We start from the raw sequence: 71,409 nt of genomic DNA, 5'->3' as shown, positions 1-71,409 counted from the left end.
CCTGGAGCCTGGCACCAGCATCTCACTCTTCATCCGGTTCAACTCCTGAGGTAAAACACAGCAGAGTGTTTAATATACATACTTCTATATGTGTTTCATACAAAAACATATACAGTAATAGAATTCTGTGTTATTAAAAGTTTGTGAGTAGTGGTAGAGATAATGACTTGTTACCTGTGCTGAAATCATGTTGTGTGTGACGTTGTCACGGACAGACTGGTCCCACAGGGAGCTCTGACTGCAGTGCTCTGGTACCCCACGCAACATCAGCTCTCTCCTTTTCTCCTCATTCACCTCTGAGACAAACAAGACAAAGCACAAAAATGCACACTCCTACTGTACATGCCTAGCTTCACATTCTACTTAAAGCATAATGACAGTTTGAGAATTTTGCCTTATATACTGTAGATTGGTAATGGTACTTTCAGCAGCTGTCAAAGTTTCCCAAGGGCTTGGAACAAGTTGATACACCTATCAACTTGTTCCAAGCCCTTGGGAAACTTAGTAGACACACCCGTTGTGAGATATATATAAATACTTAGATATTGCTTGTTCAGTAACATCTTTTAATTTCAGTGACTGTCCCTCTGACACAGCATTTACAGCATCATAAATGTTGCCGTTTTGCCATTGCCGAGTTTTGATTTCTCTGTAATGCCAGTACCGACTTCAAAGTCAACTTCAGTTTATATACATTTATATACATACATACGTATGTACACAAATTCTACCCTGACTAAACTGTCCACACCTCATTCGTTGTCCTAGAGAGCAAATCAGTAAAATATTGTCTGTCACTGAGGGTGTTGGCCGAGTACAGGGTCCTGCCAGGATTCGAACCTGGTTCATCTGCATGGCCTGGCAGAGGCTCCCCTGGAGCACAGAACCAGATGCGTACTCATTGCAACAGCCTCAGAAATACAAACAACACCCTGATTTACTATGGACAACATTGACCAAATACCAGGAAACTTGACATGGAGCAGTGTACATAATGAACTGTACTGAACAGGGAAAGTTACACACAGGCTAATAATTTGCATCAGTGAGAGCCATTCTATGTCCGTTAGGCCTGATTTTACCTTGCGCCTGCTTTATATCGGGCACTGCTTTGACCCTCTTCTTGGGTAGTGTCAACCTGGGATCATCCACTGTTAGACCTAGAACTGTGCCTGGAGGGACCTCTCCTGTGGAGTAGATGCCTGTAGAGATCACTTATGGTTAGACATACTGTACACACATATGCATATACACAAACAGACAAAACACTGAGAAAATGCATGAGCAGCCAACCTTTCAGTGTCATAAAGACATCAGCTTGTTGTCGATGTAGGGTCATCTTTTGCTCATCCTTGCAATGCTCAGGCCACCAAATGGAAGATGTATGGGATTTGCTGATAGACTATAAAAAAACCCCAATACAAATACATTTTTAAAAATCCATTCAGTTTAAAAATTATATATCAGCTGGTCTCTGCTTTCCATGCTGGAAATTTGCTTACATCACAATCTGTGGCAGCTTCAAGTGTTTCAGTCAGAACAGAATGAGACTGTGGTCCGATCAGCCGATAGCGTACCATCTCCATGGTCAGGTCGCTGCAACAGAAACAACAGCACAATACAAAAGCAAATTAAGCTATTTTCAGGTAAATACTTGGTAACGGAAAGTACTAAATTTGGATTAGGTTTAAAAAAAGAAAAAAAATGTAGACTGAATACTTTATACTAATTCCAGTTGAGCCGGATTTCCAGGTTACTGGAGTGGTGGGAGATCTGGTTCCGTCACCCAGTATCTTCTTAGCTGGTGGGCCATTTTCATAATCATCCTTACAACTGTGCTTCCTTTTGGTTCCTGGGGCCTGCTGCTTCTTTGGATGGGTCATTTCAGACTTGGTTTCCGGGTCTGGGTTGGCAGTAAGCTCTGCTGTGGCGACGACTGGAGCAGCTGGTGGAAACACGGGCTCGCAACAGTGACACACATTTTGTAACTCAGGAAGGAGGTCCTGGAAGACGACAAGTTTTCAGAGTTAGCCAACGTGATGATGTTTAATTACATTTTGTTGACAGACATGCATTTCCGTTTCAATATAAAGAAACATTCACTGCTCTGTTCTTCAAATCCATGACTAATTAAGTATGGATATTTGACAGAATACCACCATGTTTTAATGTAATGAACAAAAAAGATTAGTAAAATGCTTTACATCTCCATTAAAAACCTGTACCTGTTTAAGAGTGGGATGAACCCAGATCCACAGCTGTCTATGAGTTGAGCCCTGTGTACGGGGTCTCCACATGAAGGTGACAGGTCCCAGGGCCTGTGAGGGGTACTGTCCTGCTTTATAGACCATTGTGCTGCCCTGTTTTCGACCCAGCAGACATGCCGCCGCAGCAAACGTTGGTCCTAGAACCACACAAAACACACCACTATGTTTACTGCTGTTCCAAATATCACCGTTATGAATCAAATCAGGGCTTGTCAGGTGACACGATTGTCCAACATCAGGCTCATTATTCTGAAAGCTGTGTAAGTAATGTCCATACAATTTGTGAATGCATGCCCCATCAATTTACGAAATACCCATTGTACTTGTTTTCTTTCAGAGTACTCATTGTACCCGCTGCTTACTACTACCATTATGTCATTATGATCAACTAAATAGGGATACAGGATTGAAGTCGATAGGTCAGACAGTGTCCGAGTTATGCCTGGGACAGATACAGTATACAAGAATCACACCAGAATCGCTTCTCCCAAATACATTTTACTAGGTAAAGAAATCCAAAAATGAATATTTATTTATTCTTTAAAATAATTTATCCAATTAACTTTTTGATCAAGCACCCAGCCTAGTAGGTTTGGGATGTGTGTCTTAGCCAGACAGATACAAGGTACATTACATAGACCCGGGGCTGTAATGCAGCCTGGCAGCGTGTCACAGATTTGAGTCCTGATCCCCCCACCCTCCTGTCAACCTACTGTGATCCATCAATAAATGCCACACACACACACACACACACAGTGTGGTATAGCATATGCAGTATTTTCATCAGTGTGTTCTCACCGACGTCTTTGCTGGTCAACTGTGAGAGGGAAGCAAGCAGCAGATCTTCAGCTCCCAGCAGCTCTATACAGCAGTAATATGAAAGGTCCTGTTTGGGACAATCAGAAAAGAAAAGTAATATCGACTGTGACATGACAGCCAGTTTACCCAACTTAATTATTATTATAGGGGGGGGGGGGGGGGGATACTGTATATCATCTTACTGGTCAAATCCTCTGTGTTAATTTATCCATTTGTAACAAGAGTGCACAAAAGGAATTTGGAAACCCTCACAGTTAAGTCTCGTGTTTTTTCCTATGGTTCTGATAGAGCCTTCGTGTAACGTCTGGTGCAAAATCATGTTCAATTACTAATTAACACTGTGTATGCCGTTCTACCTGCATCAGACAGTGGCTGCTCATGGCCCGGTAACAGGCTCGGTAGCACTTGTAGGTAGGTCTGTCCCCAAGACAGTAGCCCCACTGTTTCAGCATGTGGAAGCGCTTGGCGTGCCAGATGTGAGTCTCCAGCCACACGTTCTTTCTCTGGCGCCGGTTGAACTCAAGCAGTAGGTTACCATGACGCCGACGGGCCTTGCGGCTCTTGTTCTTGGCCAGCACCTTCTTCTGTCCGACGTGCTTTTCCCGCTGAAGGAAGCGGTGGCCAATAGAAAGGTTATAGGTTATGATAAGAAATGTGAAGGGCATTGTGTGTCATCCGCTTTGAATGTTATCAACCGATAATCACCAATATGTGCCTTATCAGACCATGCAATGGAGCAATATGGACATTCCCTACATAATGCCTACCACGAGTAGGCGACTAGGAAACACAGAAGTGAAATTACTGCATACTGGGCTCCATTGCATGGTCTTGATGACGGAGATTAAATCATCTGATAAGATCCGAAACCGCTGTGTGTGTCTGTATATACAGTATGTGAAAGGAAACCAGACAGAGAGAAGAGTGATAGAGAAGAGAGTATGTGTGCTCAGCAGTGATCTATCAACAAAAACTGTGAATTGGCAACTTGAGAAAAGGAGGAAAATGTAAAATGTCTGATTCATTGACAAAATATCTATATTAAATAAAAAACACACTTCTCGACTAATCAAAAAAGAATCACTATAAATAATGTTTTGTTGCAGGCAGCTCTAGTGTGCATTCCTTCATGTATGAGTCGTGATGCGTACCAGCCTGTTGGCCATTTCCCTCAGCCTACAAGGCAGTCTTTTGGTGTTGTGGCTCATGGCTCTCCTCCTCATGTGTTTAGGCAGGGCCATAAACACATTGCAGCTGCCTGTGGGCTTAGTGACAGCTTTCAACATGGTCGTCACCTCCGCAGCCCTGGCCCTGGCAAATGTTTTGGCTGGAGAAGAGGTGGAGTTTTATTAAATTTCACTTGTTCCATTTCCTTGACATTGCCTTGTTGACTATAGAGGTGCAACATGAATGCTGTGTGACATGAAGAGAAAACCATTTTAAAGCCTCAATACCTGTACATGTCATTGCATATTCACAGCTTCTAATGGATTTTTTCTATACAGTCATAAATCATTACTTAGCTGAATAATTCAGTTCAGTCAATGCTGATTAAACAGCAGTGTATTGTTAATTTCATTAGTACGATCTTCAGTATAACATTTGTTTGCCCTTACCAGTGATAGTCTTGGGCATCTCCTCAGCATAGCCCCCTCCATCTCTCTGGTGTCCACGGACCCATCCACCCTGATGTTGAGAGCCGCGCTGCCTTGCTGTAGAGGGACCATACCTATCTTGACCTTGGAAAAGATCATCACTTTTGTCAGTTCATTCACATCAATGACATCATGTCTAGATTCCATCTAGACATGTAGATCTGTAAAATCTACATGGCATGTATCACAAGGTGATTATCATCATCCTAGTATATTTAATTTGTCAACAGTGAATTGTAAGGAAGATATAATTGACCTGCTTAAGGCCACCATTTTGCACAATTCAATCATTTCACACACGATGGAGTCAGTCATGACTGACACGTTTGCCAATGAATGGAAAGAATGCGCCGACTGTGAAATGTGCTGATCACTCAGATACCTTACCAAGGCAGAAAGTGAAAACAAACAGTGGCATACAGACACAGGAGCACAAAAGAAACATCCATTTATCAATTTCTAACTCTGGGAGTGCACAAAAGTTAATTTGTACACTCCCGAGTTGAGGTACTGTACTGGTAATACTGGTATATCGTTTGGACAAATAAGCTATAGAGTAGAGTGCTCTTTAATTAGAACTGACACACACACACACACACACACACACACACACACACACACACACACACACACACACACACAATCTGCAAAAGTTTGATCCAAGGCATAAATGCATACCTATACCATGGCGTGGAGTGGCTCCATTCTGTGGTGTGTCTTTATTCTGCGAGCTGCACGGCTCATTTTGAGGAGAGGATGGATACAGCACACTGGCAGGCTGGTTCCTCATCTTCTTGTCCCGCATCCTGCGTTTAGCCGACATTGTCTCTAAAGAAACATTTATAGATTTAGCGTCAGGCAGGTTTATTATGTGCTGCAGAGGAGAGAGAGAGCGAGCGAGAGAGAGAGAGCTGACACAGCTTATCTAACGTGGGATCATGTGTCACTATGGTGAGCTACAGACAGTAAAACGTGTTTTTAGCACAATATTAGAAATCACACGGTACCACGCTTATTACAAAATCCATTTGTATTATATTTACCGTGGGAATCTGCAAAGTAAATTAACTAAATCTGTCCGTGCGTGGCATGCGCACATCTCTTCCCAACATGTGAGTTTTCGGTTTTGCTGCCACTTCCTTCTTCCTTGCAACGAGCTGACTTAATATCCGCTTCGGGTTACGTACGTTAGGTCATGATGTAATGTATGTTGTATTGGCGCAAGGAAGGAACACTTCGACAAAACAACAATAAGCAAGCATGTTTAGCAGCATGAGAGGCTAAATTTTTAATTTAGTAGTTTCTTTTGGTACATTTAAGCTAAATACATGTCTTACATACATTTAAAATAAAATCTCAATAAAAATCAATGTAAATTATGTTCTGTACATCTACATCATCAATTATGGTAAAAAGGTTTTTTGCCACAGCCAATGTGTATTGTGTAGACTCTGTCATCTTTACCTCTGTCTTTCCTACGATAGTAAAGCAGTTATTTCATCTATAGATCAAAAATACAATTTATAATCATGGCTGCGATCATCAGGAGGATAATCCACACAGCGAAAGCACCTGCAGCTATTGGCCCTTACAGGTGAGATGTCGACTTTTATGAACTTGGTCCAACCGTCCAAGTGTCATGGCATGTGTCCATTGACAGCAGTCAGTGACATCTCAATAATACTATACATCTTTAGTCCCTGTTATTTCCATCCGATCAAACAATCTAATCTCTAGGATTAGAGATTAGAGTTAATGTGGATAAATACATTCACAAAAAAAAAATCTCCACATGTGTCATTATGTATTCTTTCTGAATATTTTAGGGGCGTGTGCATTTTGTCCAATAGTGTGTGTGGCAGTGTGGGCGGGGGGGGGGGGGGCAATGAGAACTGCAACTGCATTTGAGGACAAAGTACAGTTTGTAGGAGAAATAACTACTGAGTTCTCCCACTACTGAGTGCTGTCCATGTGTGGCAGCAGAGGGCAGTTTTGGGATCTCAGCTTTGCTGGGGTATTATTTAGCTAGCCTACTGACTGACCAATGGTTCATGGTTGACAATGGCAAATGACAATAGATCAACAATTTTAATTGTAAAATATTCACTTTCATCTTTAGGCTATTCTCAGCAATGTAATGTTATAGTGATTGAAAAATGCTCATACAAAACTAAATAAAAGAGGGAAATGACTGTCCACTAGAGAAAATATGATTGGATCCATTATCAATGATACTTCTCTTATTGTGTCTTATCCAGCCAAGCGGTGGTGGTTGATCGGACCATGTATGTCTCAGGACAGCTGGGTATGGACCCTGCCAGTGGACAGCTGGTTGAAGGAGGTGTTCAGGCCCAGGCCAGACAGGTGATTGGTCAGAAACTCCCCTCAGTAACTGATTTAAATCTCAAGATGTTAAACCAGAAACTAAAACCTGGAAGACTGAATTAGACTATGTGGTTTTTGATTGGCGCGCTTCTTCTATTACACTGTACTTATACAGTACATGATGGCAGGACTTGGTTCAACGACGAGTTCTCTGTAATATTTGGAGACGAACTGGTCAATGTCTTTCTTGAAGGTCTAGTCTTGCAGATATACAGGAAGTCTCATTGGAATCTACAGTATATTGATGTTTTGTGACTTAGAGGTCGCTGGACTCGGTCTCTGGGTATCACTAACCACCAGTGGTACGGCAGGTGATCCTGGGTACAGCAGTGGCTACATACAGAAAGCTATTATATGGTTATCATATCAAACCAAACAAAGAAGTCATAATGGAGAATTAAATCTCAGCCCTGCTGTGCACACAAGAATAGACTTATAAAAACCTTTACAATTTGTTCAAACAGGCTCTTGTGAATATGGGTGAAATCCTTAAAGCCGCTGGGTGCAGTTATGAGAATGGTGAGTCTGAAAATTATCTGAAAATCAGTGCCTGCATTAGTTCATTTTAAATGGCACATGTAGGCTGACCTTTAGGCATCCCACATGGTATTTTCTCTTTCATTCCATAGTTGTCAAAACCACAGTGCTTCTAGCTGACATGAATGACTTCACCAACGTGAATGATGTTTATACACAGTGTAAGTATAACATACTGGCATTTTTGTTTTTGTTAATCATGGCAATATTACATGGCAATATCTCATCATTACATTTCATAGTCCTTGTAACATGTTGAATTGATGTAAATTAATCGGTCGTCCCTTCAATCCTGCACTACACACTTCTTCCCCTGGGTGTCAGTGTAGACCAAAGAACTTATATGAACTACACAGTATAGGGCCACGTAGACTTGTAGTGTGGGCCTGTGGGGGTAGTAATTAATTTCTGTCTTAAACTGGTCATCAACAATACATGATTTATTTATTGTTTGTGATTACTCATTTATACTTCCTTACCTTGTTTTCTGTAGAACAAATATAGATTCTGACTGTAGATAACATTTTCTTCTGAGATACATACATTGGATGTTGTTGAAGCAGATGATGATCAGATCACATACTTGTATTGGCAACATTCAGCTTGTTTGACAAATCTGTAGCAGTGTTGTCAAGCACAGTGCTAAGCATGCCGTTATTTCTACCCGGCACTGACACACAGTGATATGCCACCCATGTCACTGACTGCACAGGATGAAACATGAGCTTCTGCTGCCAAGGGATCAGGTCTTTTACCTACAGTAGGTGGCAGCTAACAGGCCACAGTACAATTATCAGTGTTAATGTAACCCTGAGAATGGACAAAGAAAATGTAACTAAATGGACCTGTGCGATACTGCAGAAGAGAGTCAAGATAGATCTGCTGGGTTCTATGAAGAGAAAGTTCTTCCTGTAGAATATTGAGCAGCATTAAACAATGTAAAGCTCTGTTGCTGCTGGTCTGACTAACAAATTACAATTGAGTAAATCTACAATTGCATTTATTTTGATAAACAGATAAAGGTTTTTGTTGAAGCCTCATGGATAACAGGACATTTTATGTGCGCTTTTGGCAGGGCAAGTTTGATTGATTGATTGACTGAAATATTTATTAACAGTTTGCAGAATTACAGTACATTTCAAGCACAAACTCAATACAAAGACTGTTAACTGTACGTGGACGACCCAATTAAGCATTACACTTGTTTACAAGAGGGTCCACCTTGTTCAATTCATCAAAACATTTAGAGACGTACAAATAGACACTTCTATATAGTCAAAGAACAGAACAGGAATTCATCATAAGGGAGGTAAAAAGGGAAAAGAAACATATACAGTGAGGGGAAGTCATGTGGTGGTAGGCCTATCATGAACGTGAAATAGCAGAAAACAGTCGAGAAAAAGAAGACTACGAGATCAGACAGATCATGTAGATACATATAAATGTTTTATAGCCTTGATAAATATAATGCACACACTTGACCCCATGTGAAACATCATGGTTGCAACCAGTACTATAGCACAGATGAATGGAGATTCCGTCATGCCACTAAATCATCTATCATTGGTCGTAACATAATATATACCATACAGTACGGCCTCGTCTTGTGAGATTAGAACCACAGATCATGAGTTCAATCACTAGCAAGTAGCAGTTCTATTCATGTTAAAACCAGGTTTGAACTGAACCAACTTCCTTTCTACCTTACAAACTCTGTGTGCGTGAGTCTCAGTTTGTCTGCCTGTAACTGTATATGTATCTACTGTATTGTTCATTTTATCCTCTGTTATGTAATACATTACACAGTTTTCACCACCAACTTCCCCGCCAGGGCTGCCTACCAGGTAGCTGGTTTACCCAGAGTGAGTACCTGATAATAACCTTTGGCTTTTACCACTCACACATAGATGGTGCTTGATCCAAAAATCATTTATTTTCTTTCTCTCTCTCTCTCTAGGGTGGACTTGTAGAGATTGAGGCTATAGCCGTGTTGGGTCCTCTCACTGATGCCTCCTAATGTAAACATTCACATGATAGAAAAATTGAACATATGATCTGTAAATCATGTTGTTTAGAATAGTTTCCTCTGAACTTTCCATATTTTCTAAAAGCCTATACAATATTAAGACATCAATGTTTTTCTGTCACAAGGCTCATGATATCAGTCTTGTAATCAAGTCATCCTTGGATATTATACAAGAGGTCTTTCTTGTTTCACCACTGTTCTGTAAGTAAGTACAGGATTGTTCAGGCCCACTTTCACCTCATTAAAATGCATGAAGGTTTGGAAACAGCTTCTAAACTATTACCCCACACTTTATTTTGTACCAGCTCTTATTTCAGGTTCAATGGCATGGTAGGACATGGCTGAGAAGACCCTTCTCTTGTTTGTTGTATTGTGTTACTGCATAGTAGTGACATTCTGTCCTATGTGGCATAATTAATGGACAATAATTAATGCACAATACATTTGGTTAATTCACTTGGTGGTTGTTTTGTTTTTACATACATGACAGACCTGTAAGCTTATGTCATGGCAGGTGCATTTAGTTTTTTGTTCTTTAATACGAAATTGGCTACAGTACATATGTACTGCGTTAACCAGAAAACTAGTACTAAACGTTTCAGAACGGTACACACCACAATGTGCTGCTGTGGTGGCAACCCTCCATTACGCCCCAGGACTGTACATTAAACAGGTAAGCATTACAGACAAAGCTCAGAGATTGCATTATAGAATGTCAACTTGTCAAGGCCTTGCGTTGATATCAGCAGAGAGATATCAAAGATCAAACAAAAACTTGAGCCCAACAACTTTCATTACATTTTCTAGAATCAAGAGAATGTTTTCTGGTAATCACTGGACTTCTAACATAGTATGCAGAACCAAATGTTAGTTAATGTTAATTAAGTGCATATTAGATGGGATATTAGAAGTCCTCTGATGACACTACTGTGTAGAACCAATGGTAAGATAAGTTTACCAAATTATCTCTTCATGTTCAGAGCATGATGCACTTGACCCATTTTTTTATGACATCAAATGATCATCTAATTAACGCAAGATGATATAGAGAAATAAATACAAACGTGAATATAACATACAGTAGCTCTTTAAAAATATATACTACACACTCATATACATATCTACGACAAGGAATTAAAGTTTGGTATGTAAACATGGCATGTAGAACCAATAGTTCCATCATATTAACGTTCAGGATGGGTATGATGTTTGCAATGCTCTTGAGCTAATTCTATCATCAGTGCTTATGGCATCAAATAATATGATCCCCAGACTCACTAAAGCCTTTAAGTCCACAATTTTATATTGCCTCAATAACAAGAAAAAGATGTATACGTTTGTCAAAGATGATTGTATGGAATATCAAGAAAGCATGTTAGGATAATCGTATTAGTCAAGTAGTCCTGGATTCTCTTCATCCTCAAAGATTAATAACTGTACATTTGGATTTCCATCCAAACATAATTTGTAATATTTTATCAAAAATATAAAGCCATCTACTGTAAGCCTGCCTGCTTGCTCAGGGGATAAATTGAATCTTAACCATAAGGTAAAATGTTGTGTCAGATCCTGTGTCTAGATGAGAAGCTTTGACATGATTTAAATGTATCAATAGAAGGGCTACAGAATACAGCCACCCCAATTGTATAAGTTATATTGTATTAACATAATACGCTTTAATGCCACAGAATGTATACGTAACTTAATATTTTACTTGTATTGGTGTCACATATTGTGGAATCTTTTAACTCTTAGTGATGATGCTGAGAGACTGACCATGACACCAAGTAAATGCATTAAACGACCCATCCTGGTCATTACCAAATGACGTCATTGATTGCATTCATAATTATAATGAAAATTTGTCTTAAAATATATTCCTCATATAAGCTTACACTCATTGAAATAGTCATTAATTCACTGTAGGCCTATGCCAGTTTTATCTCATGGAGCTGTACAAGAAATGACTTAGCTGAAATTGGGACTGATGACAACACCGTTTCTGAATAGAAACCTTCCTGGAGGTAAGCAGTGCATCAGGTTACTTTAGCTGACCTGTAGTTAATGTTACGATGTGTATTTGGCTCCAGGCAGGTGTTTTCTCAGTGAAATATCCTATTATAAAACAGTAGAAGTGGATCACATTTTCAAGACAGTGTTGCTTTATTCTATTGATTCCCAGTAAGTAGCCCATACATTTGTATCATCCATTAATTGATGGATATTGTTTACAAAGCCCAAATTCTTTGTCATTATCTGACCTGTGACAAAGAAATTTGTGAACAATAACTTCAGTTATTATACTTTATTAGTCAGGGAATATTATCAGAATAATGTCAAATCTGGGAATACATTTTGTAACAAGAATTTTGTATGCCGAATTGAAGTGTTCTTTCTTGGCCCCAGACTTTTTTTTCCTCTGTGTTTCCGAGGCTACATTTGTGATGACAGCTATGGCCTTTTTTAGCCCAAGGAGTGTTTTTCGTACAAAACGAATGCTTGGAATGGATTCAGAATCATGAAAGCCCCCTAGTTTGACATGTCACATGCATAATGAAAATGCATAAAGCATAATGAAATTGAGAACATTTAGCCTTATATTGGTTGTTGATGGTACCTACCCCCTAGTTAGCCGAATTCGTCGTTGGCCGAATTCGTCGAAGCATGGCTGCCATTAGTGCCTCATATAGGGGTTGAGTGGTCAAATATTATGTGTATTGGAGTGACCGAGGAGGCCAGTTAGATGACATACCAATTGGGAGGTAGGGTCAGATTTACATAATCTAAGAGATGATGGTGGCAGCTATATTGTGATGTCTAATACTCAATTTGGTGTGAAACTGTAAATAGGTACTTATGATTTGTATATACTTTCTGTCCTTATGTCCCTATGGCATATGTATTTTATGATTTGAATATACTTTTTGTTTTTGTTTTTTATGTCCGGTTATTGTCAACCCATTTGGGATTATGGTTGATCTTATATATTTTGATCTAAACACTCTGAGAACTTTCAAGTGTTTAATAGAGGGGAAAAAACTGTTAAAGAAGGGGGTTCCCGCCCAGAAGTGTCGTATGTTGTGTCCATGTGTCATAAGTTCATGTATTGTCCATGTCTTTTTCTGTTTAATAAAAATACTGAAACACAAAAATTCCCCTAGGGTGGTTGAATAGAAACCAATGTGGGATATGTTAGTAGACACCTTTACAAACAAACTGGTTAAGAAAATGAATTCCCAGATGTTATTAATATCCCCTGATTATATCCCATTATTCACCAGTAATAGATTGTGTTAAGTTAAATAGCTGAAGCTAAAACCTTTATAATTGTTTTGTTGAAATCATTACTCACAAATGGGATTTGTAAGTAATGAAAAGGCAACTCAAACAAGTTACAACATAACTTAATGGAGAGGTACAGGTGTCATCCTTGGCAGCCCTCACTCAACTTAACCATTCCCCTTTATATAGTACAGACTCCACCTAAGGCTAAGTAATAAACCGACCCCAATGTACTAACAATCCACCCAAGATGCTCCCCATAATGTAATCAGCTATGCAGGCACCACAACCCAAGGCAAGGCGAGAGGGCAGCTCCCCTAATATACAGCATGTGTGCAGATAAACACAAGCATAAATACAATAAATGTGTATTGTTGAACATCATAAATACAATGAATGTGTATTGATGAACATTGGAGGCTGCTCTGTCACATGTAGGCCTACAATACTATGTTATTCATCCTCATATGGGAAGTCATTTGAAACTTAATTCAGTGACTATGCAGTTATCCAAGAGTTAATCGAGGGACCTCTGATTTCATGGGTCACCCTAGTTTAGTTTACTTTAAACGTTGTTACATTTGCATCTCGTGAGGCAGCATGATTGTCCAGGGAACTCATCCCCTTAGATCTTATTTCAGTTAATGGTATGATGCTCTAGGTTTAGGATATAGCCTAACAAGTATTACTGCCACACTCTGTTATGCTCCCGATGGAAAATTGCATGTGTGTGTACAGTATGGGCATACTGTACTGTGTATCTGACCTCTGCAAAGATGGGCTGTGAACAAATGGCATGACACCTACCTAGAGAAATCCTTATATCAAACTTTAATTTGTATTGAATGCAGCTACTGCTGTGCAGTAAGTAGTAGACTGCGGATTGCACTAAACAGGACAGTGAGAATAGTTTGTGCTTTCAAAACGGGGTCAGGGAGCTACAATCCACAATGGGATGACCTACAATAGATCTAGTGAGAGAATGCTGTTGCATTACCAGTGTGAGTTCAAACCATTAATGATTTAATAGTTAAAAGCTGCAATAGCTGTATTGCAAAGAATAACAGAACATTCATGTTGTGCTAAATGGTAATACCATGTAACATCAAAGGTTTCTCAATATTAGGTTTGTTGTAGAATTGTTTTTATTGAAAAGCCTATCGTCTGAGGGGCTTTCCTTATACCTGCACTGTATGCAGTATAAATTAATTTTAAAAAGCTTTTAGCATAATGATGTGTTGTTCCAGTGGATTACAGTTACAGTGATACAGGAAAAGGTTAGGTTCTTCCAATGGAATGCCTGGAGTGCTACTGTAAAATGCAATGATGGTAGGTTTTTTAGAATATGGCAACCATTTCTTACTTGAATACCTGTTAGACCGCTGTTGCTGAGAGATTTGCCAATAATATGTATATTTTCTTTTTCAATTGAGTACGGTAGCTTCATTCTATGTTTTAGGTGATCGTGATCGTTTAGCAGCTTTCCTTGTTGTACTGTGGGTCTGTTGGTTACTGAACTTTGTGTAACAAGAACACCTAATCGCGTTACTCTATTAATTGAATTATTTTTTTTTATTGTGGGCTCAGAATGTTGTAAATATTAATATGGTAAAGTACGTGTGATAGCTTATGCAACAAAAACTAGTGGGGACACATGAGACGTAGCTTGCGGAGTTAGTTCATTCAGACATACTCAAGGAGGTCCATGCCATGCTCAAAGGGCGCATACTATAATCAAGGGGTTAACATGCTGCATTACTATGTGGGCGTATAAGTGTGTTCAAGTCCCACACTTCATTCGCCAATGTGGCAGTCAGCTGACCAATTGGGGCGGGCTACTTAAGCTCACTAGACTGCATGCTCTTCCTGCCTTCCTCTGCACATGGTTCCTGGTTGTATGTGATGTTTTCTCCCACCACCACCCCAGCACCACCAGTGGGCTCTGCTATTTATGCTCCCCATGGGGGGGGGGGGGGGGTTTATTGTATATCTATCTCCCTGCTCTTAATGTTTTATGTTGGTGCTTAATCGTGCCGAGCAGGGAGAAATCCAGCAGAGCCGAACGCCAAGTCAAATATCATATGCACACTTGTTACTCATTCTGTAATAAATATTGGTAAATGTATTCGTGAGTTGTCTGACTGAAATTATAATGTGTGCAGTGTGCACCCTAATCTTTGTAAAGTGTATGGTACTGGTATTTGTATACATAATGAATGCATGGAACCACTTGAATCAAATTTATGTAATCCCAGCTCAAATTGAACAAGATAAAATAAGAGAAGAGCACACTTGTGTAAAAACAAGACAAAACAAAATTACCAGAGCATATATTAGTAGGTAAAACTTTATTCTGTACACTAAGAAGGTTAGCGACATCATAGACCTCATAGACAAAGCTCAGAATGAATATATTACACAACGGCCACTTTCAAGGCCTTGCATAGATATAAAGAGATTACAGACCTCAAACAAACATTTGATCCCAACAACTTGCGTCACATTATATAGAACAGTTATTTTATAGGAATTTTACAGTCTTGTAACAGAGTATGCGAAACCAATTGAAAAATATGATCTGTTAATGTTCACTGCATGATGCATGTAATGCACTTGAACTAATTCTAACCGGCATATAAAATTAAGTGGCAAAATCCCAGGCTCTGTAATACATTTGAGTCAACACTATGAAACTCCTGTTGTAATACAGAATAAGATATTATGAAGATCTGCCAGCGATATCCCAGTGGAATAGTTATGTCAATAAATAACCCTGGATCAATTTATCCGAGTTGCAACACTACAGGTTTCTTTCCTTATTCAGAGATGATTTAACTTACTCAAAGTTAGTCTTGCATAGCCAGATGTTTTGATATCTCCGCCTAAGAAACTATCAGTAGGCAGAGATCTCTGAAAGTCTGGCTATGCGAGACTACTTGCAAAGTTAATTTATTCACGGTCCTTTAATGTGGTGAAATATTTCAAACAAACAAGATAATATGGAAAATAGAAGAAAAAGAAAAAACATCCATGCACTATAGATGTTATTAACAATTTAATTAACATTTAATGTACACTGCATATCTATTACTGAACCCTTAGTATTGTCATTCTATTGGTTAAATGAACCTCATTGAAGTCAACATTAGCAGGGTTTTAATTCAATGCCATGTGTAAAACAAAGCAAGCAAATAAAAACACGGGATTATGACAGAATGTACACTGCATGCTCAAGTCTAAAATAGATCATTTCTTTCAACATAGAAAAACTATAAGAAAATAATCCAACAAGCAAAAGCAGGTATTTGTTGGCAATGGCCAACGTCTTCTTCAGCTACACAGCTGGGAATTACTTGAAGTTACAACTCTTCATCTGATTTCATTCACAGCTGAGATTATTTGGCTTGTATTCCTCAAGAAGTAGTACCAACATTTAAATAGTAATGAATTCACTCTGTGCAAACCTGGTCACCTGACCTATGTATTTCATAGCGTATACAGGTACATATGTGGCTCCTGACGACATATGAGCTCTCCTGAATGAACACGTATTAAGGCACAACGTTGAATAACACCAACAGTGACATTAATGGTAAATAGGTGTATATATTGACAGTAACTTGATTCTATCATTTCCCAGAAATGTTTACACTTCATTTCATCTTTGGGTTAATTCAATTGATGGAACACCCCCCACAGACACAAAATAAAATGTGTTCAAAGATTCCGCCAAATGCCTGGCCTGACCACTTAAAGAAACGATTAGTGTAAAAGAACAGTCCTAGAACATTTGTAACACATTTGCAACATTCATTAAACAAATCTGTTTGGTTCCTCATTAAACAACTTCAGTTGATCAGAATATGAAAATGTGTGAATTTATCCTAACAAGAAAACAAGTGAGCAATTGTGTGTGTGTGTGTGTGTGTGTGTGTGTGTGTGTGTGTGTGTGTGTGTGTGTGTGTGTGTGTGGGGGGGGGGGGGGGGGGGGGGTTTGGGGGCATTTATGTGATAATGTACTTTTGAGGCTTAATTGACAACGAGGCCAATATGCTCCACCAGTAGACTGAGTGAGTATGATGAATGATCCAGACCAGGTTAACAGTTCATGGCTTTGTTCTCACCAGGGGATCCTCCCTCTTCATTGGGCTTCCTAGTCCTCCTTTTTGGCATCTGCAATCACACACACACACACACACAGGAAATCAGTGCATACAGTATCAGTCACATGTAAAACAATAATGTGTGGCAGGCATACTAGTTACCAGTGTGTGCATTGCATCCACTGGTCAACAACGTGTGACAATTCCATTTATCCATATATGCTTAAGTAAAATAAATAAAAATAGATGATATAAATAAAGATGAATATACTGTATGTGTAATATCACAACGGCAATGTCAAGAGATGACAATCCTTCTTAAATGTCAGGACATCTTGTCCTGCAGGGCCGGTTTACTAATGAATAGCCATATAGCTATGTAGCGTGCCTCAAAAGACACACACCCATGCGCGCACACACCTTTAAAAACCGGGCTATATAGCATCTAGGGCGTGCCCTGTAAACCACATATTGCTGCCAGAGAGTGAGAGGGAGAGAAGGCAGTCTCAGTTATGTAATGTCTCTCCCGGATGAGACCAGCGTTTTACACGTGCAGCCTGGAGGGCCGGGGCCTCTCTGCCCCCAAAAGTACAGTATGTTCTTCCAGTGAGAAGACCAGAGTTACACAGTTCACACAAAATATATAAATAAATTAAAAATCAAAGTTTAATGAGTTTACTACTGGTGAGATGTCTCTGTAGTATTTCTCTACATACAGTATAGTCAATGGAATAGATTAGACAACACTGCACAGACCAGTGCTTCGACTTGATTTGATACAGCAGACTAAATTCTTGTTAAAATGAACCGTTAAATCTTTGGCTAGTTAAGTTTGTCTAATGTAGGGTTGCTTTGAAATTTGTAATCTAAAGGCAAAACACTCCACATGCACTTGAAAATACAACTACTGCACTATGTTTGACACATTTCCTACGGTAAATACTACCCCGTATTAGTCTGTTTGACACATTTCCTACGGTAAATACTACCCGGTTTGACACATTTACCAATGGAAACATTGGAATTGCTTCCAGAACAGTGCATACATGGCATTATTATGTTTTGACTGAGATAGTAGAGCTATCAACAAACAAATCAACAAAACTATTGGTGATATACTGTATTGTGGCTCACTCAGTATAGACTTCATCAGATTTTACTGCTCACTTTTTTCACTGATCTCACCGAAATGCCCTTTGGCCAACATGTACCGTCTGCATTGCAACTGGAGACCAGCCAAGCATGTTGGGAGGGTTGCATTACATTGTCTTAAGTCATTTGACAGACCATAACCCATAAACCCATAACAGACGCACTCAAGCAGAGCCTCAGTGAGAGTATGTATGTGTGTGTGGCTGCTTTCATTGTTCCTCACAGAGCATTATCTGTTTGGCATCCTGGACCAACAATGTCAACCCTGTTAATTCCATCAGCTTGAACCAAACACAACACCAGTTTGAGAGGGAAGTATGTTCAAGTTTGTTCATTACAGGAACAGTTTAAATGGGTCACTAGAAGATCTTCACCACTATGCAAGATACTACACGCACATCCGCTTCAGTGCCCAGGTGCAGAACAAATAACAGTTTTAACTACATAAAAGAAAAATAAAGTCTGTTGATCCAGCGTAGCATTTCTAACCTGTGTGTGCAGACTTAATTTTTCTTGGATCTTTACCACTACCCTGTGATACTGGTAGTGACTGTCACCGTACCCATGAGGGAAACTGGATCTTACCTCAACCAACTCAAAGGCAGGACGATGATTTGTGTGTTTATGAACTTGTGAATAATTATTCAATGTTTACCAATGTTGTAAACTAGGTCTATTTAAACATTTCAGGCTCACTGTGCATTCTCTTTACCTTTTAGTCTGTCGCTGCTTGTTTCTGCATGCCCAGCATCGCCTTATCACATCTAGTGCAAGTTTGGTATAAGTTTTTGATGTTTCAGCTATTTCAGCCTGTGGCAGAAGTAGCTAACTACACTCCCTCTCTCTCTCTTTTATTGTTCTCATTTGTGATTCATTACACACCTTGAAAAGTAGTGTAAGGTCTACTTAATGTCAAAGTTGGTGTTGGCCAGATGAATCAATTGGTTTGGACATCCGTCATAAACGCTCAGGAGGCATATTCATGCCATACAACGGCTGCAATCACCATTATTAAAATTGTAGTTTAATCCTTACTGGTTTGTGCAGGCCTAAAATAGAGAACATGTGCGACTACACTATATTACAACACATTCCTAACACATTAAAAACTGAATTTCTTCTTATTTCATACCTTCTTCTACTGCTGCAGCAGGCTCTGCCAGGACTTCTTTGGTTTCCTCAACAGCAGGCTCTTCTTCCGCTGGAATCTCTGGAACGGAAGCAGCAGCGATCTCAGGGTCTAATACCTCTGCTACCTCTGCTTCAACTGCTGCCTCTTCCACAGGCACAACCTCAACAGGGGCCTCAACTTCAGGAGCGGCCTCTACTACAGCAGCCTCCTCCGTTGATGCCACCGCTTCTACGACTTCTTCTGCTACTGCTTCTGCTACGACGGCTTCTTCTACGACCGCTTCTTCTACGACCGCTTCCTCTACCACAGCCTCAACAGGGGCCTCAACTTCAGCAACTACAGTTTCTACTGCTTCTACGACTTCTGCTGCCACATCATCTACTGGGGCTGCAAGGTCCTCCTCTACGGCTGGTTCCCCTAGGAGGTCCTCTCCGGATCCCAGGTCTTCCTGGGCCTCCAGGGCTATCAGCACGGCCTCAGACTCATCAGCAGCCCCCGGCTGAAGGTCATCTGGTAAGGCACTCTGCACGGGCAGCTGCATCTGGTCCGCAATGGTTTCGGCATCTTCTGGGATGAAGCCATTGCCATTCTTGACCACTGTAATGATGATATGGACAAAGAAAGGCAAGGAAACGTTAATCAATGATAACCTGTAGGTGGGAAACACAGACATCTGCTTGACCCCTGAGACAACGGGACAAAATAGGTTATTTAGACATCAGCAGTAGAAAATGTAACCTCATCAACTAATGGTTTTCAACATCAATGGTCTGTTAATCTGTAGCACGGACTTCATGGTAACACTGAACAACATGCACGTGAAACTGCAAACACCTCGTGGGGGAGTCTGTTCAGTTAATATATTGCCAAATATGCCATGACAACAGTTTTATCAACATACATGAGAAACGATGGCCAATTCGCCTTCCAACAATCAAGTCATGCAACCCCGGCCCATACAGATGATTTATTGAAATATGTTGTATATGCCTACGGTATTGAGGAAATAAGAAAGGCACTCAGGAATTATATAAAACACACAATGTGTCTTCTTCTGTCTTTGGTTTATCCAATAGAAAACTGAACATTTTTCCAATTCCAATACTCATAGTTTAATTAATGCATTGGGTGTGAACTTCAGCCTCAGGTCTGAAACTACAGAAAAAAAGAAACAACAATAGACTGAAAAGTAACATAAACTAAAATGTCAACTACTTTAACACTTACTGATAATATATAAGCCACCTATATGTACTGGTGAATAAAAACAACATTCAGCATCTACCAATTCACAACAGTTTCACAGCCAACTCACACAAACACATTGAGTAGCATTGTTCCCAAATCTATGACACAAACCAGAATGATCCAATTAGCTAAACGGTTGGATGGTTCGGACGCTTCCTGATTTTATTTGACTGTCGGAACCTGTAAAAAGGACGGGGAGTAATGAGTGGAAGGGAATGTGACGGGCTGGCACACCACACGAAAATGAGCCAATGAACGGAGGACTAAAACAACAACAAGTGAAGTCATTAGGCACACAGGAACCTTGCCTCAGCACAGCAGCCCAACGTTTGAGTGAAGCTGTGCAGAGTTGATAGTGACCTAATATTTGAATAAGAATACGTTGTGTTGTAGTCCCAAAAGATTTGTGTTGGATTTTGTGAGGTACTTTACGCCTTTTAGGCCTATGGGGAAAGACAAAAATGCTGGTTTGGTGTTATTTTTTGGGAGGTGAAGAATAGCAGAGGGTGGAGTTGAGGGGGTGTGCATCCAACAGGGCACATCTGGATCAAGTTACATTACTCTCCTGTGGCCCTGTAAGAGACAAACACCAAACTGTTGGGCTGGAAAACTATTTGACTAACTTTGCAGAGATTTCTCACAGCTAATTATTCTAGTCTACACTACCCAGTGCATATGTATGAAGGTTTTCTGTTTTTAAGCACGCTCTCCTTGTAGATATTTCTGGAGTTTCGAGCAGATACTTTACCTTTGCCATCTTTCTCATCTGTCACTGAAAATGATACACCATGCTAGGGGTGAGAGAGACTCAAACAGCCTCTATTATCATGGATGACTCGCCTGTCAACACGGTTTAGCAGCCAATGATGACTGAAAGCCCAGACAAAACAGTGTCAAGGCTGGCAGGGGGATGGGAGCCAGACCTGGGGCAGTAAGAGGGGGGCTGGGGAGCCAGAACGAAAACTGGGAATGGCTGCCTGGGCGACATGTACAATACACTACAGTCTACAAAACAGTCTTCTAGTCAGTGACTTCTGGTGTGATCATGTAAGAGCCTGGAATGGGACAGAGCTTCTCCAGGTGACTATTGCCGACTGACAGGCAACACATTAATGACCATGATACAGAGAAGTTGAGAGAACACCAAAATACACTTTGCTACGATTTGTGTACTTCAGACAACTACAGAGGAACAATGCTCCACAACTGCATGTTCAGGAATATAAATTTCAATTTGTACCTTTTTTTTGCATAAAAACTGGACATTAGATTGAAATCGGTGACAATAACTAAACCTTGAGTAAGTTCTTGACGGCAAGGGACACTCCATTATTCCGTCACACACGTGTGATGGATTATATACATTCAGTTTAATGTCAGTGCGTACAACAGCACATACAGTACTGTACACACACACACAGTGCATGTATATATTGATGCAAATTGCATAATCCCTAGCTCTCAGCTGTGCCTGGCATGAAGAAGCCGTGTGGCAGAATGCAGGGCTGACTCATGAATGAACAATCATGCCCTATGTCAGGCATCTCTGTGGGACGCTATACGTAGCACACAGGGCCCACATGCAAAACAAAGCAAGGCAATGACACTGCTGTCTCTCATGTAGAACATGACACACGCATGCAGTAGTGAAAGACAGGCATTTGCTGCACTACTGCATGTAGTGAACATGCGGGAGATGTGGGCTCTCTCCAAGAGGTCACCCTTCTTGTGTGTACACCCCCCCCCCAACTTTGCATGACGCTCCTCCATTGTCTGAGACAGTTGTAAATCTGTGGAATCAGCGGTGTTGTGGTAAATAGGGAACACAGCCTGAGGAATTGAGGATGGAACATATCTACCTATAAACTTATACGAGTTTTTAGTGATCACCTTTTAATGATACATACTTGAATCTATAGGAATTCAATTCACACTGCACACAGCAAGCTACTTGAAAGGATATATTATTCACACCTTTTGGGTCACATTATGGGTAACTTTGAGGGAATTGCTTTTGCTCTAGTCCATAGCTCTAATGCCCTAAACAAAGGCATTAGAGCTTTGGACCAGAGCTAGAATTGCTTCAGATTATCTGTTGAACTTGAAGTCAAAGTAAACACAGCAGCACTTCCTTGAATCACAGCAAACTGGTTTGGTCAGAACTATTGCGTTTAGGGTAAACGACACGTGAACCTTTTGTTCACGTGTGCACTGTGCATATAATATTTCATATACGATGACATGCGTTGCAAGCAGGTCGTTTTGGGGACAATACAAAAATCATAGTGCCAAGTGGTGAGAGGTTGAGGTCTGATTAGGATTAATACAAATCGTTCCCTTTTCAGGATTTAGTAGTTTACACTCTTTGCATAAACTTGGACATTCATTTAAATACAGATCTGTGACAATCACAAAATACCTCGATACAAGGTACATACATATATAATATATGTATTATGACTGATGTCCGCCTTGATCCAAGACTATGATGAATGGCAATATGCCAATGAACTATACTGACAGTGAGGAAAATAAAACTGAAATAGCTGTGTTACAGGGAATATTATGTTCAACAGAGTGGCAGTGAGAAAGCACACGATGTACCAGAACACCCCCGACAACAGCAAAAGCAGTCACACCCCCCATAACTTTTAACTGAAGGAAATGACAGAACAAAATGTTTTCACACACACAGTGTACGTCCACCGTTACTCCAAATAACAGGGATCAATCCCAATAGAGAATATAATATATTTCACTTTTATTTTTTAAGTACTTACATGCATCTCCATTGCTCTCCTCTGGTTTTGTGCCAGGTCTTTTCTCCTGATCAACAGTCTGCGAGCTGGACGATGAGCACCCCATGTTTAAAGAACACTGTACTTCGTAAGATAAGGTTGGATGGCAAACTGTGAGACTAATACAGCAGTGGAAATGCTCCAATGGCTCTCTGTTAGCACAGACGGAGAACGGCTGGTCGTGAAAGCATGAACAGCTCGTCGGTTCCTAAGAATAGCTGGACACCATTATATCCCCTGGTCTGTGTTTATGCATGGCCTGCTGACCCTCTCCTGCTTCTGGTGAGCAACAACAGTTAAATAGCAAGGGTTGAAATGGTGAGTAGAGTATCTCCCGACTGCCTCCCCCAGTGTCCCACTCACACTTAAACTCTGTCCACATTGAGGAGGAGGAGGCATTCGAGCTCTTCCTCCTCCCCTACAAAGCAGTCCCCACCTCTCCAGAAGATCCCCCACAATGTTTGATGAGGCATGTGCTTCTTTACTCCTCCCCTACAAAGCAATCTTCACCTCTGGGACAAAATGCACCACCATGTGGCAATGTTTCGCAATAACACGCTACTGTAACTGCATTTTATTTATTATTATACAATTTGAAATGACACAATGACAAGTTATGACAGGTAGGCTAATGAAATCTTTATACACTTGCTGGCTGAAGCTGATCCCAGAAATCCATTCGGCCCTCACTGACATGATGAAAATGGCTTTTAAGTTTCATCTCAGTCCTACAGGCTATACAGTCAGTTTTTTTTACAGTAGCCTACTGATTGTGTGTGTATTAGAAGTAGGACCAATGCACACAGCACCACAAAGTTTGTATTATTGGTACAACTAGACCTGTACGTGCGTCGGCCACCGGCCTACTTGAGAGCGATGCAACTTGGGAACCTCATCATTTATTTAACTCACGACCATGATCACATGGTTTGGAGCACAGATTCATAAAAGTATACAATCGAAAGTATACAATACATTACAGATTACACGATATACATAGACATATCGTAAGGCTTTCCCTATTTATACAGTGGCAGTGGGAGAAAATTTTTCAGAAAAGCACGCAATTTATAAATTACTTTTTGTTTTTCAGATTTTAGTAATGCAATTAGTTTAAACATAGAAGGGTAGGTAAAGAAATAAAGTGGCAGGTATTTTTGCCTGAAATTCATAATGTCAGTATTCTTACATTCCAACAAAACATGATACTCGTCTCCAATTCTGGCTTCCTTACATAGGTTACAAATCCTCTGATTTCTTTCCAATCCTTTATATCTACCGATGACCTTTGGGATTCTTGTGTTGTTTAGCCTAAGGTTGCAAATAGCCTGTCTATACTTACGGTTTTCACATAGAAGATATTTTTCTAGTTTTAACTCTTGTTTATATTCAACATAGATGTCACATGATGTCATACTATTGAGTTCACTTTGCCACTTTTGCAAAAACTGGTCTTTCAACCTTTGTTCAACAGTTCGCTTCAACCAGTCAATGTTATTAAATTTACCCATGCAACTCAGAAGCGTGATCCCTCTATAGTTATCACAGTCGGCAGTATTGCCTTTCTTGAAAATTGGTATGATCATGCCAAGTGTCCAAACTTCAGGGAAGATACCAGAGTCAAGGATCTTGTTAAACAGGGCTGTATATAGTGGCATAAAAATGCTTGCTGTGCATTTGATATACTCATTTAAGATTTGATCAATACCTGCTGCCTTGCCCAATTTAAATTTTGAGATAACCTTGTTGATTTCCTGATCTGTGAATCTAGCATTCAGTGCACTGTCGTCATGGTTGAGTGTTTCAAAATCAACCTCTGGCATCTGATTCATTTGCACATCCCAGTCAGAAAGACTCTTGAAGTGTTCATAGAGCTCCTCTGGTGGGATTGGGCATTGCTCCTTATTTCTGCCGGGGCCACTAAGCATCTTCCAGAAAAGCTTTGGGTTTTTAGACTTTACACTCAGCAGCTCCTTATTAAACGAGTTTCTATATTCTTTCTGTGCTTTAAACAGCTCTTTCTTGTATTCTTTAGCGCCGAAACAGCTGTAAAATAGGAGTATGAATCGGCCCTTAGGCTAATTAGGCCCACTGGCAGAGCCTGAGCAGAGCCTTTTGTGGTGGTTCTGGAGAACCGTGGGTCCGACCGACTCGATACCGGGCACTGTGGGAGTGTGGAACGTGTGTGTCGAATGTGAAGTCGGTGGGGCGAATGGTTCTCGAGTTACGTGCATTACAACCGTACACACACGCACTCAGACAAACAGAACAGAGACATGGCGCATTTATAGTAGGATGTCAAGGCACCAAATCCAAGGCAATTTACTCTCAAATCTTGGGTCTTGTATGGAATGTTAATGAAATGGAAAATAACAATTGAAAGGGCAAATAATAATAAAAAACACACAGAATAGTATAATGTTTTATTTTCAATACTGTTAAATATTTGTAATTACATAACAAAGCATCTATCAAAGATCGTGTTTAAATCTTTAAGTTGCAGTTTCCTGCCATATAAATGTTCCTCTTATAATTTTGACATCACTTCCTTCATTTCATACAAAAAGCTTGTATACAATATAAATAATTACAGTAGAATGCACAGTAAAATCCATGTTGTGAATGTATCAATTTGTAACTCAGTCGAGTGTACAGATGTTACATGTTAATGAACACAGAGGATTTTACTGTGTAGCATATATTTCAGTGTAGCTTTTTGGAATGGATTAAAGCTGCAATCCGGAATTTATTTAAACCCATCAAGACCTGAGACGTGAAAAGAAAAAAGCCTTCTAAATCAGTTTTCTGAAAACTAATAATAAAATAATAATGGCACAAGTATAACAATGTATAGGTTTAACAGGTCTCAATGGGTTAGACTTAGAGAATAAAACATAATTTAAACCAATCTGTATGTTAGAGTACTTTAATACAATATTATAACTAGTACTTCTGCAGTGGTTAGAGTTGGTCTCCCTAGTCCCTACTCCCTACTACTCTCATATCTCCCCAGAACAAGTGGGGATGCCATCTTGGTAGAGTGGCAGACGTTTTGCCTCCCACATGGGAGACCCGGGGCGGGTTGAAATCCTGACATGAAGCTTAGGGATTGCAGCTTTAAAGAATATGTAGAATGCTACACTGTACCGTCAGAGGAGAGGTGGAGTGAGGAGGGAGCAGACCTTCACTTATGTACAACTTGATTCTCAAGGGTTTCCAACTTCTTTGCCATAGCTTCAAGTGGACATGTTAAAGAAAGTATTAAAATATACTGTATATTTTTAATACTACAAGAAAGCCTGCAACAAGTGATATATTATAAATTCCGCTTTTGATTAATCGCATAATCTTGAACTGTGTTGTTTTATTTAATAATGTTTTTTCAATGAATCGGCATGAAGAAATTCAAATTGATTTTTCCATATACTTTATGGTTCAAAAGCCTTCTCTCTGTTTTCTTTTTAAAGGATATTGTTTTGGTTCAGTGTCTTCAGCTTCTCTGTCACCTGGTTCTGGAATGTTATCAGAGTCTCACACTGGCACATATCCTTATCAGATGGCTTGTCTGTCGGGAGAGAATTAATCAGTGGGAAAACCTTAAATCAGTTTATTTACAATATTAATCATCATTATTGAGGTGAATTCCTTCTGTTGGGATTAGGTAATGAGTCATTCTAAACAGTGATCTGGACCATTAGGACACATTTCATAGGTAACAATAACATTCATCTGTGTACTGTACACAATAGATGGCAATGTTATCATCTAGTTCATGTGCAACTGGCGGCCCGGCGGCCCGGGGGCCACATGAAGGCCACCTTCACTTAATGTGGCCCTCAGGTTAATATCAGAATACTGATATACTATTGATTTCAGCTGTTACAATTCCAAACATGACCCGCTTTAATTACTTTAGTCTATATGACTATATTAGTAGCTGAATGATTAGTATTTTAATTTTATTGTCTTTTTTTTATGTCCAATGCATATTTAAGTTCATAAAGTTCATAGTCATAAAGTATAAATGCATTTGAAATACAATAAAAATAACTTTTCAGGATTCCAATTCAAACACAGCAAAAACATGTCAGGATTTCAATTCAAATCTAGCAAAAAAAAAAAAAATGCTGACAGTAATATGCAACGTGGCCTTCTGGAGTGAGTGTGGAATTATATTGACCGTTCTCGTCAAAGTTGCCCACCCCTGATCTAGTTGTAGTAGTCACTGCACTGCCCTTTGGAGACAGTAGAGGGCAGAGACACACCACTATTGTGGAGGAAAGAGACTTCTTGCATATTTCTGTGAAAAGATTGTCCTGCAGCATGTAATATGATGGAGCAGCACACAGTTCTAATAATAATACTCTGATATCACTTTGTTTGATCAAAGCCAAAAATATTCTGTTTTATCGACAGTAAACAAATAAGATTACTTTAACAGACTCCAAAATACTCGGATAAAAAATAAACAGATGACACATGACATCGTCACTTCACTACATGGCTGAAAGTACTTACCGGTACATCAAGAAACCTTTTCTGACATGCAGCATTGCAGGGCATAGGAGAGAATAAATCTGACAGTTGGAAGAGGAGTGATGTTTCTGTGTTTGTTTTAGGGCATCATGGAAGTAACAGATGGAATGTAAATAGAGATAAAATGTACTGATTGGATTATAGATATTGTATTATAAATTATGTGTTCATAAGAATTGATTCATCTATTTAGACTATTCACATGTATGTATTTAACTGAATGTTTTGTTTGTTTCCGTTATACTGTACCTTTACATATCACTGACTTCAACTTGTTTGTGATTTCTCCCATTTTATCAAAATCTTCAGTATAATACAGGTGCTTATCATCAGGCTCAGAAGCTATTTCCCTCAGCTCCTCTTCAATAGCTTTGCCAACACCAAGGGCATACATTGTGACTCCTGCAAGTTACAGAAACCAAGATGTCACAAAACAATGTCTTTTCTAATCACAATTTCACAAACTGAAATGACAGCAACATTTCATGGTGAAGTGAAATAATAAATAAATAACTTTAACTGAAATAATAGTTGTGAGATTTTAGCAGTAGAAAGAGCTGTAACAACAGTTAATTTATTCTATGGCTGCGTAATCCTTATTATCCTAATATTCTTGTATATGACAGAAAAGGCATTAAGCCTGTCATTGCCTTGCTGTGACTGGTAATAACACAGCATGTACTGTGCCAACTAATATAGCCAACTATATTATTATCATATGAAAACAATCAACTGCACTGTACCAGCTTTTTTTGCCTTGGTAGCCCATTCTGAAACATCATCCTGGGATCTTCCATCAGTGAACACAATGCACACGTGTGGGAGGTTTGGCCTGGCACCTTCCTTTGTTGAAAAGCTGTACTCGAACATGTGACGTAGAGCTGATCCAGTCATGGAACCTCTGCCCATGTACTGCATACGGGTCACAGCCTGTTTGATATCTTGAGCTGCCGTGTACTGGCCCAGGGTGAACTCAGTATGGACTTTGGTGGAGTACTGGAGCAGTCCGATATGTGTGCCAGTTGTGGATACATCCAGGGAGTCCACGATACCATTGACAAACTTCTTGACCAACTCAAAGTTGTCAGAGCCCAGGCTCTTGGAACCGTCAATCACAAAGACCAGATCCATGACTCCATCCCCACAATCTGTCTCTGTAAGAGAGATTTTCGTTGAATAAGTACATAACAGTAGTTCAAGCAAACACACAATAAACTGCTGTTTGATAACTATTGCATTCCTTAATTTCCTTTTGAGGTACGAATTGTGTACAAATATCTCCTATATTCTCATCTTGCTCCCTGTTATTTCTATTTTAATTTTAATAAGGTCCCATTCCACAAGCAGTGTTATTAAACCGTAAAGGGCATGGATAGCTTAGTGCTATTTAGTATGTTTACAAATTGAAATAGTAAGTTAAAATTAACCTTTTACTTTACTCATCCAATGTAAGCTATGCATAATTATATTATAAAGTAACATTGAGAGAAACAATATATTATTACTGTTACATTACTACATTACAGTTATTCAATCATAAAACAATGCTAGCAAAGAAATTTCTCAGCGGAAGAATTACTTACTTTATCGTGTCATGAATCTAATTCCATGTTTCTATCTCTAAAGAATAAATAAATAATCTTCTCCATGGTATTTGATCAAAGCATTGATTAATGTGTTTAAATATCCAATGTACATTTATGATTTTGATGAGTTTGGACTTACTCTGGCATGTTTTCCCATCCGGTCTGAGTGTGTAGCCTTCTCTACATGTACACACGCATGAGTTGTTTGTGTTGATGAACTCCTGCTCACATCCATGTTTGCCATCTGCACAGTGGTCAATCTCTGCAGTGAAACATTTGTAGAAGGAGGAACCCTTAAAAAGGTGAAGCAGTTCTGTTTGTCTAATATCTAATAGTCTAATATCAGAATACAGTGCCCACAAACCTGCACCTTTATCATAACATAATATATATTCAGATTAACACACTCAAATTTGAATAGACACCATTTATGCAAAATTATACTATAAAGTGATTTATACTCAAACCGTACCCATCTTTAATCTGAACACTTTGTATCAAGAGCTGTTGTAGAAATTATATTATCAATTTTGTTTTGTATTTTCTTATTAGACACTGTTTTCAAGGCATCTTATATCATTGGCATGCTATTTTACAGAACCTGGTTTAATCTAACATGGACAACTGTTGTTTTTCCTGGAACGATTGGGAAACCGCCCCCACACGTTGCCTACTCTGAACCACGTCCCACACACATAGCAGTGGAATAAATGTTTGATCTAAAAAATAAAACGAGTGAGACTTACTTTTGCATGTTTTCCCATCAGGTCTTAGTGTGTAGCCTGGTCTACATTTACACACACAGGAGTCCTCTGTGTTCATAAACTCCTGTTCACAGCCATGGTTTCCATCAGCACAGTGGTCGATCTCTGCAGTGAATCACATTCATCAGAACTGAGATGACAAGATTAGTAAGCAAGGTATATTATGGCACAAATCATGTTTGTTCAAGACCGGGATAGTCTATGAACAGCAAATACAATGTTACCTTAGTTATCATTACACAATACTGTAATGTAGTGTACATTGTACAGTATGGAATAATACACATACATCAAAATGAAATCACCCGTAGTCTTAAACTCATTGTATTGCTACTGCCACAGAGGAGGTAAAAACCCACAGGATCAAAGTACTTGTTCAATGATCAGCAGCATCCCCTGGGCTGTCTAGTATTTCTCTCTAGTCTACACCATATCTCTTGTAGATTGGCCATTTACACCAAATGTTCGCCACAGAATAGGGATGCTATGGATAATTTACAACACATATTGTGTAAAGAATTACTAAATATTTCCTTTATACCATGAAATATCTACACACTAGTAAGCATCAGTTAATTCAATTCAATTCAATTCAATCTTTATTGCAGACTCAGGGGAATCCATATCACAGTACAGAATAACAATACAAGAAGTAAAAATATAGACAGAAATATACAATAAAAAGAGTTCCACCATGTTCAGTTTCGAACACGTTCGCCAATGGTTCCACAGTCTGGAAGAGAACCTGACAGAACTTCGTATTGGGTTAGTAATGACATCAATTATGTCATTTAATGACTCAGATACTCTACACATAAATCTATACATGAGATTGCGTAGCACAGCAGAGCAGGTGGAGACCCCAACACTGACAAACATTTGGCTTGCACTGGAGCTTCTTGGAGCTCTCAGTAGCAGCCTCATGCAGTCATTGTAGGCCACTGTTAAACGTCTGATACTGACTTGCTTGTATCGACACCACAGGTGGGCGGTATACAGGGGTGTACAAAATGATTTAAAAAGTGAAATCTTCACCGGTACTGAGCACATGCTAAATTTTGCATGTTTCCTAGTTAAGACTTACTTTTGCATGTTTTCCCATCAGGTCTGAGTGTGTAGCCTTTTCTACATTTACACACACAGGATTTCTCTGTGTTCAAAAACTCCTGTTCACATCCATGGTTACCATCAGCACAGTGGTCGATCTCTGCAGTGAATCAAGGTTATATAACATTACACACTAAGGTTAGTAAGAAGGATGTGACAAGAACAGATTTTTTTAATGGTCATACTCATAATGATGTGCATCGACTATAATCATTTGGAATACTACATAGAACATGTTTTGCAGGATTTATAAAAATGCAACCACACTTAGTTAGGTATTGTCATATCAACTTCCAGTTTACAGGAACCTGGTATCTAATCTTCTACATATATGTCAGGTTACAACAAATAAAAATACAGATGAAACTTACTTTTGCATGTTTTCCCATCAGGTCTTAATGTGTAACCATTTCTACATTTACACACACAGGAATCCTCTGTGTTCATAAACTCCTGTTCACATCCATGTTTGCCATCAGCACAGTGGTCAATCTCTATAATAATAATTAGTCAAGGCACAGAAATAAAGATTAGAAATGAACAGAAGATGCATGTAAATGAATGATGCCACTGTCAGCAGGACTGAATAGGAAATCGAAAGCTAATATGAAATTATCACTGTTTAATCACTCTAGTCTCTAGTCTAGTTTCAGTGAAACGGACCTAAGTGACAATTGTATTTTTTGGACTGCTTTTTTCCTCCTTTTGCTAAAAATAGCTGATCTACAAGCTACAAGATCTGCTATTTCTAGCAAGATTAGGCTTGCTGGGGTTCAAGTGGTGGTTAAAGCATGACTACATGATTAGAATTTGCATGGATTATCCATGTGGATCGAAATAATTATGTTATTAGAATTAGCAACATGTTTACATCTGTTGTTCTGTTGTTTTACATAAAGAGAATAATAACTCCAACAAGAAGAAAACTGTGTTTCCACTGAGTAAGTGGAAAACATTGAATGATGGTGAATAGGGAATATCAAGCAATTGAATTGTTATAATGAAGCTGTAGAAATGTTTAACAAATCAATAACACTATTCCTCAGGTTTCACACTGAGGAAGGCCTCCGGGCTGAAGCGTTCAGTGTTTGTTGATGCTGGGGGAAAACTTTAAATAAATATATATAAAGTGAGTGCTGGTATTCCTTTCTATAGCTCATAGAACACACATGGACAACTTAGATAGAACATGACCTAGAATATAAATGTCAGTGCTGCCAATCTCAAATAAGTGATTATGCAGAAGAATGTGTTCCTCGTAAACTGTCCTGGTCAAAGAAGCATTAAACAATTTACTGCTTGCCATCCAGATTGAGAATATAGCCCTTCTTACACCTGCAGACGTAGGACTCTGTAGTACTGATAAAGTCATGCTCACAGCCATGGTTCCCCAGATCACAATAGTCTATTCCTGAGGGGGGTGAATTTCCCATCAGCAAACTAAATACTACCACAACTACAACTAAGACTATCTGCTGCTACTGCAACTCAAACCCCTGAGGCAATTGAGTCTCAGGTAAACACTCATATAAGGGTCTCTCGGAGTTACATTAACGCTCATTATTTTGCTGTGATACAATCTGGTCTCAAAACATCCCATATTCCAACATGATTTTACTGCTAATGAGTGAAGAAAATATGTCTAAATCTATAGATAGAAAGAAACTATGTCAATATAGATAAAAGGCAGTCTCTAATGGAGCCTGAATGAATTGAAAATAAACATCATTAGACTATCAAAAAGATTAGGCTCTTTTAGGCTCCTCAAGAGAGCCCACCTAGAGGAGCTGGCAAGCGCAGCATCCCATAACCAACAAGGAACAGTTGTAGGAGATATGGACTGGATTAGCATCAACCCACCAAAATAATCGAGGCCATTAAATCACTCAAAAACAGAAAATCCCCAGGTGCTGATAACCTAAACGCAGAACTCTTTAAAGTCGATCCAGAGCTAGCTGCAAACATCCTACTCCCACTATACACCAACATCTGGGTGGAAGAGAAGATACCATCGGACTGGACAAAAGGAGTGATCGTTAAGGTTTTGAAGAAAGGCACACACTATCCGACTGTAACAACTGGAGGGGCATCACACTTCTTTCTGTTCCCAGCAAAATATTCTGCAAAATCATCATACACTGTAGTACACCAGAACAAGCCGGTTTTACGAATACACCAATAGCCTACACCAACACATATAACAGGTATTGGAAAAGATAATTTCACATACCTTGGAAGTCATTCACCACGATGGGGGAGCTAGTAAGGACGTTCAAAACCGGATCAACAAAGCATACACAACCTTCATAAGACTTAAACAAATCTGAAAATCAAAGCAATACAGCACAAAAACAAAACTCCAGATGTACCAAAGCTGCGTACTCTCAACACTACTATACAGTGCAGAATGCTGGAAAACAACAGAAATTTATATCCATAAACTATCCACTTTCCACACATCATGCCTGCGAAAAATCCTATGTATATTCTGGCCCAAGACCATCTCAAACAATAACCTCCTCAACATCACCCGACAAGACACCATGCACAGTATAATCAATCAACGCAGGTGGACCTGGATTAGCCATGTGCTCAGGTGGAAGAGCGCATCACTGCATGCCTGGCTGACATATCACAGTGGATGTCCTCCAACCACCTCAAGCTGAACCCAGACAAGACTGAGCTTCTCTTCTTCCCAGCTAAGTCCTGCCCTATGCAGGAGCTAACTATTTCCGTAGACAACGCCCTGGTAACGTCTGTCCCAACAGCCAGGAATCTTGGTGTTGTCCTGGACAGTCAGCTCTCGTTCAAAGCTCACATCACAGCTGTCACTCGATCATGTAGGTTCACACTCTATAACATACGACGAATTAGACCGTTCCTCACCCAGGAATCAGCCCAGCTCCTAATCCAGACAACAGTCTTGTCAAAACTCGACTATTGTAACTCCCTCCTTACTGGCCTACCAGCATGTGCACTTAAGCCTCTCCAGCTGATCCAAAATGCAGCAGCTCGCTTGGTCTTCAACCAGCCAAAATTCTCACATGTCTCCCCCCTGCTCCGCTCCCTCCACTGGCTCCCGGTCGCTGCCCGCACAGAATACAAAACTCTGATGCTGGCATTCAAAGCAACCAAAGGTATGGCTCCCCCATATCTTACAAGTATGATTGAACCCTACAAACCCTCCCGCGCACTCAGATCAGCCAACGCAGGGAAACTGGAAGTACCCTCACTAAAAACGCCGGGACAACGCTCCACACGTCCCAAACTCTTCTCCCTTCTGGCTCCAAAACTGTGGAATGCACTTCCCATTGCAGTCAGAACTGCAGCATCACTCCCAATCGTCCGCCGTAGCCTGAAAACCCACCTTTTCAGACTCCATCATGGCCCATAGCACTTACCCTAACCCCTTAGATAGAATTTCTGTTGGCTTAGATAGCATTTGACTTAGACTTATAGCATGTTATGTAGACAGCACTATAATTGTATTGTATATAGTCATAGCACGCCATAGTACATATGTATAGCATAGTAGTGAATATGTATAGTTTATTATGTATAGTGTATGTATAGTTTCATCATATAGATATTCCACTGTTACCTTCTTAGCTTACGCATGTTTCATGATAAATGCTTTTATGTGATGTATTCCCATGCTTTTGTTCTTGCCTAAATGTAAGTCGCTCTGGATTAAGAGCGTCTGCTAAATGCCTAAATTGTAAATTGTAAATTGTAAATGGACATCAACGCAATCCCAAGGGTCGCATTACACTGACTGGACCCCAGAAGGAAAGAGAAATTAAGGCAGGCCTAAAATGACATGGCGTAGGACGATCGAGAAGGAGCTCCAGCAACAACATCAGAGCTGGGGGACCATAGAGAAGATGGCCAAAGACAGATGCAAGTGGAGGAACTTTGTTGCTGCCCTATGCGCCAGCCGGCGTAATGGGGATAAGTAAGTAATTAAGTAAGACTATCAAAGAAGAGGCCAATATGGAGTCAGAATGTTTTCCTTCTTTAGACATAGATCATTCTGCTGAAATCAATATCGAGGACATTGTCAGTATCATGATAAAAGCATTTATAATTATCTTTAATACAGTAATCTAGAGGTGCAGAACTGTGAGCCAAAGTCTGTACTGGGAAAGATCAAACATCACATGATCTCATACTGTTTTGATATTGCGTTATACTAGAGTACACCACATTTCAACAGCTGGTAGGATGATTGAAAAAGCTAACTTCCTTAAAGGAAATCTCCTCCACTTTAGGCCTGGCCAACATCAACTAAATGAACAGGAGGTACATTTTCCAAATGTAGGTGGATGGATCACTTTGACACAAAATGTGTGTGTCCTTTGGACTGGTCCCGCAGATTGTAATCCCAGTTAATCTATGAGGCCACGTTGCACTACAATAGAATGGAGGTATAAATGAAATTATCTATGTATGTCTGTGTGTTTCTGTAATAACTTGATTAATATTGCACTGACAGATGATAGTGATGGTATTATAAAAAGAAAGGTGGATGTATTACTACTGCATGTCTTCAGGTCCTTGTTGAGTTGATATCCCGGACGACAGCGACACTCATAACTAGAGATGTCCCGATACTGTATCGGTATCGGGAAAAGTATCGGATCGGCCCTTATTTGTCATATCGGATCATATCGTTATCGGTGAATATGCCATTCTACCCACAGATCCGACACAGGGGTAAGGGGTTGACACTATGGCAGGTGAATACAATGTTGGGACATGTGGAGTTTGCCTTGGAGTTGCCCAAACTGCAAGTGCACATTTGAGTGAGGAGTCTGCTATAAACACAACACGAGATATATAGCTAGATAGCTATAAACACAACATGAGATCACAACACTGGTATCGGTATTCGGTATCTGTATCGGCTAACACAGAAATGTAGGTATCGGGATCGGATCAGAAGCGAAAAAAGTGTATCGGGACATCCCTACTCATAACCATCAGGCAGGTTGGCACAGATGTGGGCACAGCCATGATGCCACCCACTTTCTATATCATGTCCAGAGCACTACACATCAACTATACAACTATACTTTCAATACTTCCCCCACATGGGAAAGTATTGATGATCGGTGCTCCTCAAAACGTATTAACTATATTTTTCTGCTTGAGGCAGAGCCGAGAGCACAAAACACAATGCGCCAAGCTGGGAAGAGGAGCACTCCAGCTCGTCTTTACCATAAAACTGCATGCCAGAAGAGCACTGGCACTTAAAGATATTTTTTATGAACACAGCCCCTAAATATTACATTTGAATTCCCGTAGTTGTGTAAGGTTTGATAAGAGAAAAGCAGTTTCTTCACCTTTACAAGTCTTGCCATCAGGGTTGAGGGTGTAGCCTTTCCTACACTTGCACCTGTAGGAAGCTGGGGTGCTCGCACAAATATGCTGGCATTGATGGTCCACCTCTTTACACATATCTGAACCACACACACACACACACACACACACACACACACACACACACACAGAAAAATCCACAATGAGTAAAACATTATTCCACATTACTGCAATATAGGGATCAGCCCTTCTCACTATTTCAATTCAAGTACTGTATCTCCACCGAGGGGGGACAGGACAGGAGCAGAGCCCACTCACCTCCACACAGTTTGGACTGGAACACAGAGATCAGCGTTTCAATCTGACTGAAGTTGGCTACCAGGTACACATGCTCAGAGTGAGGCTCACTCCCTATGGCTTCCAGGGTGTTCATATCCACCCTGCCCACTCCAATAGCAAAGATCTGGATTCCCGACTGCCTCGCTTGAGCCGCGACTTCCTCCACCGTGTCCTGGGGACGCCCGTCCGTCACAATCATAGCGATGCGAGGGATGTTGAGGTGGGCTGACCGTGCGCCTTCTTCCTCTGTGAAGGCTGTCTCCATGGTGTACTGGATGGCCAGACCGGTCATGGTTCCTGAGGCCATGTGTTCCATGTTCTGTACGGCCTGCACTACCTCAGCCTTGGCGGTGTAGGTGTTGAGGGAGAATTCGTTTTGGACAAAGCTACCGTACTGCAGCAGGCCGACCCGCGTCGCGTCGGGACCTATTTCCAGGAACTGAAGTAGCTTGGCGATGAAGGTCTTGACCTTTTCATAGTCGTTTGGACGGATGCTGCGGGAGCTGTCGATGACAAAGACGAAGTCTAGCGGGACACCTTTGCAGGGGTTCTCTGAGATCAGGGACACAGTGAAAAGCATTGTGATTGTATTACTAAAACCAATGTTGTTTCAAATCAGAGCTCATATGTATACGTTTTTAATAAAGGCAGTGTAAGTTTGTTTGTATTGTTAAGCGTTTGTTCAGTAACAAGGGTATCCCTGCCTCTCCAGATCTTTAGTAAACAGGTCAGTCAGGAGAGAGTACTACTACTCAGATAGGCCTACAGGATAAACGAGTGAAATTAGAAGTGATGAAACAAAAAATGAACTGACAAAATTGGAACTGCGTGGACCACTATTTCTCTTGATTGGATAAAATCATCTGAAAATTAAAGTTTATTTTTAGGTGGTGAGACACGCACGCACCAGGCCCGGCGCCAGGATGAAATGACAGAGGGGGCAATCGGGGGCAGGTATTGGACATGAATACAATGCGCCACATTTGCATATCTATAGAGGGCGGAGGTGCACGATTTCATTGGCTTCCTTCCTTTCAATGCCTGGAAATGTACCATTGTTTTGTCTGTAACTATTTGATCTAAGGGGGCAAAGAGGTTGATTTAGGGGGGCAAAAACCCACTTTGCCCCCCTGTGGCGCCGGGCCTGGCACGCACACCGTGCACGCACACACACACACATACACACACACACACACACACACACACACGATTACATACCCACTAACTTTGTTGGTATAGTGGACTCATTTTGGGATCTAGAAAGGTCGGGTATGGGGCGTCGCTTGTCTGGCCGGGCTGCATCACAGCACAGCAGGCAGAACAGGCCGAAAGCCAGGGTCCTCATTCTGAGCAGACACACAATCGTGCTGGTGTTTAAAAAGAGAAGACAAACAAAAAGTTGATAGTAACAATTTAACAACATGCAAGAAGCAAAGGAACAGAAACAAGGAACATGCAAAGTTAAGGGTCAGAGGGACAGTGGGGAAGAAAGAGAGACTGAGTGGAGAATATCTTTGGTGAATCACAATTAGAAATGTAAAAACAAATTGCGTTTCCCAGCTTGATAGTAGGTGACCACCGGGTCACCTAAGGCAGGGGTTCTCAACGTTTTTGGCTGGGGACCCCCGGAAATGCTTTGGCCATGTCTCGTGACCCCTCTCCACCCTCAATACAATCAGTTGCAATGTTTTTTTTGGTTTTTTTGTATAATCTGGGGACCCCAAAATTAATTTGGGACAAACACTGTAACACAAGAACGATCAACATAGCAACTGAGAAAACCTAGACAATCAAATAATGAAAACACAGAAAATAAAAATACCAATATATCCCAACATGTAGTAAAAGGGGTCCAGATGTATGATCACAGTAAAGACAGAAACATTGAGACATGATACGTGTCGGTGATTAGGAGGAATTATAAATAGGAACACTTTCACCTCTTGCATATATGACCCAGCTTCAGATTTCAGATTTTAAATGCGGAATAGTTGTCATACCACATTCATTCATAGCATTTAATAGTTATTCTGGAACCACACAAATCATACCGTGCAATCAAGGTGGTTTGTTAATTAATTCAAAATACCATCCTGTCTCCTGTACCAGCAGTGCACACACACAATTGAACACATTTTAGAGCTACCATAAAAAGGGGATGAGCTTAATTTATGCTTCTTTTTAATATATGGTTTTCCATGTACAAAACTGCAAAAGAGCATGGGATTTTACATGTTCTGCATCTGCAGCATGGGTGGCTTCCGGTGATTTAGCACAGACAGAATTCCACCACGGTCCTCTGGAGAGTCATCCCCTTCCTTTTCAGGTTGAAACCAGATTGCAGAAACTGAAATGTGTTCCAAAAGGTGGCATTGTGCCATATGAATGTAGCCTACTCTATTCTAATTCAAAAGTAAGCTGGCACCATCACAGATGTCCAAGAACAGAATCCTGAGCATTTCAGTTCCGTTGACGGCAATGACACAGACTTTGGGCTCAGTTTGTAGCCTATACCGTTCGCAGGAATGGGAGATACAACAGGAGACAAGTTTATGGTTTGCTGCTGACCCGAGATAAATAAGGGTCACACACACATGTAGCATCCAATGCACTCGTGTCGACCTATGCCCTCGCATCTGTTTGAGGTCCTATTTCACTGATTGAAAATACTGTTCTGCTGTAACCTAGATATAGCCTATTATACCTGGAGACTGTAGCCCTAAATCTTCACATCCAAACAACTTAGTTTCTCATGCTTGACTCACTAGAGTAGTAGAGCCATTAGCCAACAGATGTTTGAATGATTCCAAATTAGACAAGACCCTACCTACCATCAATCTCCTGAAACGTGACTATCACAAACTGTAAACAATTGTTTTCCAATTCCAAATTCATCCAGGGCAACAATGTTTTTCTATTATACGTTACAAAATAGGACACTTTATAAATTGCATAATTATTCAAAGCCACTCCCCTTCATTTTTAAGCTGAAATTTCCACATTAAAAAAGAGAAAAAAGAAAGGAGAAAAAAAAGCATTTTATTGCCTTTCTGTTTTGTATATTCTGGAACTTTGATGACTTTTCATGATGCAGATAAAGGAAGCTGAGTTGCTGCCAATACTCTCTAGTAAACACTGGGAAACATACGTAACAGGTGTCTAGCTTTGTTTTGTATCACAGAATTCAAAGAAATGCCATTGTTTCTGTCACATTAATCATCATACAGTTGTTGATGATAGCTGATCAGAATAAAACCTTAACTTATCTGGAGAGGAAGATGTGGCCTATGCATGATCATGAAAATGACTTACCTTATTTTGAAATGACAATATGTCAAACTCCTTAAAACAAAATAGATGTGTATAAATCCTTGCAAAGGTGTTAGACATCAACACGAAAAAGAAGTAATAATAATAATAATCTTTATTTATTTAGTCCCACTAATAACTTCAGTCAGATCTACTGGTATGAATACAGCTAACTATCTCTCCCTCTTCACTCTCTCTGTCCTTTTTCCTCTGTCCAAACACATGCACTGCTCTGCCCCCAATTCTCTATCCAGACTTTTTCACTACTTGCTCCCTCTGTCTGACTCTAGCCTGGGAAACGCCTCTTGTGCAACTCTGTTGGAAAACACAATCACATCACAGTTCTATCTATTCTCACATTCAGTGTCACTTTATTACCAGTGGTGACCGCAGTGAATAAACTATCTTGCCAGAGTACACAGTAAAATATCCATTCCTGAATGTTAATTTAGCCTGTAGGTAATTGTTACATAACAGCTAAAGCAAATGACTAAGGAATACAAGACAGATGCAGTAGGGACATCTAGGCACAATATTTTTGGGACAGGTGGGCACCAGGACTATCAACATTATTATTACCTGTGGTGAATAAACTGAGTATGCGTTAAATACCTTCATTTAACTCAACCTCTAAGTAAGGGATCCAGAGGGTCCTGTTACATGATGTAGCTAAACCAAAATAGGTTTTTATCATTAAGTGTTGCCAAAATACACTACCTCTACTTTATCCAGAGGATTCCAGCTACTGTTAAATGGTTATTGTAAGTGACATTTGGATTAATTTATTCTCTACATGTATTCCCAGTCAGCAAGTTTATGGAAAGACTCACAAGGAGAGCTCACTCCACTCACCATGAAATAACCTACTGGCCACAAAAGAAACACTTTTATACATGGTATGAGCACATTATCTCAATGACTTTGCAAGGTATAGTATCTGCCATTTCTGAGGACATGGTGATGGCAAAGCATGAGTTAAAAGTAGGAACAGTTTCTTTAGTGGGTTATTGATAATTGTTTACTGTAGGATCAACTATAGCAATGCTTATTGTAATTTCCATTAGCCCAAACTTGATAGACAAGTTTGAAAACACTGAGTGAGCTATAAAAAGTCAATTAATTTGTATTTTAACAGACACATATCACAACACGACCTGCCCCCATCTGCTTAATTGACAAAACACAACCAAGGGTCCACATTTATCAACCGCCTCAGATTGGGGCTGATCCAGGATCAGTGCACCAGATCCTAGTGAGCAGCTCAATTCATACTAGTGATAACAAACTTAATTCCAGTCCAGTGCTCTCAGTGGATAAATAGAACACCAGGACCCCGGCCAGTAAAACATTCACTGTTACATATAAAAGTCATGGAAATCAACCTATATGAATTTCATCCACAAATTAAATATACAATGGAAGAGGGTGACAGATATATAGTATGCTGCTCTTCCATCACATCAGAATATAGACAGTCACAGCTCTTTGGAATAATTTCACTCTAGGGGACACTTCATACTTAACACACACTATCAAATAAATAAAGGCAATCCAACCCTGATCACGAGCAGACAGCCGAGACCACACATACAGGAAATGCGTTTGTGGGCAACAGGAATACATCTTTGCAATTTGTGCTTAAGACTGTCTATATGTTTAAGACTGACCAAATAGGGTAGGTACCCTCACAAAAACATGCAGTAATCCTGGTCTCTAAACTGCCTCCCCCTGGCCAGCCGGGGCGCCTGATGGAGGGGAAAGGAACTGGTTGGAATAACGTGTTCCTTCCACGCGCTACGTCCAACCAGGGAAACTCCCCCTTGTCAGGTGTAAAGGAGCAACTTGGACACTCAAGCATGAAGGAAGCATGAGTTAAGTCCGTTGCTCTCCCCAGGTTGGCGGAGGGTGTGTAGAGCCCAGGATCACATTAGATGATTGACACAGGGGTGAAAAATGGGTTACAAAATCGTGGGATAAAATATATATATAAAAAAAAAAAGACTGACCAAATACTATTACAGGCATGACAGAACATAAATTAATGTAATAAAATATATAATTTGTATATAATTTATCACTCTTTGTGATTTTGTATTCCATTTCACCCTGTTACAAATGCATATCGTTCCCTGGTTCGCACAAATCATACCAGAGATTAGTGCAAATAAAGCAAGCTAAATGAAACAGGATAATACATACAGCAGTGTTATAACAGTAACACAATAGGTATATTGACAGTTACAGTAGGTGCACACACTGGTGTTTCATTAAATAAGCAATATTATAATTATATTAACACAACACAGAATTGACTGTATCTACATTGTGGCCATTTCATTCATACATCACAATGATGATGTAAGAGCAAAATGACCAGCAAGTGAATATGGCCAAAGAGATTATCTGTATAATTTATGGTGATGATGGTTGCAGCATGGTGCTGTCTGTATGAGGATGCAAGCATGCATATGTGTGCATCTACTGTATGAATATATATACTAAAACATCAAAGAGGCAATGTGGTCCATGAATTAGCTGTGGTTGTAGTACTGTACACAACAGCTGAGGTGGTGTAAGCAGGATTACGGCTGGAGAGTATTCATTCCAGTTAATTGCTCCCTCGTACGAGAAGAGCCAATCTACAAGCTCACAATGCGTTGCACGGCGACGCATTGTGAACTTGTAGATCGACAAATTTCAGCACGTGACTCGGTCGGGCAATAAAGTAAATTGGACTTGGTTTCATGCTGTAGCTGAAGAATAGGGAGGTGGGGCTTCCTTGGGAGGGAGAGCCAAGCTATCATCATATGGTGGTAACAGCACCTGCAAATGAAGAACAGAAGGAGTTCAAGGAGTCTTTCTGTTAACTAGCGATTATGTCCTTTTTGTCATGAAACAACACTGACATGTTAAATGGTAATGCCTTTTATAATCAAGCTTCATGTCTGCGTGAGTTATATCAGCATTATGCAAGTGCTGGACTGGTATAATACCAACCCACAAGATGCAGAAACCATAGCTAAGATTTATAAAACTTTAGAGACCAGAAATTAGTGAAACCATCACAACTACGTAATAAAGAGGCTGAAAAGCAGGATTTCAACTAGATATGCCCACATCTACAGATTATTAACTACTCATATCTGTCCTCTGGTATTAACCCGGGGACCGAACCGGCAAAGCGGCTGCTCTACTTAATGACCTCATATTGTCTTCCATCCCTTTATATTCCACTCTGTTTCAGTCCACCAGGCTCATACAGACCTTTTCACCAGGCTCATACAGACCTTTTCACAGGTGTTACCAATTATACTAATACAGGTTCCGTTCCATTTAACAGAACCTTTCCACTGAGCCAATATAAACAACAGCAGCAGACTCTGTTTGACCTGTGGTGCAACCACTCCTATAGACAGCTATGTGTGTGGCTGTGTCCGTCCCTGGCTGTGTCCGAGCACGAAAATGTGTGTGGCTGTGTCTGTCCCTGGCTGTGTCTGAGCATGAAAATAGCGTTATAGCCACAAACACACATAGGCCAGGGAGTGGGGCTTGTACTGTACAGTACAGTACAGTACAGTACAGTACAGTACAGTACAGTACAGTACAGTACAGTACAGTACAGTACAGTACAGTACAGTACAGTACAGTACAGTACAGTACAGTACAGTACAGTACAGTACAGTACAGTACCACTCACTTCAGACGGGTCTTATTTTTTCCTATGCTCTGACTTTTGTTGCCAGGACTACATTTTCTTTTTGAAGACTTTGTACCTCTCCCTGGATTTAAAATAAACAGTTTGCCTGCACTTGTATCCTGCCCACAGACAAGCAATAATGATTATGTAACATGTTGAAAATGGAGCCTGGAGAGAGAATATCCTGCTGAAACTATGTCAGTTGAGGAAAGAAAAGGTTAAGGCAAATGCATCCATATACTTCAAGTTCAAGTTTATATACAGCTTGACTAGCAGATTCAGTCAGAAAGCAAGGCAGAGGAGCAAGGAGAATTTATATTTTGTTGCACCCCACTTTTTCAGTTGAAAATACGTCATTAAATGTCTCGTGATAAAGAATAAATTAAGGTATTGAAAGATTTAAATACAGCATTATGTACATGAACCGTAAAGACACATTTATAGACCATCGTACGACTTTGACACTGGACACTGGTCACTGGATATGCACTTGTCTGTGTCATATTCAGGTGTGCAAGGAATTCAGTATTCAATATATTCTGTTAATTGGACAAATTATGAAATATTATATCATTACTAATCAACCTCTGAATTGTTTTTTTAAATTGTAATACATTACTAATCCTTTCCTAAAGCCCCCCTCCTTCATTCTCTTTAGTTCATTCTTTCGAGGAAAAGCTAATGACATGCGGTCAGTGCATCATCTCTCCCTACTGTGCCTCACTGACTCCATTCTGGTTTTGCTATTGACAACACAGCAGACAGCCTGCAAACCTGTCCTGTCCATGGTTCCATGGCTCATCTGGACTAACACCAACTGAGGATAAGACACCACATCTAGTCTGTGTCATTCTCATTTAAAACAATCAGTCACTGCCAGTCATGGAGTCAAGTTATTCTGTAATTTCTGCTGGAAATGAAAGACTATGTGGATGAGGACAAAGCATTTAACATCACATAATGTGCCTGATGCACTTCAACTTCAACTCTGTGTGTGTGTGTGTGTGTGTGTGTGTGTGTGTGTGTGTGTGTGTGTGTGTGTGTGTGTGTGTGTGTGTGTGTGTGTGTGTGTGTGTGTGTGTGTGTGTGTGTGTGTGTGTGTGTGTGTGTGCGCATGCACGTCACACATGTGTGATTAGCATATGGAATGCATTACACATGTGCATCTCTCTGGCATGAACACATGATGTAGGAATGCAACTGGTGGTCAAAAGAACACAACCGGCCACAGTCTATTCTGATGGTCTTTGGAGGGACCTGACATTGAATATGTTCAGACCTAAATGAGACAGCCTCATTTACTCTACCACCACAGGTAGAGTAAGCTTAGCATGAACAGAGGCATAGGTTTCTGTGTTTGAGTAATGATGTCAGAAGTTGGGGAGCGCTCTCCCATTTTCCCTTTACGGTGCAGGTGTTTTACACATCAAGAATCCAGGGAAATCACACACTGTTTCTCAACCCCCCCAAAACATGTGGTGCCTGTGAACATGTACAGTGTACAGTGGATCTCTGGGGTGCAGTTCAGAGGCATATTGTATTCAATAAATAGTATTTTGTGGAAAGTTGTAAGTTAACAACTGTTATTGTACTGTATTCTGTACTGCACTGCACTGTCAGTTTGTCACTATACTGAAAATCAATAAACATTGTTAAATGGTAATAAAAAGTATTATCTGGAATTTGCTAAAAAGTACAGAAACTGAATTCTATATGAACAAATATTACACCATCACTGTTATTGTCAACTCCAACTAATATTGGTACTACTAAAAATCAACCAGAGTTAAATTCTAGTCTCCTCAAAGTTTATTTATTTATTTCTGATAACAAAAACAAGCTACTCAAGTTTTTTGTAACCTATGTTCTCTTGGCTGGGTAAGACAGAAGGATAATGTTGATCATTTGACCACAAACAAAAATCAATATGGGGAGGCCAGGGTTAAAGTGTGTGGGCAGCAAGCTAGCAGCAGCCAGGTGGCCAGATCTGGGCAACAGGACAACAGTCGGAGACCCACACAGACACATCAAGACAGAGCTTACTTACTGTGCACCTACTGTAGTTAAGCTGTGATTATACGGTAATGGCTTTGACAGCATGGAGCCCCATCTATCTGTTCAAGTGCATCTATCTATCCATTCTAGCCAACTATAAAACTACCAGGCACCAGCTGTGACTGCCCAAATGTATACTTCCTCCCTCCCCCTTGCATGATGACATTACAGCTGGGTTACTAGCTGAAAGTGGGAAACCTACGCATGCAATAAAACGTGAAATGTGGTCTGTTCCATCAGACAGTGCAGGACAGGTTTTGTTTTGTTGTCTATGGAACTGTGCTAAAGGCACATATCAAGATGAAATATTTGTTGAAAGATCTCTACACAGGTGATGACAAGAAATATAATAACGAATAGACTAATGGCCGATGGAGAATGCAAACATTGGCCTAGTACACTCTAACCGTATCAGTTCCACTTTAATTTTGAACAAATTAACCATGGCATTTCATTAGCATCTACTCTACAGAATTGTACGTCTTTCCACATGAACATGCATTAGTATGTATGTTTCAAAACTGCAATCACAGTGGAAAAAACATGTTTATTCAGCTGTTCCTCAAGCTCGAGGAATGTGTGAATTACACCTGTGGAAGTTCAAGTACCACATGTGCTAATGGAATAACAGCTCATTGTAAAAGGTGACTGGGAAAAGAAAGGTCGGTATCAAGCTCACTTTTGTTTTTGTCAAATTGTATTGTGACATTTCATAAGAACCGTGGCCAGCCAAGTGTCTAACCTCAGCTTTGCTCCATGCTCTAGCGTTTAAGCATTACAGGCAGTCAATGCAGCTATGGGGTCTCGTGAAATTGATCATACAAGGTGACTTACTGTGGTGTCATTGGTCGAAACATAGAGTAGGATGTCAGCAGAGGCTCTTCCACTCACATATCTGTAGCAGTTCCACACACACGCTATCAGGTAGGCCTGATGGCATTAAGGAAGAGAACACAGAAAAAGACACACATTAAGAAATATAGGAGCACTGTGTGGATCTGCAAGCCAGTTATGTTCAACAAGAATCAGGTGCTCTTTAGGAGTTTAAGTTCCCTTCCTTTGTAGAAAAATAAATGCAGCATACTTCATAAGTGGAGATAGTGGTACTGTAAATAAAGTGATTCCATGAAACCACACCTGGAATTCTTCCTATGAATTATCTATTTTCAGGTGTACACAGTTACACCTCCCTCCAGGGTGGCAGGGGAACAAGCTCTTACTGTGGACTTCTGACATCCAGAAATCATCGATCTGGCTCTCAGCAGGCAGCTTGTTCCCGGAGATCACATGTGCAACACCATTTGGTACAGCAATCCACGTCTATAGGACACAAACCTAGACTGAGCCCTATGATTCTATATAACCAGGTGCATGAGCCACCTCAATGCTCTAGAGTCTAGACACCTCAGTCTGCTTAGGAATCTGTTAATATACTTCAGATACTTCAACACTCCATGGAATAGTCATACTGCACAAACTCATACCAAGACACTGTCTGAACACCATTCATATTCTGAATGAGCATTCTGAATACCTCACTGCATGGAGAACACACATAATAGAACTGTAGAGCCGTCACCATCGCAACATAATAACTATACAAGAATATTTGGCCCACTGAATGGTGTATAATACACACGCCAATTGAAATAGTAAGTAAAATCCTTTACTCTCAGTCTTTCTCTCTGTTTCTTTCTCAGTCTCAGAAGTTTGCCATATGAGGTTTTCCATCTTATTTTATATGGCCATCAGGTTAGTCAAGGGACTTTGACAGTAGCATACAGTACAACTTATGCTTGTAAACAGGCCTTGACTGTTGCTAGGCTATTTATCCCAATGGTATGAAGTATTTTACAGCATTGTAGAGTAGCCAAAAACAACAGTGTAGACTCTGCCTTTTATTTTTCAACTTTTATTGATCCTGTATTTAAGGTCTGTTTGTTTTGTTTTCTGTTGTCCTTTTTCTTTGGGGTGAAGATGTAATGTATTTATTCTTGTACGTTATACTTATGGGGTTTATTAAGAGAAGCCACTTATTATTTCTCAACTCCAGTATTTAAATAATGCTTCTGTGAAAAAAACAATAAACAAACAAACGAACAAAAAACAACAACAACTAGATAAAGTGCCAATCGGCACAGGTCTCCACCAGGATTCTTCCTCAGCCTAGTGGGAATATGCGTGCACAGTTTCATCGCAATCGGACGCTGCCGAGTTGTGGCCATTTGCTACTCCTGAAAACTGTAGGAGCCAATCGTGGCCAATCAGGATGGAATATGAGAAATCAAACAAACCTGTGTTGATCACATGACTATGGAGATCATGTGTACCGATTTGCGTGAAATTTGGATAAAATCTGAAGGAGTAATAATAGAAAATGTGTTTTACATATGTGGGCCTCCTGGTGGCGCTATAAAGAGCAGATGTGAAAAATTCCAGACAAAGGTTTTTCCTTGGCCTCTAGGGAGTTGGCATACAAAGTGATCCACAGATTCGTGCAGTTAGAGGTAAAAACACTTTTCGGCCAGTTATAGCGCCACCTTGAGGCTGAGTTGAAATTGTTCATGTGGCATTTCGTCCTCGGCCTAGTGGGAATGTGGGTGCACAATTTCAAGGAAATCACGCGATGTGTTCATGATTTGCAGCATTTTGTTTGAAACTGAGCACTCCTGTGAACTTTGGAAGCCAATCTTAACCAATCAGGATGGAGTCTGAGAAATCTGAAAGACCGGTTTCATTGAATGGCTGTAGAGAGACTGTACCAATTTGCGTGATGTTTGGACAAAATCTGTAGGTGTACTGTGCAAAAAGTTGTTTTGCACAAAGCGGCCTCCTGGTGGCGCTATAACAGGCCGTTCTGGAAAGTTTGGGGCAGAGGTTCATCGTTGGCATCCAGGGAGTGTGTGTGCAAAATTTGGCATTGACCGGGTTAACGGTGGCCGAGATTAGCTACTAACGGACGGACGGACACACACACACACACACACACACACACACGGACGGACACACGGACGGACGGAGTGCAAAACATACTCTCCCCACATGCCTTCGGCCTGGTGGAGACAACAACAGTGTAGAAGATGTAGTATCATCAATAGCTTTCATTCTATAGTTAACAAAGCCAAGTAGAGAAAAGCCAAGGACATGAAAACCCTGAAAATAAATTCCATAGGCTCCACCATAAAAAAAAAATAATATTAAACACTCATTCCATCCACCATGCTATTTCATCTCTAATACCTTTTTAGTAGTGTCTAGTGTCCATTACTCTGGTTCAGTCATCATATAGTTATTTTCCACTCAACTCACAGTAAACCGAATTCTGCTTAAAACATACAAAACAGGGTCTCCAAATGCATGAATAACACCTTCTCTCATTAGTATAAATTGAAGTGTATTCAATTAAGGAGCATTCAGTGATTTGGGTGAAAACCCCCTGGTCCGCCCCGGTAACAAGATGTGTTACGCACTACAGTGGGGGGACACTTGACAGGCCAACAGCACACACATCAAGGCCCGCCTCCGCTCGATCATGATTGGCGGAAGGTCCCTCTCTATCCTGATTTGGATGAAGGCTGGGCCACCTAGCCAAAAATGAAACCTACGGTTTTTTGACCCCCAGGGGTTAACTGGGGACAGGGAAGATTATCACAACAACAAAAATAAGTGATATTTGAATTAAGTGAAATCACTGAATAATGGAAAATATGGAATTGTGGAATTTACCTTGAAACAAAGAATGCAGCTGATGAAGAGCAGCACGATGAGGACCAAGCACACATTACTCAGAGCTGCAATCTCCTCTTTGTAGGGGAAGTTATCCGGCTAAACAAAGATCAGCAAGACAAAGTTATGTGATCAGTTAATTTAAGGTGCAAGATAAAGAGCCATTAGCATTAGGGTCTATTTGTTGTTTTGAATAAGGGGTCACTCACAGAAGGCTTTTAGAGTTCACTGAAATACTTTACTGACCCTTCACTACCAAATACTGATTAACAAGGGGTTTTAGTTTGTAGTTCTTTTTTCTCTAAATAATTACAGAATAGCAGTTTAATAATAATACATGAATACCCAGATGGAGATATTGATGCATACAAAATAAAAAATACCAATGCAACCAAATTAACATACTGTAATTTTCACAATAGCAGCAGCAGTGTCTTTATACTGAGGATAGCTTTCACGCACGCACGCACGCACGCACGCACGCACGCACACACACACACACAAACACACACAAACACAAACACAAACACACACACACACACACACACACACACAGACAGAAGCCCACCACACACCGGCTGCGTCCCCCGCGCGTCGCCGCGCGGCGGACACAGCCGCCTCCATTATTTTCAATGAACCTATCGCACACCGGCTGCGTCCGACGCGCGCTGGCGTGCGGTCACGCCTCGCCTGCCGCGCCGATGCACCGCTGTTCTATTTTCCAGGCGTTGCCGCGCGGCCTCCACCCGGCTATCCGTGGGCGTGGCAATGGAATATAGTCAACAAAACTCCCCAGCCACGTGGTAGCGCGCCGCGTCCTGTTGGTGTTGCCGTGCGGCAGAAAAACTTCTCCTTGATAGACTAAGTATTTACATTTCCACCACTGACAATCAGTTTGGCTTCAAGCCCAAACATAGTACAGACTTATGTATTTACGCTCTGAAAGAAGCAGTGGAGACCTATAGAAGGCAGGGCTCTACTATGCTGGTTGGTTTTATTGATGCGTCGAGAGCCTTTGACCGAATCCATCACTACAAGCTTTTTAATAAACTCAAGCTTAGGGGTGTGCCAAAATGTTTATTACGCATTCTTGTCTACTGGTATGCTAACCAGAAAATGCAGGTAAAATGGGGGAGCACATTATCCACCCCTTTTAGGGTGGGTAATGGCGTCAGGCAGGGGGGGATTTTATCCCCAGCCCTCTTCAATTTATATATGGACGGCCTGTCAATGCAGCTGGGGGGGTGCAGAACAGGTTGTATGATGGGTGATAGCCTAATTAATCATTTTATGTACGCGGATGACCTCACCATACTTTCCCCAAGTAGCAGTGGTTTCCAACAGCTACTCAATATATGTACAAATTATGGTATTGACTTTGATATTCAGTATAATGCCAAGAAGAGCATGATACTCATATGTAGAACTAAAGAAGATCTGGAACTTAAGTTTCCTGCCTTTCATCTGTCTGGTCAAATTATGGGTGTGTCCAAAATTACAAAATATCTTGGGCATATCATAACAGATACCTTAGAGGATGACGAGGACATGTTTAGACAGAGGAGGATGCTTTATGTACAAGCCAACATGTTGGTCCGTAAATTTCACCATTGTACTACGGATGTTAAGGTAAACCTCTTTAGAGCGTATTGCACCCCTCTCTACACAGCTCCACTGTGGGTAAAGTACAAGAAGGAGAGCTTACGCAAACTGCAAGTAGCCTATAATGACTGTCTTCGTATACTGTTAAAAAAACCAAGGAGCACTAGAGCCAGTGGGCTTTTCTGTTCATTGGGACTCACTACTTTCATGGCTCTGTTGAGGAACTTGACATTTAAATTCATGAGCAGGCTGGATCGCTCACTGAATGGACTCATTGGTCAGTTGACAGACCCAGGCCGTAGTTCTGTAAGGTACACTTCTACCATCAGAGGACACTGGTATAAGAGCCTCGCCTAGAGTAGTAACCTCTTGGGCTGGGTAAATGTACTGTATTTTTTTTTTTTTTTTTTTTTTTTGTATTCTCCTATTTGTGATGTACTGTCTTACCGTGTGGGCCACGAGCCTGTAATAAAGTTTATATATATGGCGCGCGGCAATACTTTGCCGCGGCGGTACGCGCGGCGGTCGCAGACGGTGTGTGTCGGGCTAGACACAGACACACACAGACGGACAGACAGACACAAATATACAGTATATATATTTAAGAGATATATTTTAAATTTGATGCATGTATATGACACCGCCCCTGGACTAAAAACATTAAAAATAGGGCCTTCTTACCAGTTGCTGCAAATAATCCTGTATAGTATTGGGGTATACCACAGTACTGACAGCAACCAAGGTGTTAAGTCCGAAGTCAAATATTTGGTAGCAGAAAAATGGGATGATCCAGGCTGCATGTAGCTGAAACAGTGAAATATATGTTAGATGTGAGAACAGTATGCTATTTAAAGAACTCCAGGAAAGGCTGATGTGAGAGCACAGAATCAAACTAGGCTCTTTATCCAACCACCGCCATGAGCATAAATCAACTCTGAAGGTGGGTCACAGAAGATTAAGGTGAGTCCCAAAAATAATTATTCAGCCCAAATACAATACAAAGCTACTGCTACCATAGGACTCCGGCTGGTATAAGCTTGTTTAACCATGTAGCACTCTGGGAGTCCCTGTGAATGAAAAGTGCAATACAATGTATTATTATTATTTATTATGTTATTACTCATTACTCTTTTCAAAAGTAATATTACTTTAATGAAGTTATTTCTCCCTGCCAACAGTAATCAGTTACACTACTATTTACCTTTCCCTCCACAAAATTGGTAAAAATGGAAAATCTGCAGTGTTAGAACAGGTCAATTTAGTTAAATTTGTACACTCATCTGAATGAATTAACACTAAGGAAATATATATAATGTTCAAGCCATCTAGACAAGAATACACTTCCATGGAGCTGAAGAAAGCATTTAGATGTACTGTCTGTTCAACTGCTGACATTTAGACTGCTAATCAAAGCTTTAGACTCTTTCAAGAAGGGTAACTGTAATATTATTGCTTAAATATTTATAGTAATTATATACACTACTCATTGTCATTACTGGCAAAAGTAATATTGTTACTAGTAACGTGATTCTGCCCAACATTGAACTTGACCTATCTGCAATAAATAGTATATCTTCGAGAAAATACTGTAGGATAGGCTACTGTTAGTAGCCTAAAACGAAAAGACATAATTTTATAACTGGTACAGCAGATGCAGTACATACTGTACATACAGTAGTAATATCAGGAGTGTTAGTTAATCTCTGAGAGAATAGCAAGGCTCACAGCCAAAATTACATTATTTTACCTTGTATGCACCATATGTTGCCATTCCACAAGTGAGGATCATCAGCATGGAGATTGCTGAAGCTATGCACATATCTGGAATAGAAAAAGGAGAAATAAATAGTGTATATGAGAGGTGTGCGCAAAAAACAAATTAACAGATATGTAACTTTTGTTATTTTAAGTCACTTTGGTTGAGAGAGTAGAGATTTAGCATACCGCTACATTAATTCTGTAAAGGTATTTTTGGTATTTTTAGCCTTTCAGTTTTTGAGTGGTGCAAGCGCAACCACACCAAGGAACAGCAATGTCACTATGGGACTATGACTATGTTTAGAGTACCAGTAGGGGAAAAAGTGGTGCTGTTGTGCCAGAAACCGAGAGAGAGATAGTGCTGCACTGTTGCCTGCTAATGAGAGAAAGAGAGAGAGACTGACATAGATCTATCTATCTTTGTATCTATGTTTGCTGTTTCTGGACGGGGGGAGGGGGGCGGGGTATAAAAACTGAACTGTTTTGACTGAACTGCTTATCTGTAATAACCTGTAAAAAGGAATAAAAACAAAGTAAACACAGAAAACATTGTATACATGACATGATGATACCTCTGCTGTCTGGAAGAAACTTTCACAGACGTAAAGGGTGTTAAATAGCAATTTATGAAAGAATAAAAAAAAACAATAAAAAAAATCCAAAACCTCAAAGATGTTGAGTTAGGCTTTCAGAGAGTCAACTATTGATTGTGATGATGAGTGAGAGGATAGCACTATAACACCAATAAAATAAAATAATTTGTACTTTACTTTACTGTACTTATCTCATACTAAGCATTTAAAGTATGAAGTATAAAGTACAGCAGCCATGTGTTCATAAAACAGAAAGATTGGGTATTGGGTAAGACTGACGTTATGTATCTTTCAGGACCTTTCACTGCTTTGTCTCAACCATTACTCTATGGCTCTGCTTTCAGCCACCACGGTGGATATTTTGACATTTCGTTATTATTATTTTTATGTTGCCACTACTGTTGGAGCAGTCATAAACTACACAGGTTCATCCCGATGTTCTGGGTATCTTTGTAATGTTAGTGTTAGTAAAAAGCAGGTAAAAGAGTAACGTTTGAGGCAGACTAACATCAGTCACTCTACAGTTAACTGAAGTAGAAGAGGTGCGGGTTTACCCCGCAGCTATGTCGGCTCCACCTACAGGAAATACGTAAGCTGGGAAGTAACCTTTAAAATATTTTGGGCATTTTTCTTTTAAGTTTGTATAAACCATAATGAGTCTCAGTTGTTGTATTCTGCCTTCAACTGGAAGCCAATTTAATTATCTGAAATAGTTAGCGCCAATGTGGGTTCTTGGGGAGAGATAAAGGAATACCCTCATTAGTTTATTTTGCAATGTCTGTAGTATTAGTATATCTTTGGTATTTTTAGCTATGCCGCTGTACTGTACCAGGTTAGTTAGGCAGGTGTAATGAAAGTGACATTGAACTAATGCTGAGGTCAGTGTCCTCATGGTGGTTCTATAGGAATTTGTCAATCCTAGCTATAGGAATTTAGTCCTTGCGTGGATCTTGTCAATAACTAAGTGAGCCATCGATTCACCAGTCATGTTCTGGTCTAGTGTGCAACCTTGATATGTAACTGAAGTTTTCTCCTGGAGTTTAACTCTGTTACATTCAACTGAAAAGTTGGATACCTCTCTTACAGTAAGTTGTGCTTTGAAGGAAAAACGATACATTCAGATTTACCCAAATGCAGGGGTAACTTAATTGTTATCACTTAACCATCTGTTGACTTTTTTTAACTCGTTTTCTAGAGAGCGACTAAATGATTCTAAGCACTCACCTGTCACCAGTAAAGCAGAATCATCTGCATACAAAAATAAAGGACATGAACAGGCTGCATTAAAGTCTGATAAGTCATACAAGTCTGAATCTGTTTCTAATGGAGCAGGTGGACAGACCTATTGTAATTAAGGATCACAGTGCTATAATACCCAGAAATTCAGACATTTTTTTTTTTTTTTTTTTAAGATATTTTTTTGCGGCTTACGCCTTTTATTGATTTTTGAAGGGACAGACAGTAGGCTGACAGGAAACGGGAGAGAGATGGGGGGATGACATGCAGTAAAGGCCGTGTCGGGTCCGGGAGTCGAACCCGCGGCACACTGTGACTGGATTACCAGTCCGGTGCCCAGACCGTTACGCTACGGCCTGGGCCGAAATTCAGACATTTCTAATCAGCAGGCATTACCAGTGCTGCTATGGCAAATAGAACTGACCAACACAAGCCTACTATGGGCCTCCTTCTCCAACCTGCTTGTCAGGCAATATATGGAAGCCTATATCATCTGTTCCTACCGCCTGTTAATACACAAAATCATCATATTGCACAGCCATGTTCGTGTGTGCATACCCCTAGCCTAGGCTATGGAATTCCTCCTTGTGCAGCTATACAGCTATTGAGGTGAAGTGTACTGTAAAATAGGCTACAGCCTTCTGGGTGACTTACTGGTGTCATCCATGATATCCAGGTCATTTGCTAGCTCAGCACTGGTCAGGTGGTACTGCTCAGGATCACCCAGTGCTGTCAACAGGATGAGTAAGACCACGGCATTGATGAGCTTTAAGACACAAGACATATGGACAGATCAGGAGGCACATTCTGGATGCAGAACATTCAGGCCAGGAGCAGAGGACCATGCAGTAGTAGGCCTACAGTATATGTGTCACTTGGATGACAGAACAGATAAGCCACTACTATCATACACAAACATGTCAGTAGAAGTTATCGATTCATCTTCTTGGGAAAAACTAAAGCAAAGACAATTTTCTCCTCAACACTACTGTCAGTTCAACTGTTGCAATGAATACAATCTGGAAGTTATATTCATTTCATAAAGCGAGTTTGCCAGATTTTGTGGATTCTTAAGCCCTCAGTTAGCTACCACCTTGAGGGTTCCTGGACAGAAGCGATACCACTAACCTTGATGGATAGAATTATCATTCCTTGCTTAACCCATTTTGGGTAGGTCGGTAGGTTTGTAGGTCTGCTATTTTTGAAATTTTGTAAAAATGCGGCACAACATTTTGAATATATATTATTTTTTATTTATTTTTATTTTGACGTCAGGCCTAAATGGGTTAATGTATGTATGTATGTGTTTTATATATGCATATCTTATTTTATTTTCTCTGGGAAGTTGTTAACCCATCTAGACTTTCAAGCACCAAACTGAATGTGTCCATATATGTAGGCCTATATTATTTTTGTATTTTATTTTTTGGTTCGATGTAGGTAATGGGTATATGTGTATAACTGTGTCCTTTGTTACACAACGTGTCTGAGCTGAGCTGTGCTGTCTGTGTTTTCTTTCTGTCTTGTCTTCCATAAAATGCAAAAATCAATAAAATTGTTATTGAAAATTGTATTATTATAATAGTCTTCTAGACACATTTCTTTGATCAGGCAAGCACCGCTCATTAAGTCACTCATTCATCTGAATCTCTATCAGGTAAATGTGTAATGGAAACTTATCTATGGTGAACTGCAGTATATAAGCAACCTGACACAGCCCCTTGCTACCTGATGAGACTGAGTGCTAATTTATTCATTGGAATTGGGCAGAAGCATTTTCCACAGGCTGTTGGATTAAGTTAACCCTTTCTAGGACATTTAACAGGAGTAGCTCTAGTCGACATTCAAACAACACACTGGGCTTTAATATCATATGAAGTATAGACGACAATAGCTCGTTATTTACAAAAGACAATCTACAACAAAAGACAATAGCATTATATTAATAATGTTGTCATCGTCTATGGAAACTATATGGCCGCTTAAATTCAGCATCATTCACTTGTCATTGTAAAATGAATGCATGTCATTTTGTTATGATAATTTCCATTGGTGAAATTCGTTTTCACTGGTCGACATCTCCAATCAATATGCTCACCATATACCAGACCCCCAAGATGATGGTGCCTGTGCGGACATGGCAGCACAGACAGCAGCTTGTGGAATACCATCGGTCCCACGGGGAGATCATCATCTTGAAACCTGTCTCCTTTTTTCACAACGCTATCATTTGCTGTATTTCTCAAGAAGGCGTTGTCAAAGCTCCGTTTTACGAATAGTCCTCGCAGATGGATGATAAATGCAAACGAGTCTGACTGCCTTGAACCTGTCCCCAATTACAGCACAGTAACAGCGGCGTGCTTAACTCAGCCCAATAACATTGGACCACGTGACCGGCTAGAGAGAGGGGATCACTGAGCTCTGGTGATGTAACCCACGTCGTTTCGAGAATGTCCCGGGAAATGAAATAAATGCCTACACTGCATCTGCCAAAACATGAGATTAAATTATTTTTAGTCATGATAACGGACATTTTTAAACCTCTAAAGATTAATTTGAAAACATAGGCATATGGAAAGTGTAATAAATATCTCAAATTTGCCAAATAGGCCTAGCCTATAGAAGGGACAATTTATTTTTACTAGCACGTACACTCGTACAGCGACGCTAAACAAGACTAAATGCAATCGGCTATGATGGTGTTTTTTTTTGACGGTGACATTCAAACTTTAGTGTAGCAAAACAATATTTCTTTCAAATTTGCCAAGCAACAACAATCAAGAAAACCTAAATGCAAACGAACTAATTACCCCACAGACAATGTAAAACCCTCATCCATCTATTATATTAAAAATATTATCGTTTCCCTCATAGAGCAGGTCTGGATTGAAAACAACTGCACTAAAACTAGTAAATTCTGCATTACCATATTACAATTTAATATCTTAGGCATTTAGCAGACACTCTTAATCCAGAGCGATTTACAGTAAGGAATAATGTCACATTATTCCATCATACAAAATATATACTACATATGTGGGGGGGGGGGAAAGAAAGCTGAATAAGAAGGGAAAAAAGACAAGCTAAACTGCTGTACTTCAGAAATTCTTAATACTGGAATATAATTAGATCAACATATCCACACAAAGCAATCAAATATAGAAAAGGGGACTTTATTTAGTCTTTTTACATATGGCTTAGCTTTTCTTTATTACAAAGAGGTTTTAGAAAAGGTTTTGAGGACTTTGAGTCAACCACTGGTGGACAGTCATTAAACGATGACACTGCAATGGGACATCACAAGCTCCTATATGGCTCTGGCCACAAGGTAGTCACACAGTAAAAAGTAACGGCAAGGAAACAAGTCAGTCTCAACACATACAGCAGTACAACAGATGAATGGTTATAGCGGATGGATTCAGTGAAGTGAGCAATTACAGACATTAAATGCAAACTCCAGAACAGACATGATTCCCTTTCCTGGATGTCTTTATTTTTTTATTCCACACACATTTCCCTGTGAAGTTTGTTTAAAGGCAACACCATGTTAAGCTGCTATTGCAACTCATTGTTGCGGTTATGAGTGCTGTTAAAAAAAACAATTTGATTTACACATAGTGTTCCTGGAGGACTTCATTCCCCACAGTAGCCACTGTACCATACAGTAGCTCTTGAAAACCAGAGAGCCAAGAAAATATGACCATTATCATGGACTAATCTTATGCAGATTGATGCCGTGCCAGTTTCTGCTTTCATGGCCACATGCTTGTGGTCATTTTCATTCTCTGTACAGTATACATGGCAAACATCAAACTGCTAAACATTTCTAATAATTACAGAGTGTACCAAATGCATTATTCAAATAATCATTAACAGCATTACATTAGTTTGCACTAGGTTCAATTTTGACCAACCAACATGATATAAAGCAGAGTTCAAGAAGTCTTGATTTTCATTTCAATTTGTTTAGCTCCCCCACACCACGTACTGTAGTTTAATTCTGTCTACAAAAGTGTCGTTGCATAAACAGATGTTGATATAGCGCCTGTTTCATACAGCGGTCTGTAGAGTGGACTCAAGTTTCATGTCTCTCTCCTCGCCTTCTTCTTCTTCGCTGGCTTGGGGGCTTGGCTCTCCTCAAGTTTCTCTGTGGAGAGAAGCAAACGGAGGACATGAGTCACAGCAATAAAACAATAACACATTGCCATGATTTGTTTACCATTTACCCCAATTCAAAAAAATATATAGTGATTCAAAGTAAACACAAATGGACAGAAGGCTGATACTGTAGGGACAGACTTTAGAGAGTGAACTTAAGAAAGAAAATGAGCAAACAAGAGATTGCAGTCTTTAAGAATCATTCTCGTTTTGGCTGCCTGCTTGCTTATTCATTTCACATAGAAGAAAATGAGAATATAAGGACTTTACTTAGTGTAGCTTAGAGAGAAATGACAAAGGTGGCTAAAAGTCTGTTTGCAGTGAATTGCCTTGTGTTGTCTTGAAGATGAGCTATAACTGCTGGGAAGGCCTTTCAAAGTCAACATCTGGCAATAATGGCCCATTTTCACCAGTGCCTTATTCCTCATCTTCTTTTGAATAGTTCAAATAGCCAATCTACAAGCTCACAATGTGTCGATGTAGATCGACTATTTGAACAATAAAAAGAAAAGAAAAAAATAGCGCATTAATAATAGTAATTAAATAAATCAGACTAATAGACTTTGGGCGTCATTTATCAATGAGTGTATATTCTGCCTTAATTTGCTTAGGAATGACCGTTCACCACGTGATATTTATCAGTTGAGCCTACAGCCAATCCTAGCGTAAATTTGGTCGGAGCTTTGGTAAATGTCACAGCTGAAACCAACCGTCATTTAAATAACACACCCGCTCGTCATCGTCACTTGGAAATAAAATAGGCGTGCATGTCCATTTATGCCAAAATCAAAATGTTATATTTCCACAGGGATTTATAATAAGTGTGTTACCTCTGATGAGTCCCGCTGCGTCCCGTGGTCAAAATCATCTCGCAAATACACGCTCATGTTTTAACAGAACCAGTAAAGCACTGTTTAAATGGCTGAATTGTAAACACATTTTTAATTGTACAATTTTAATTGATTGTACAGTTGGAAATATCCTACCAATTTCATATGACACTTCGATGTATGCCTTTTAAAAAAATGCATTTTATAGCTATACAATGCTTCTCCGCCTATCCACGACAAATGGGTGCAGACAAATCCACGACAGAGTTCCAGACCAGACGTGAGTTTTGCGTGAGGTATGTCAAAGTCCAAAGTCGCGCTGGAATGATAAATGCCGATAATTGCGGTGATCTCACTGTACGCCCATTATTTGGTCTAAATCACGTTGATATATATTGATATATATATATTTACACTGCAGCCATTATGACACAAGAGAAAAACAGACACTGTGTAAATATGGTCTGTATGTGCATACTGTCAAACATACTTTGTTGTGTTGGGGCAGCAATGTCATTCTGTTTAGCAGTGGGCTCTTTCTGTGGCACTGGTGTGACAGGGGGCTTCTGGGATGTGTTCTCCTTGACTGGATGTTCCACTCTTGCCTAATGGTAACCACATCAGCAGTCATAAATTACACAAGTAGATTATGTAGAACACACACACACACACTGTCAGGAAGAAACCACTTAACTCCAATATGTACATTTCAGGAAATTAAAAATATTATTTTTTCAGGAAATGAATAAAACCTTATTTTTTTTAAACAAAGCAATACTGCCTCATGAAAGATGTGACTTTTTATGTCAATTACTTCCATGAGAGGGGGAGAGGTGGTGGAGTTAGTTACTTTAGCAGACCGTTTGAGGGTCCAATTTTACTACTTTTCATTGGTTAAATATTTTCAAAACACACAGACGTAAAGGGTGTGCAATAGCACTGACTTATGAAAAAAAAAGGACTTAGGTGGTTTCCTCCCGACAGCAATGACATGCAAAAGAAAATACACTTTAAAAAAAACACAGACCTCTACAGCAGCTGCCTTCACTGTCTGGACCACAGGAACAGCCTCCTCAATGGGCTGCCGTTTCTTCACTGGAGCTTCTGAGACAACCTCCTTCTCTGCTTCCTCTACCTCCTGAGAGAAACACAGGCACTGACGAGCATGGAAACACAGCCGAACACACCGCATCGGCGCAGCCATTACCAGACCATGTCATACAGTGAAACGGCTTTAATTCAGTCACTTGGTCATGTGTGGGGTGGGCGTTACCTGGGCAGCGACATCTCCATCTTCAGCTGCCTTCTTCTTTTTCTTCTTCTTCTTTTTAGTTTTAGCTACTCCATCAGCAGCCGTCTCCATCTTTTCCTCTTCCTCCTCATCCTGAGGCAAACACATTAAAAACAGCCCAATTCATTGACCGGACAGCTTGTAGAAAATGAAAAAATTGTGCTCAGTATTAGTGCAAGGCCGGTACAATACTTCAAGACAGACGTGAAAAACCCTTGTCACTATTCTGTTAACTATTTACATAATATTAAATAACAATGGATAAAACAACCTGAATGGACTTTTTTTTTAACAAGTTCAACAAGATAACGGTTTCTCTAACTAGTTCAACAAGATAACGATTTCTCTGAGTTTGTATCGTTTCCTAGGGCACAGTTACAACCAGAAAGTTCACAGAAGTTGGAACGCTCAGTGCAGCCATGTTATTGTTTTCAGCCTGAAACAAACTATAGCTACTCTATTATGAAGGTTAACTTTAACCTTGGCAGGTTCAGGACTGGGATCCTCCAGGATCACAGGGGGCTCTGGCTCCTCAAAGTTGCCCCAGGCCTCAGAGGGGGCATTCCAGTCAGAGCTGGGGTCCACTGAACCACCATCTGAAAAACACAAACCCCTGAAGTAAAAGATATATGTACAACTATTCCTCGCCATTGATCTGAACAGTCGCCAGAAATGTGGCAGTAAAGTAGCATCATAACTAAGAAGTAGACAGAGACAAACAAAACAACAAGAAAAAAGTCTCATCCTTACTCAATCCAGACCACTCATCCTCCACTCTGGGCTGGTTGCTCAAGAGCCGCTCAGAGGCTTGGGGCTCTGCAGTGACAGAAAGTAGTGAGTCAACCTAGCAGGGTAGAGGTCATTTCTTGGTAAACTCCACCATCTAGTGGGGGGCCAAGTGAAGCACAACATCCAGTTATTTTTCCATTATCAATTTGTCACTTACCTGCCACTACTTCACAACCGGTCACAGCTTTTGGGTCAGTAATCTTGATCGGACTTTCAATTACAGTCCAGGACCCTGAAACAGACATATTAAACAGTTCTCAGAAAGGATGATGGGCAAAGTCGGAATACACACACACATATATATATATATAAAAAAATATCTCAAGACACCAACATAGTAAACTATATATTATAAAAAGATGACTTTTACCATCAATCTCATTTCCCAAGAGGGAGTTTTTTTCTCGACTGGCAGAAGAGTGACTGTTGTCTTGACCAGCTGTATGAGACGAAACCTTGACAGGATTGTCATTCAAAACACCAGCCACCATAGGCCCTGGCATTGCTGCCTCACTGCTGTTAACTGACACCAAGAGACAAACATATGATACTCAGCCACACACAATGGCAATGTACTTAAAACATTTGTATAATCCTTGAAGAAAGGGAGCTTATTATTAACTAGAATGAGCCATAAAATTAGATGATTCATGGGGTCAGTAGTCAGTAATTAACTGGATGGATGGTAGAATTTATATACATACATATATACACACATTTCATCTAGCAGAAAACTCCTTCCATTGAGAGTCAAAGATGTTCAAAGATGTCCCAAATGCCTGTATTTTTAAACGAACTTGTCAACGAGACTAGAGACAAGTAAAACTTGACGACTCCTCGACAACACATCAGAGAGAATCAACTCTCAGTAATGCCAATTTAGGCTGTTTATGCAAGATAGCCTTGAGGGCCGATACATGTGCATATGCACTGACTGCATCTCACTCTCTCTCACACACACACACACACACAGTTCAGATTAAATACACCATATATTTCCTCAATACCTTTTTTCTTCTTCTGAGAGGAAGGCACAGAGGCTGCTGTGGTCTTGAGTTGCTCTGGGGGAGCACTATTTGGAATGTCCCCTGTTCTAGGACTGGCTGAGCCATCACTCGGTGGCTTTTCCTTCTTGCGTTGCTCACGCTTCTCCTTGTTGCTGACCTTGGTCTCCCAAGTGCCTGAGAAACAAGACATAGGTACATTGACAAAGTATTAGTGTGGAAAATACCACAAGGGTATTAAGATTAGGAAACGCAGTATGGATTAGTGGGGGTGGTTTGTGGCAGTGGCGCCGCTGCCATCAGGATGTAAAAATGCGGGGACATTATTTGGGTCGGGGGGCGACTTCATGACTCATATTGTTGTGTATTATCCTGTCTGACACCTTGATCGAGTTGAGACTAGAGCAACTGCAGTTACTGCACCTATGCAGCCAATACACAACGACTATTGTGCAGCTAAATGGAAACGGTGCTAGACCATAGCATGCACCAGTGCCGGTCAGGAAAAATGAATAGACCAGGCATTCCCCAATAGTGCGGGGACATTCAGACCCAAATGACCCCCCCCCCCCCCCCTTTTTTTTGTGAAGTGACCCGAGTCACCCGGCTGCTGAAAACAGTCATGCGTTTAAAATCAGTGAAGACTGCTTTAGCAAATGAGAACAGAGAGTGGTGAATAACATGAAGAGATCTGTATGAACCGAAGCATCATTTTCCTGAATCATCACATGGTTCATAACATCTAACCTCCTTCTGGTTCTTTGCCATCAGCAGTGCCCGTCTTGGTCTCCTTTGCCGTCTGTTTGGCCTTCTTCTTGGACTTCTTCACCTAGGAGACCAGAAACAGAGTGAAGAGCGAGTGTGTACAAGATACACTGTCGACTGTACAGTACACACGACACTATTGTATGTTTACATCTCCAAGGGCAGTGACTAAGCCACTGCTCTTACACTGAGCCATAGATACTCAATCGCAACACCATGTTCAAACCACATCTATATTTAAGTGAAATTACATACACCACCCAAGACTCCCTAAACCCGTTAGCCTTTTCTTTGACAACACCACAAACCTGCTGGGCTTCTGTGCAATCAGATTACTACAAGTTACAACTTGTTAATGTCAATCAAGGTCACAGTGCTTTGCGGATTCTAGAAGGCAACGCTTGATGAACGGACCACACCTGACACTGTCCTAAGTCAGGAGCCATCCTTCAGGATTATGCTGCATCTGCAAGTAAAGATGGTAACCCGATACTGCCAGCTGGTCTGTCCACATCAGAGTGTGACGAGCGTGGGGCTACCCTCTGCTTCCAGGAATTGTAGGGGATCCACAGAATGTAACATTATGATATCAACTTGAATGGTAATAGCAGATTAACATATGTAATTACACAAATATTTTCAAGACGCATATTGAGTAAGATATATTGAGATGCTCAGTTCAGAGGGTTTGTGTGGATTTGGTACTGCATGGCTGTAGTTGGTTACCTCCGCAACCGGTTCAGCCTTCACTTCTGGTGGAGGTGCCTGGTGATGTGGCACACTCTCCTCTGCCACTATGGCTTCCTCCTGTGGTTCAGCAACCGCCCTTCCATTTGGCTGGGCTGCCTGGGCTTTCTGTATAAGACAACAGATCGGACAGGGATAGGTCATAATAAAGTCCTGATCAACAGCCTATACACGTAGTTTCCTTTCAAACAAGCATTGTGTCATGTGGCACCCAAGTCTAGCCTGCCACGGCCTGACACTAGCTGCTTAATCAGTGCACAAAGCTAGCTCATTACCACGACTGAACTGGTGTAGACCAACTATTCTGATGATGAGATGTTAGCCAGTTAGCTAGCTTTGCTAAGAGTCATTATTGACATTTTATTCGAGTCTACTTGCCTTTTCCGGCTTCTTCTTCTTTTTCTTCACCTCCTCGGCTTTGACCACATGCTTGACAGCCGCTTTGATTTCAATGCAGTCATCCACCGAGTCGCGTCGTTTCCTGCATATTGCCCGACAGGTCGAGGCCCACAAAGCAACCATTAGCACCAGACCGATGCATGCAGCCAAGATGACAACCCATGGCGGAATCAGATCGGGCTTCAGTCCCAGATCCACGCCGAGCTCAGAGTGCAGCAGCTCCAGGCCGCTGTTCAACAGCTCATTCAAACGGCTGGTGAGAACTTTGACCTGCCGAGAGGTCGCGTCCTGCCAGTTCTCCATCCCTATTGTGTTTTTATTTGTTGGCATTTCAACAGACCGATTAGTCACGCTTGGTTGCTACTAAGCGTAGCTTGTGCTAGCTTGCAGTTGCAGCAAGTGCTAGCTAAAAATAACGGAACGGTTTCGACATGATGTCAAATATCCTAACGCTACTCTACTCCCCGCCCGGCAACAACATCCACATAAAGCCGACTGTGTTAGCAAGCTAACGAGCTAATAATATGCTGATAAGATAACGGGCCGTCCAACGGCAGGGAGCGGCAGTCAGACAGTACAACCTACTGCCACAGTGCTGGAGGTTCACCTCATATGGCACCGTCCATTCTGACAGCTACAAGGAAAGGGGGCAGGGCGCCACAGAGCGACGGGTCTCGCCGATTGGCTAATAATAACCGCATTTATGCTTCGTCGTTACGCGACCGCGGTGCCGCTCAACCGAATATAGCCGAGCTGCAAGACCTCGACGCATCGCGTTTGTGACGCGTTGTGGGCTTGCAGATCGTCTATTTTCGGCTGCTCGCGGCACCATAGTACGACGGACTCGGACTCCTGCTTCTAATTCACTGTCAAAACTTAAAATAATTAGAGAGAAGAAAAGACAAGGTAAATCTCAGCTCTTGACCAAAATGCATTATTTTAATGAATAAAACTTCATTTTAACCAATCTCTATACTATACTGAAGTGACCATATGACATGAGGAAACTGGAGAGAATATTTGTTTCCATTAGGACAGACCCAATATCATTCACACCCCCCCGGCCCCCCCCTCCCCTTGTGATAGCAGATCAACTGTATCTGCTATTTTTGGTGAATATATAGTGTACTGTAGGCTGAAAAAGAATGCACCAAGTACAGTTTAACTCGGGTCCATTAAGTAGAGGTGTTAAGTGGTGACAATGATTAATTCCAAATATTATCAAATTAGGCTATTTGATTTTGAGGCACCCCTGGATTTGTGTCTACTGCTCTAGGGGTTCCTGGTAATCTGGCCTATATGATGACCAGATCCAAACTGTTCATTTGAGGGACAGAAGTATCACTTGTGTGGGACAATTGGGATGGGACAGTGTTAGCAACTAAATGCCTGATGTCATATTCGACCATAGGCCAAATATTGCATATCATTTTGTTATTAAACCCCTCTGGCGTCTCACATTTTGTTTTAAAATGCATGGGTGTTATGTATGTCCGACTCGATGTTGTCAGTGTAGCCTAGGGTAGATTTCTCATGGTATTTTAACAGGCTTAAAAAGACATCTTGCACAAATTGAGAGCTTTACAACTAAACTAACTATTAGGGCATTTGAACACTGCTGCCAGTCACTCACAATGTGGAACAGGGTCTCAATTTGTGGGACGCCTGAAAAGTCTTGGAAATGAGACACTGTCCCTGCATGCAAAGGGCCAATCTGGTCACCCTAATCGGGCCCCTGTGCACTGGCTGGCTCATTCTAAACAGCACTGGCCCCGTTCCATAATCCACAACAAACATTCAAAACTTTTTTTCTCTCTACTATGAGCTTGCACAAAAAATAATTTCACCCACCTTTTTTTTTACTGTAAAACTTGTTTACGGGTGTTTTAAACTTTTAAACCAGCTGTGACATGACTGTGACAATAGAGATTCATCCCGGATTCGGCCCAAACATGGGGTTAAATTCGTTCTAGGCTACTGCCACCAAATTCTGTGGAATGCCCTACCAACAGCCAACCATAAAAGAGCACCTGTCTGCAATTTGTAACTGGACCTAGACAAGTCTTCTAAGCTTGACACCAGAAATGACCCCCCCCCCCCCAAAAACAAACAAAACAAAAACAATGTTATATCTTTAAATGTCTTGATGAATTAAATACCCAGGATCACAATGGAAACTAGAAAATTCGCAATTTAAAAAAATTGCAGAGTGTGGTTGCCGCAGTGGCTTACATATGCCCCTCCCACTAGTATTGCCAGCCAATTACAATTTCAAGTCACGCCTTAGATCATGCGTAAGTAATTCGGAGGGGATTTAAACCCCGAAATTCATGTTTTTGCGACAAACGGTTACATTTCTCGCATTTGCGGCGCCCCCTATGGATGAAAATGGAATTGCTTTTAGAACTTGGTTGATTGAACCACCCCGGACATGTGATTGAAATGTGGGATGGATTGGACATTCCGTTCGTGATTTATGGCATTTTTTGTGATATAGGCCCCTCCTACTAACTTCGGAAGAGGATTACGGCCGAACGATACGCACTTTCAAAATTCTGCAGTTCAGTTTTAATTGGATGGGTCCAGAGATCACGTGTGCCGATTTCTGTGAGATTTGGACAAAATCTGTAGGAGGAAAAGCAAAAAGTGTGTTTTGGACAAAATTCAAAATGTCGGAAAATCTATCATGGCGGAAATGGGCGTGGCCTATATGGGGAGATGCGTCATGACCCAAGGAATCCAGGGAAAAAATATTTTTTATTTTACGACCTACGGTTCAAGAGTTATAAGCCAAAAGGTAAAGTGGGCTGTTATAGCGCCACCATGAGGCCGACCGATAAAATGTTAGGGTTAAATAATTTTAGGGATAATGTTGAATTATCCCTAAAAGTTTTGTAACTATAGTGATTACAGTCTCCGAGGAACAAATACTTGAATGTGAATTTTTGCCTTTTCCCATTCATGTCAATGGGGAAATTTAAAAATCACTTTCACCTAGAAACTACATTCATGCTTTGTTATTCAGCTTACTGTGGAGACACATGCTGGAACTTTTTAGTATTGAGTTTGTGCTTGAAATGTACTGTAATTCGACAATCAATCAATCCATCACTGACCTTGAGCAGTATAAATGACCTTCATAAGATTAGTAAATGACCTTCACCAGTATATATGACCTTCACCAGTATATATGACCTTGACCAGTATAAATTACCTTGACCAGTATAAATGACCTTGACCAGTATGCGGTCCGTGACCATGGACTATAGCCTTTCTCTTTTCCGCGATTTTCAAATTTTTTTTTTCAAATCCTCCGAAATCGAAAAAAAACGACATACTATTGTATGACCTCCGAGACCATGGATTAATGACCTTGACATGTATAAATGACCTTCACCAGTATAAATGACCTTGATCAGTATAAATGACCTTCACCAGTATAAATGACCTTGATCAGTATAAATGACCTTGACCAGTATAAATGACCTTGACCAGTATAAATTACCTTGACCAGTATGCAGTCCGACACCATGGACTATAGCCCTTCACTTTTCCGCGATTTTCACCTTTTTTAAAATCCTCAACAATGATGAAGAATCGCGCACTATAGCGCGCCGCTCAATGACCTCTGAGACCATGGACCAATGAACCATGTTAATACAACACATTGCGCAGGGCACTGCAGGGAGTTGAACCCCGTTCAATGAACCATGTAAATACAACACATTGAGCAGGGCACTGCAGGGAGTTGAACCCCGTTCAATGAACCATGTAAATACAACACATTGAGCAGGGCACTGCAGGGAGTTGAACCCCGTTCAATGAACCATGTAAATACAACACATTGAGCAGGGCACTGCAGGGAGTTGAACCCCGTTCCGGTAAACCAGAAGTACGACACCAGTGCCTTAGGTTTTGTGTTGTCCTTTACAGGTCCTTTCGTTGAAATGTAAATTTTACATTTCAAACAGTAAAGTAATATATAAAGAAGAGAAACACAAAAGCACAAAAATAACATTTTCGAATTACCTTTGCTTTGATTTTTTAAACTTTCTCTTTTGCCGACCTCCCACATTTCATTCGATGATTAACAAAAAACAGTGTTGGATCTGTAAGGATCCATTTGGTTACACGTGCGTGCGTGTGTACATGCTTCGATAACCAGTGTTGGACCTGTAAGGGTCAATTTGGTTACATGTGTTACACTCTCAGAGTTAAAGACCTGTAAGGGTCTATTTGGTTACATGTGTTACACTCTCAGAATGACAGACCTGTAAGGGTCCATTTGGTTACATGTGTTACACTCTCAGACTTACAGACATGGACCAAATGGTCCATTTGGTTACACTAGACCTGTACGTGCCCGTCGGCCACCATATATACTCTCAGAGTTAGAGCTGTAAGGGTCCATTTGGTTACATGTGTTACACTCTCAGAGTTACATTTGGTTAGCGTGTGCATGCACATGTGCGCCCGTGCGTGTGTAGGTGCATGTGTGTGTGTGTGCGTGTGTGCACGCTTCAATGACCACTGTTGGACCCCATGGGGATCAAGGACCTCAGGGAGCTACCCATAATTCACAACGATCACAGCGAACTCTGTTGCGTCACAACTGGTGGCCAACAGTCATAACCAACACCGCCGCCGACCCACAGGAGAATACCATCGCACAGTGGTATCAGACCAACCACAATCAGCCAGCCCTAAAACCAAACCCTTCGACCTAGAAGAACTCGAAACTGCAATGGGAAAGTTGAGCACCTGGGACCTAACGCAAAGACCTGGCTCGTGGGGATACTGAATAAATGCATGGCACAGAAAACCATCCCTTCTGTCTGGAGAAAGGCCAAAGTGGTTGCAATCCCCAAACCTGGCAAAGACCCATCATCCCCAAAGAGCTACCGACCCATTTCCCTCCTCTGCATCACCTACAAGAGAGGCTGCTACTCCAACGCCTCATGCCACTCATAGACACCAAGCTGACTAAAGACCAAGCTGGTTTCCGTCCCGGCCGCTCCTGTGCTGGACAGAGCTCAACCTCACCCAACCTCTGGCTTGCTCAGCTCGCATTCTGAGCTGGCTGGCTTGCCAGAAAGGCTGGTTCTGTTGCTGCAAGGCAGGGCGGAGCAGACTGGGCCAGGCAGACAGAGAGCCAGGCCTCGAGAGAGGCCTGGCTGAGCTGACTGAGCAAGGCTAGTATGGCTGCAGTGGCTGACTGCAAGGGCTGATATGCTCTGGCTTGGCAGCCTGACTTTCTACACTGGCTGACTGGCGGAGCTGACTGGCTGCGTTCGCTGACTGGGCAGGCTTGCTGGCTAGCTGGCTTGCTGAGCTCCCTGAGGGAAGCTTTGGGATGGATCTCTAGGGGCATCGGCTTGTGTTGAGCCTTCCAACGGCGTCTACCTTGATCTCCGTCCTAAGAAAGAAAGACAGAAAAAGAAAGACACGCACAAACCCAACTATGCAGCTTCCACCTGAGGAACCGAGACGCGAAAAAAGAACTGAGCGTCACTTGGGATGGTCACAAACTCTCCAACCATACCCACCCCATGTATCTTGGAGTTACACTGGACAGGACCCTCTTCTTCAAAAAACACCTGGAGAACACAAAAGCCACGGTCAACACCCACAATAACATCCTGTGAAAACTAGTGAACTCCAAGAGGGGCGCAGACCCACAAACAATCCGTGCAACTGCCATGGCCCTGTCTTTCTCTACAGCAGAGTATGCCTGCTCAAGCTGGAGCCGATCACGTCACACCAAATTGGTCGACACAGCCCTAAATGACACCTGTCGCATCAACACGGGATGCGTCAAGATGAATGGAGAACACAGGAGATAGACAGTGAAGTTGGGAATGAACGAAGGAAAGTCTGGAATTAAATGATAGAGAACACCTCACACACACATAGTTTCCTTTCGTGGCTGTTTACATTCGAGGGTTGTCGGTCCTCTCGAACGGAACAGTTTAACGTCATGCCCAGGACGAAAAGATATAGAGAACACCAACATGACAAATAACAGCAGGAAGGCATGGGCCACAATCCACCGTCTTGGCAAAGACCACACCACCCATAATTCACAACGGTCACAGCAAACTCTATTGCATCACAACTGGTGTAGTTATTGGATGGAGCCCGCACACCACCAAAAAAAGAAAAACAACATACTATAGTATGCCCTCCGTGACCATGGACTTTAGCCTTTCGCTTTTCTGCGATTTAACCTTTTTTCAAATCCTCAACAATGATGAAGAATCGTGCACTATAGCGTGCCACTTAATGACCTTGACCAATATCAATGACCTTGAGCAGTATAAATTACCTTCAATAAGACTAGTAAATGACCTTGACCAGTATAAATGACCTTGACAAGTACAAATGACCTTGAC

At 40.8% G+C, this 71,409-nt stretch overlaps 6 protein-coding genes across 8 annotated transcripts in view; 1 reads left to right on the top strand and 5 right to left on the bottom strand.

Moving 5' to 3' along the window:
* pop1 (POP1 homolog, ribonuclease P/MRP subunit) overlaps nt 1-5,865 on the bottom strand; it is a 9,187-nt gene extending 3,322 nt beyond the window's left edge. Inside the window, exons 1-13 of the mRNA XM_083760528.1 lie at nt 5,785-5,865; nt 5,426-5,569; nt 4,703-4,825; nt 4,238-4,413; nt 3,443-3,691; nt 3,066-3,153; nt 2,226-2,404; nt 1,720-2,003; nt 1,503-1,596; nt 1,294-1,402; nt 1,083-1,202; nt 175-296; nt 1-45 (exon numbers count right to left, since the gene is read on the bottom strand). The exon at nt 1-45 is cut by the window's left edge and continues 147 nt beyond it. Of these exons, the coding sequence (XP_083616654.1) occupies nt 1-45; nt 175-296; nt 1,083-1,202; nt 1,294-1,402; nt 1,503-1,596; nt 1,720-2,003; nt 2,226-2,404; nt 3,066-3,153; nt 3,443-3,691; nt 4,238-4,413; nt 4,703-4,825; nt 5,426-5,564 (1,728 nt within the window). The 5' untranslated portion in view covers nt 5,565-5,569; nt 5,785-5,865. The remainder of the gene's footprint in view (nt 46-174; nt 297-1,082; nt 1,203-1,293; nt 1,403-1,502; nt 1,597-1,719; nt 2,004-2,225; nt 2,405-3,065; nt 3,154-3,442; nt 3,692-4,237; nt 4,414-4,702; nt 4,826-5,425; nt 5,570-5,784) is intronic.
* A 313-nt stretch (nt 5,866-6,178) lies between these two features.
* On the top strand, nt 6,179-11,150 carry LOC310855619 (2-iminobutanoate/2-iminopropanoate deaminase-like). The gene is made up of 6 exons (XM_083760706.1): nt 6,179-6,335; nt 7,000-7,105; nt 7,591-7,645; nt 7,756-7,824; nt 9,470-9,525; nt 9,621-11,150. Exons 1-6 carry the CDS (start codon nt 6,271-6,273, stop codon nt 9,678-9,680), a joined length of 411 nt encoding a protein of 136 aa, XP_083616832.1. The 5' UTR covers nt 6,179-6,270; the 3' UTR covers nt 9,681-11,150.
* Nucleotides 11,151-15,300: 4,150 nt separating this feature from the next.
* On the bottom strand, nt 15,301-23,796 carry LOC310855852 (uncharacterized protein). The gene is made up of 3 exons (XM_083761014.1): nt 23,387-23,796; nt 19,359-19,955; nt 15,301-17,144 (listed from the first exon to the last, which is right to left on the bottom strand). The coding sequence occupies exons 1-3, from the start codon at nt 23,469-23,471 to the stop codon at nt 17,125-17,127; spliced, it is 702 nt and encodes a 233-aa protein (XP_083617140.1). The 5' UTR covers nt 23,472-23,796; the 3' UTR covers nt 15,301-17,124.
* Nucleotides 23,797-25,808: 2,012 nt separating this feature from the next.
* On the bottom strand, nt 25,809-40,609 carry LOC310856347 (matrilin-4-like). 2 transcript variants are annotated; one of them, XM_083761724.1, is made up of 12 exons: nt 40,371-40,609; nt 38,277-38,425; nt 37,038-37,610; nt 36,743-36,859; nt 31,769-31,891; nt 31,375-31,497; nt 30,273-30,395; nt 29,666-29,788; nt 28,684-29,094; nt 28,190-28,342; nt 26,877-26,969; nt 25,809-26,644 (listed from the first exon to the last, which is right to left on the bottom strand). In XM_083761724.1, exons 2-12 carry the CDS (start codon nt 38,401-38,403, stop codon nt 26,589-26,591), a joined length of 2,022 nt encoding a protein of 673 aa, XP_083617850.1. In that variant the 5' UTR covers nt 38,404-38,425; nt 40,371-40,609; the 3' UTR covers nt 25,809-26,588. The 2 variants fall into 2 exon arrangements, with proteins under 2 accessions (XP_083617850.1, XP_083617851.1); XM_083761725.1 differs by having other exon boundaries at nt 38,277-38,404.
* Nucleotides 40,610-42,598: 1,989 nt separating this feature from the next.
* Nucleotides 42,599-57,291, bottom strand: LOC310855317 (lysosomal-associated transmembrane protein 4B-like). Its single transcript, XM_083760271.1, has 7 exons — nt 57,133-57,291; nt 55,689-55,800; nt 53,195-53,268; nt 52,129-52,251; nt 49,846-49,944; nt 46,954-47,049; nt 42,599-43,190 (listed from the first exon to the last, which is right to left on the bottom strand). The coding sequence occupies exons 1-7, from the start codon at nt 57,226-57,228 to the stop codon at nt 43,110-43,112; spliced, it is 681 nt and encodes a 226-aa protein (XP_083616397.1). The 5' UTR covers nt 57,229-57,291; the 3' UTR covers nt 42,599-43,109.
* A 900-nt stretch (nt 57,292-58,191) lies between these two features.
* Nucleotides 58,192-65,636, bottom strand: mtdhb (metadherin b). 2 transcript variants are annotated; one of them, XM_083761720.1, is made up of 12 exons: nt 64,993-65,636; nt 64,598-64,722; nt 63,854-63,935; nt 63,110-63,283; nt 62,473-62,625; nt 62,260-62,334; nt 62,064-62,129; nt 61,794-61,909; nt 61,296-61,406; nt 61,050-61,160; nt 60,513-60,627; nt 58,192-59,181 (listed from the first exon to the last, which is right to left on the bottom strand). In XM_083761720.1, exons 1-12 carry the CDS (start codon nt 65,345-65,347, stop codon nt 59,117-59,119), a joined length of 1,548 nt encoding a protein of 515 aa, XP_083617846.1. In that variant the 5' UTR covers nt 65,348-65,636; the 3' UTR covers nt 58,192-59,116. The 2 variants fall into 2 exon arrangements, with proteins under 2 accessions (XP_083617846.1, XP_083617845.1); XM_083761719.1 differs by having other exon boundaries at nt 62,473-62,632; nt 63,111-63,283.
* Nucleotides 65,637-71,409: the final 5,773 nt, after the last annotated feature.

Source organism: Protomyctophum parallelum, assembly GCF_964188405.1.
Source record: "Protomyctophum parallelum genome assembly, chromosome: 3".
Classification (NCBI taxonomy): Eukaryota; Metazoa; Chordata; class Actinopteri; order Myctophiformes; family Myctophidae; genus Protomyctophum; species Protomyctophum parallelum.
The sequence above is the reverse complement of the archived record's forward strand: the minus strand, read 5'-3'. Positions and strand labels throughout refer to the sequence as shown.

Bases quoted from the DNA above. Each gene is read 5' to 3' on its own strand.
- LOC310855852 (XM_083761014.1), bottom strand. From the start codon at position 23,471: ATGGGGTGCTCATCGTCCAGCTCGCAGACTGTTGATCAGGAGAAAAGA. The intron at 19,956-23,386 runs GTAAGTACTTAA...TCATCATTACAG, and splicing joins GGAGAGCAATGGAGATGCAT to TGGTCAAGAATGGCAATGGC. The intron at 17,145-19,358 runs GTATGAAATAAG...GTGTGATTGCAG, and splicing joins TGCTGCAGCAGTAGAAGAAG to ATGCCAAAAAGGAGGACTAG.
- LOC310855619 (XM_083760706.1), top strand. From the start codon at position 6,271: ATGGCTGCGATCATCAGGAGGATAATCCACACAGCGAAAGCACCTGCA. The intron at 6,336-6,999 runs GTGAGATGTCGA...TGTCTTATCCAG, and splicing joins GCAGCTATTGGCCCTTACAG to CCAAGCGGTGGTGGTTGATC. The intron at 7,106-7,590 runs GTGATTGGTCAG...TTGTTCAAACAG, and splicing joins TTCAGGCCCAGGCCAGACAG to GCTCTTGTGAATATGGGTGA.
- LOC310856347 (XM_083761724.1), bottom strand. From the start codon at position 38,403: ATGAGGACCCTGGCTTTCGGCCTGTTCTGCCTGCTGTGCTGTGATGCA. The intron at 26,970-28,189 runs GTACAGTATAAC...CTCTCCCGACAG, and splicing joins GAAGTCAGTGATATGTAAAG to ACAAGCCATCTGATAAGGAT. The intron at 26,645-26,876 runs ATATCCTTTAAA...TAACATGTCCAC, and splicing joins GAAGACACTGAACCAAAACA to TTGAAGCTATGGCAAAGAAG.
- mtdhb (XM_083761719.1), bottom strand. From the start codon at position 65,347: ATGCCAACAAATAAAAACACAATAGGGATGGAGAACTGGCAGGACGCG. The intron at 63,284-63,853 runs GTTAGATGTTAT...CTTGTTTCTCAG, and splicing joins TGGCAAAGAACCAGAAGGAG to GCACTTGGGAGACCAAGGTC. The intron at 62,633-63,110 runs GGTATTGAGGAA...GTTTGTCTCTTG, and splicing joins CCTCTCAGAAGAAGAAAAAA to GTGTCAGTTAACAGCAGTGA.
- LOC310855317 (XM_083760271.1), bottom strand. From the start codon at position 57,228: ATGATGATCTCCCCGTGGGACCGATGGTATTCCACAAGCTGCTGTCTG. The intron at 55,801-57,132 runs GTGAGCATATTG...TGTGTCTTAAAG, and splicing joins TCTTGGGGGTCTGGTATATG to CTCATCAATGCCGTGGTCTT. The intron at 49,945-52,128 runs GTAAGAAGGCCC...ATCTTTGTTTAG, and splicing joins AGGATTATTTGCAGCAACTG to CCGGATAACTTCCCCTACAA.